The sequence below is a fragment of the Pseudorca crassidens genome, chromosome 3, assembly GCF_039906515.1.
Source record: "Pseudorca crassidens isolate mPseCra1 chromosome 3, mPseCra1.hap1, whole genome shotgun sequence".
NCBI lineage: Eukaryota > Metazoa > Chordata > Mammalia > Artiodactyla > Delphinidae > Pseudorca > Pseudorca crassidens.
The window spans coordinates 176241768-176313856 of NC_090298.1; positions in this window are offsets into that span (position 1 = coordinate 176241768).

Below are 72089 nucleotides of genomic sequence, written 5' to 3' on the forward strand. Positions count from 1 at the left end.
GATGTTTCAGGAAACACCATACACTTCTCCCGAGTGTCTGTTGGCAATTTACATCCCGCCCATCAGCATAACAAGGCTCCCAGTTCTCCATGGCCTGTCCTGCCTTTCTGGATTTTACACTTTTTTCAGATGGCCCTTTTGACCGGGGGGAAGTGAGACTTCATTGTAGTGCAGATTTCCTTTGCAAGCTTGCTTGGTTGGCCAAAAAGGGCGTATGCGTTTTTTCCTGAATATATTCAGGAAAAAACGCATACGCCCTTTTTGGCCAAGTGCATCATTGTGGATGTTCTGCCTCTTTTCCTATGCTTTCAATGCAATTCCAGTCTACCTCCTGAAATCGGTTTCCTGCAATTCTGCCCCGCTTTCAAGTCCTCTTGGCAGCCTTACTTCAGTATATTTTTGGACGATAGCTGTCATTTATAACTCTGCAGGTTTGTGAATTACAGTGCCCCTGAGCTCCTTTCTTCAACTCGCTTTCTTTTGAGCTGGCCGCAACACCGCAGGATGGCTTCAGGCCCTAATCTGGTTCCGGCACGGCACGCTGAGCCTTTGGTTAATTCCTCTTCCTGGTGGGAAATGAGAGTTAAATTTGCCCGTCCAGACACCTCCAGCTAGTCTCTCATTGGTTCTCGCTATTCCTGTTCATCTTCCGCAGAAATTGCAAACTGGGCCAAACAGGAGGTTAAAGGGACTGACTCTCCAAGTCGGGAGGGTGTTAGTAAAGCGTCTGGAATGTTGCACCCGAGTACCAGGGTACAAAAACTGAGACATATTTGAACACGTCTCCCGATCACATGGTTGATCATACTCTAGGTTCCACATGCATGTTTTAGCTGAAGGAAGAATACCTTAAACCTGGGTAGTTGAAACCCGTGGAATGGGTACCATGCAATATGACTTCAAAGGGTCTTCATTTGCTCACCGAACCTCTCCAATCCTATCACTGCTGCGTTTATGCCCCTGTACACATGCTTGATTCTCTTTCGGAGACATAGCAATCCATAGGTTTTAAGATACTTACTAGTCAGGTACATTCTTAGGCATTTAATATGCGGTGTTGAGTCCATTTCGTTGAGCAAGGAGTAGCTCTTGTCTATTCCATATTTGGCTTAAGGAACTTTATCTGTGCTCATTTCAATCTCTGGTTTTATGCAGCACCCCAACTCACCTTTCCCCTTAAGCAAGCATAAGTTGGTTTTCTAAATTTGAGACCCTGTTCTGTTCTGTAATTCAGTTCCTGTGTAGCCAAGTTTACATTCCGTGTATTACTGATATCTTATGATGTTTCTTTTTCTGTGTGACTTATTTCAGTTAGAATCATCATACCTGAATCCACTCATTGTGCTGCTAAGGGCCTGATGACATAGATTTCATTGCTGAGTGATATTGCTTTGTAAGTAAATACCACAACTTCTTTATCCATTTTTCACTTTCTGCGATGTTGAACTTGTACTGTAAACGAGGTTCTTGTAAACAGAGGCGTCCCAAACTTTGGGGTGGCTGTGTCTTTTTGATTTTAATTTCCCTAAGCTATAGGACCATAAGTGGAAGTGCCCTAGGCTCTGTTGCTTTGTTTTTTAGATGTTTCAGGAAACACCATACACTTCTCCCGAGTGTCTGTTGGCAATTTACATCCCGCCCATCAGCATAACAAGGCTCCCAGTTCTCCATGGCCTGTCCTGCCTTTCTGGATTTTACACTTTTTTCAGATGGCCCTTTTGACCGGGGGGAAGTGAGACTTCATTGTAGTGCAGATTTCCTTTGCAAGCTTGCTTGGTTGGCCAAAAAGGGCGTATGCGTTTTTTCCTGAATATATTCAGGAAAAAACGCATACGCCCTTTTTGGCCAAGTGCATCATTGTGGACGTTCTGCCTCTTTTCCTATGCTTTCAATGCAATTCCAGTCTACCTCCTGAAATCGGTTTCCTGCAATTCTGCCCCGCTTTCAAGTCCTCTTGGCAGCCTTACTTCAGTATATTTTTGGACGATAGCTGTCATTTATAACTCTGCAGGTTTGTGAATTACAGTGCCCCTGAGCTCCTTTCTTCAACTCGCTTTCTTTTGAGCTGGCCGCAACACCGCAGGATGGCTTCAGGCCCTAATCTGGTTCCGGCACGGCACGCTGAGCCTTTGGTTAATTCCTCTTCCTGGTGGGAAATGAGAGTTAAATTTGCCCGTCCAGACACCTCCAGCTAGTCTCTCATTGGTTCTCGCTATTCCTGTTCATCTTCCGCAGAAATTGCAAACTGGGCCAAACAGGAGGTTAAAGGGACTGACTCTCCAAGTCGGGAGGGTGTTAGTAAAGCGTCTGGAATGTTGCACCCGAGTACCAGGGTACGAAAACTGAGACATATTTGAACACGTCTCCCGATCACATGGTTGATCATACTCTAGGTTCCACATGCATGTTTTAGCTGAAGGAAGAATACCTTAAACCTGGGTAGTTGAAACCCGTGGAATGGGTACCATGCAATATGACTTCAAAGGGTCTTCATTTGCTCACCGAACCTCTCCAATCCTATCACTGCTGCGTTTATGCCCCTGTACACATGCTTGATTCTCTTTCGGAGACATAGCAATCCATAGGTTTTAAGATACTTACTAGTCAGGTACATTCTTAGGCATTTAATATGCGGTGTTGAGTCCATTTCGTTGAGCAAGGAGTAGCTCTTGTCTATTCCGTATTTGGCTTAAGGAACTTTATCTGTGCTCATTTCAATCTCTGGTTTTATGCAGCACCCCAACTCACCTTTCCCCTTAAGCAAGCATAAGTTGGTTTTCTAAATTTGAGACCCTGTTCTGTTCTGTAATTCAGTTCCTGTGTAGCCAAGTTTACATTCCGTGTATTACTGATATCTTATGATGTTTCTTTTTCTGTGTGACTTATTTCAGTTAGAATCATCATACCTGAATCCACTCATTGTGCTGCTAAGGGCCTGATGACATAGATTTCATTGCTGAGTGATATTGCTTTGTAAGTAAATACCACAACTTCTTTATCCATTTTTCACTTTCTGCGATGTTGAACTTGTACTGTAAACGAGGTTCTTGTAAACAGAGGCGTCCCAAACTTTGGGGTGGCTGTGTCTTTTTGATTTTAATTTCCCTAAGCTATAGGACCATAAGTGGAAGTGCCCTAGGCTCTGTTGCTTTGTTTTTTAGATGTTTCAGGAAACACCATACACTTCTCCCGAGTGTCTGTTGGCAATTTACATCCCGCCCATCAGCATAACAAGGCTCCCAGTTCTCCATGGCCTGTCCTGCCTTTCTGGATTTTACACTTTTTTCAGATGGCCCTTTTGACCGGGGGGAAGTGAGACTTCATTGTAGTGCAGATTTCCTTTGCAAGCTTGCTTGGTTGGCCAAAAAGGGCGTATGCGTTTTTTCCTGAATATATTCAGGAAAAAACGCATACGCCCTTTTTGGCCAAGTGCATCATTGTGGACGTTCTGCCTCTTTTCCTATGCTTTCAATGCAATTCCAGTCTACCTCCTGAAATCGGTTTCCTGCAATTCTGCCCCGCTTTCAAGTCCTCTTGGCAGCCTTACTTCAGTATATTTTTGGACGATAGCTGTCATTTATAACTCTGCAGGTTTGTGAATTACAGTGCCCCTGAGCTCCTTTCTTCAACTCGCTTTCTTTTGAGCTGGCCGCAACACCGCAGGATGGCTTCAGGCCCTAATCTGGTTCCGGCACGGCACGCTGAGCCTTTGGTTAATTCCTCTTCCTGGTGGGAAATGAGAGTTAAATTTGCCCGTCCAGACACCTCCAGCTAGTCTCTCATTGGTTCTCGCTATTCCTGTTCATCTTCCGCAGAAATTGCAAACTGGGCCAAACAGGAGGTTAAAGGGACTGACTCTCCAAGTCGGGAGGGTGTTAGTAAAGCGTCTGGAATGTTGCACCCGAGTACCAGGGTACGAAAACTGAGACATATTTGAACACGTCTCCCGATCACATGGTTGATCATACTCTAGGTTCCACATGCATGTTTTAGCTGAAGGAAGAATACCTTAAACCTGGGTAGTTGAAACCCGTGGAATGGGTACCATGCAATATGACTTCAAAGGGTCTTCATTTGCTCACCGAACCTCTCCAATCCTATCACTGCTGCGTTTATGCCCCTGTACACATGCTTGATTCTCTTTCGGAGACATAGCAATCCATAGGTTTTAAGATACTTACTAGTCAGGTACATTCTTAGGCATTTAATATGCGGTGTTGAGTCCATTTCGTTGAGCAAGGAGTAGCTCTTGTCTATTCCGTATTTGGCTTAAGGAACTTTATCTGTGCTCATTTCAATCTCTGGTTTTATGCAGCACCCCAACTCACCTTTCCCCTTAAGCAAGCATAAGTTGGTTTTCTAAATTTGAGACCCTGTTCTGTTCTGTAATTCAGTTCCTGTGTAGCCAAGTTTACATTCCGTGTATTACTGATATCTTATGATGTTTCTTTTTCTGTGTGACTTATTTCAGTTAGAATCATCATACCTGAATCCACTCATTGTGCTGCTAAGGGCCTGATGACATAGATTTCATTGCTGAGTGATATTGCTTTGTAAGTAAATACCACAACTTCTTTATCCATTTTTCACTTTCTGCGATGTTGAACTTGTACTGTAAACGAGGTTCTTGTAAACAGAGGCGTCCCAAACTTTGGGGTGGCTGTGTCTTTTTGATTTTAATTTCCCTAAGCTATAGGACCATAAGTGGAAGTGCCCTAGGCTCTGTTGCTTTGTTTTTTAGATGTTTCAGGAAACACCATACACTTCTCCCGAGTGTCTGTTGGCAATTTACATCCCGCCCATCAGCATAACAAGGCTCCCAGTTCTCCATGGCCTGTCCTGCCTTTCTGGATTTTACACTTTTTTCAGATGGCCCTTTTGACCGGGGGGAAGTGAGACTTCATTGTAGTGCAGATTTCCTTTGCAAGCTTGCTTGGTTGGCCAAAAAGGGCGTATGCGTTTTTTCCTGAATATATTCAGGAAAAAACGCATACGCCCTTTTTGGCCAAGTGCATCATTGTGGACGTTCTGCCTCTTTTCCTATGCTTTCAATGCAATTCCAGTCTACCTCCTGAAATCGGTTTCCTGCAATTCTGCCCCGCTTTCAAGTCCTCTTGGCAGCCTTACTTCAGTATATTTTTGGACGATAGCTGTCATTTATAACTCTGCAGGTTTGTGAATTACAGTGCCCCTGAGCTCCTTTCTTCAACTCGCTTTCTTTTGAGCTGGCCGCAACACCGCAGGATGGCTTCAGGCCCTAATCTGGTTCCGGCACGGCACGCTGAGCCTTTGGTTAATTCCTCTTCCTGGTGGGAAATGAGAGTTAAATTTGCCCGTCCAGACACCTCCAGCTAGTCTCTCATTGGTTCTCGCTATTCCTGTTCATCTTCCGCAGAAATTGCAAACTGGGCCAAACAGGAGGTTAAAGGGACTGACTCTCCAAGTCGGGAGGGTGTTAGTAAAGCGTCTGGAATGTTGCACCCGAGTACCAGGGTACGAAAACTGAGACATATTTGAACACGTCTCCCGATCACATGGTTGATCATACTCTAGGTTCCACATGCATGTTTTAGCTGAAGGAAGAATACCTTAAACCTGGGTAGTTGAAACCCGTGGAATGGGTACCATGCAATATGACTTCAAAGGGTCTTCATTTGCTCACCGAACCTCTCCAATCCTATCACTGCTGCGTTTATGCCCCTGTACACATGCTTGATTCTCTTTCGGAGACATAGCAATCCATAGGTTTTAAGATACTTACTAGTCAGGTACATTCTTAGGCATTTAATATGCGGTGTTGAGTCCATTTCGTTGAGCAAGGAGTAGCTCTTGTCTATTCCGTATTTGGCTTAAGGAACTTTATCTGTGCTCATTTCAATCTCTGGTTTTATGCAGCACCCCAACTCACCTTTCCCCTTAAGCAAGCATAAGTTGGTTTTCTAAATTTGAGACCCTGTTCTGTTCTGTAATTCAGTTCCTGTGTAGCCAAGTTTACATTCCGTGTATTACTGATATCTTATGATGTTTCTTTTTCTGTGTGACTTATTTCAGTTAGAATCATCATACCTGAATCCACTCATTGTGCTGCTAAGGGCCTGATGACATAGATTTCATTGCTGAGTGATATTGCTTTGTAAGTAAATACCACAACTTCTTTATCCATTTTTCACTTTCTGCGATGTTGAACTTGTACTGTAAACGAGGTTCTTGTAAACAGAGGCGTCCCAAACTTTGGGGTGGCTGTGTCTTTTTGATTTTAATTTCCCTAAGCTATAGGACCATAAGTGGAAGTGCCCTAGGCTCTGTTGCTTTGTTTTTTAGATGTTTCAGGAAACACCATACACTTCTCCCGAGTGTCTGTTGGCAATTTACATCCCGCCCATCAGCATAACAAGGCTCCCAGTTCTCCATGGCCTGTCCTGCCTTTCTGGATTTTACACTTTTTTCAGATGGCCCTTTTGACCGGGGGGAAGTGAGACTTCATTGTAGTGCAGATTTCCTTTGCAAGCTTGCTTGGTTGGCCAAAAAGGGCGTATGCGTTTTTTCCTGAATATATTCAGGAAAAAACGCATACGCCCTTTTTGGCCAAGTGCATCATTGTGGACGTTCTGCCTCTTTTCCTATGCTTTCAATGCAATTCCAGTCTACCTCCTGAAATCGGTTTCCTGCAATTCTGCCCCGCTTTCAAGTCCTCTTGGCAGCCTTACTTCAGTATATTTTTGGACGATAGCTGTCATTTATAACTCTGCAGGTTTGTGAATTACAGTGCCCCTGAGCTCCTTTCTTCAACTCGCTTTCTTTTGAGCTGGCCGCAACACCGCAGGATGGCTTCAGGCCCTAATCTGGTTCCGGCACGGCACGCTGAGCCTTTGGTTAATTCCTCTTCCTGGTGGGAAATGAGAGTTAAATTTGCCCGTCCAGACACCTCCAGCTAGTCTCTCATTGGTTCTCGCTATTCCTGTTCATCTTCCGCAGAAATTGCAAACTGGGCCAAACAGGAGGTTAAAGGGACTGACTCTCCAAGTCGGGAGGGTGTTAGTAAAGCGTCTGGAATGTTGCACCCGAGTACCAGGGTACGAAAACTGAGACATATTTGAACACGTCTCCCGATCACATGGTTGATCATACTCTAGGTTCCACATGCATGTTTTAGCTGAAGGAAGAATACCTTAAACCTGGGTAGTTGAAACCCGTGGAATGGGTACCATGCAATATGACTTCAAAGGGTCTTCATTTGCTCACCGAACCTCTCCAATCCTATCACTGCTGCGTTTATGCCCCTGTACACATGCTTGATTCTCTTTCGGAGACATAGCAATCCATAGGTTTTAAGATACTTACTAGTCAGGTACATTCTTAGGCATTTAATATGCGGTGTTGAGTCCATTTCGTTGAGCAAGGAGTAGCTCTTGTCTATTCCATATTTGGCTTAAGGAACTTTATCTGTGCTCATTTCAATCTCTGGTTTTATGCAGCACCCCAACTCACCTTTCCCCTTAAGCAAGCATAAGTTGGTTTTCTAAATTTGAGACCCTGTTCTGTTCTGTAATTCAGTTCCTGTGTAGCCAAGTTTACATTCCGTGTATTACTGATATCTTATGATGTTTCTTTTTCTGTGTGACTTATTTCAGTTAGAATCATCATACCTGAATCCACTCATTGTGCTGCTAAGGGCCTGATGACATAGATTTCATTGCTGAGTGATATTGCTTTGTAAGTAAATACCACAACTTCTTTATCCATTTTTCACTTTCTGCGATGTTGAACTTGTACTGTAAACGAGGTTCTTGTAAACAGAGGCGTCCCAAACTTTGGGGTGGCTGTGTCTTTTTGATTTTAATTTCCCTAAGCTATAGGACCATAAGTGGAAGTGCCCTAGGCTCTGTTGCTTTGTTTTTTAGATGTTTCAGGAAACACCATACACTTCTCCCGAGTGTCTGTTGGCAATTTACATCCCGCCCATCAGCATAACAAGGCTCCCAGTTCTCCATGGCCTGTCCTGCCTTTCTGGATTTTACACTTTTTTCAGATGGCCCTTTTGACCGGGGGGAAGTGAGACTTCATTGTAGTGCAGATTTCCTTTGCAAGCTTGCTTGGTTGGCCAAAAAGGGCGTATGCGTTTTTTCCTGAATATATTCAGGAAAAAACGCATACGCCCTTTTTGGCCAAGTGCATCATTGTGGACGTTCTGCCTCTTTTCCTATGCTTTCAATGCAATTCCAGTCTACCTCCTGAAATCGGTTTCCTGCAATTCTGCCCCGCTTTCAAGTCCTCTTGGCAGCCTTACTTCAGTATATTTTTGGACGATAGCTGTCATTTATAACTCTGCAGGTTTGTGAATTACAGTGCCCCTGAGCTCCTTTCTTCAACTCGCTTTCTTTTGAGCTGGCCGCAACACCGCAGGATGGCTTCAGGCCCTAATCTGGTTCCGGCACGGCACGCTGAGCCTTTGGTTAATTCCTCTTCCTGGTGGGAAATGAGAGTTAAATTTGCCCGTCCAGACACCTCCAGCTAGTCTCTCATTGGTTCTCGCTATTCCTGTTCATCTTCCGCAGAAATTGCAAACTGGGCCAAACAGGAGGTTAAAGGGACTGACTCTCCAAGTCGGGAGGGTGTTAGTAAAGCGTCTGGAATGTTGCACCCGAGTACCAGGGTACGAAAACTGAGACATATTTGAACACGTCTCCCGATCACATGGTTGATCATACTCTAGGTTCCACATGCATGTTTTAGCTGAAGGAAGAATACCTTAAACCTGGGTAGTTGAAACCCGTGGAATGGGTACCATGCAATATGACTTCAAAGGGTCTTCATTTGCTCACCGAACCTCTCCAATCCTATCACTGCTGCGTTTATGCCCCTGTACACATGCTTGATTCTCTTTCGGAGACATAGCAATCCATAGGTTTTAAGATACTTACTAGTCAGGTACATTCTTAGGCATTTAATATGCGGTGTTGAGTCCATTTCGTTGAGCAAGGAGTAGCTCTTGTCTATTCCATATTTGGCTTAAGGAACTTTATCTGTGTTCATTTCAATCTCTGGTTTTATGCAGCACCCCAACTCACCTTTCCCCTTAAGCAAGCATAAGTTGGTTTTCTAAATTTGAGACCCTGTTCTGTTCTGTAATTCAGTTCCTGTGTAGCCAAGTTTACATTCCGTGTATTACTGATATCTTATGATGTTTCTTTTTCTGTGTGACTTATTTCAGTTAGAATCATCATACCTGAATCCACTCATTGTGCTGCTAAGGGCCTGATGACATAGATTTCATTGCTGAGTGATATTGCTTTGTAAGTAAATACCACAACTTCTTTATCCATTTTTCACTTTCTGCGATGTTGAACTTGTACTGTAAACGAGGTTCTTGTAAACAGAGGCGTCCCAAACTTTGGGGTGGCTGTGTCTTTTTGATTTTAATTTCCCTAAGCTATAGGACCATAAGTGGAAGTGCCCTAGGCTCTGTTGCTTTGTTTTTTAGATGTTTCAGGAAACACCATACACTTCTCCCGAGTGTCTGTTGGCAATTTACATCCCGCCCATCAGCATAACAAGGCTCCCAGTTCTCCATGGCCTGTCCTGCCTTTCTGGATTTTACACTTTTTTCAGATGGCCCTTTTGACCGGGGGGAAGTGAGACTTCATTGTAGTGCAGATTTCCTTTGCAAGCTTGCTTGGTTGGCCAAAAAGGGCGTATGCGTTTTTTCCTGAATATATTCAGGAAAAAACGCATACGCCCTTTTTGGCCAAGTGCATCATTGTGGACGTTCTGCCTCTTTTCCTATGCTTTCAATGCAATTCCAGTCTACCTCCTGAAATCGGTTTCCTGCAATTCTGCCCCGCTTTCAAGTCCTCTTGGCAGCCTTACTTCAGTATATTTTTGGACGATAGCTGTCATTTATAACTCTGCAGGTTTGTGAATTACAGTGCCCCTGAGCTCCTTTCTTCAACTCGCTTTCTTTTGAGCTGGCCGCAACACCGCAGGATGGCTTCAGGCCCTAATCTGGTTCCGGCACGGCACGCTGAGCCTTTGGTTAATTCCTCTTCCTGGTGGGAAATGAGAGTTAAATTTGCCCGTCCAGACACCTCCAGCTAGTCTCTCATTGGTTCTCGCTATTCCTGTTCATCTTCCGCAGAAATTGCAAACTGGGCCAAACAGGAGGTTAAAGGGACTGACTCTCCAAGTCGGGAGGGTGTTAGTAAAGCGTCTGGAATGTTGCACCCGAGTACCAGGGTACGAAAACTGAGACATATTTGAACACGTCTCCCGATCACATGGTTGATCATACTCTAGGTTCCACATGCATGTTTTAGCTGAAGGAAGAATACCTTAAACCTGGGTAGTTGAAACCCGTGGAATGGGTACCATGCAATATGACTTCAAAGGGTCTTCATTTGCTCACAGAACCTCTCCAATCCTATCACTGCTGCGTTTATGCCCCTGTACACATGCTTGATTCTCTTTCGGAGACATAGCAATCCATAGGTTTTAAGATACTTACTAGTCAGGTACATTCTTAGGCATTTAATATGCGGTGTTGAGTCCATTTCGTTGAGCAAGGAGTAGCTCTTGTCTATTCCATATTTGGCTTAAGGAACTTTATCTGTGCTCATTTCAATCTCTGGTTTTATGCAGCACCCCAACTCACCTTTCCCCTTAAGCAAGCATAAGTTGGTTTTCTAAATTTGAGACCCTGTTCTGTTCTGTAATTCAGTTCCTGTGTAGCCAAGTTTACATTCCGTGTATTACTGATATCTTATGATGTTTCTTTTTCTGTGTGACTTATTTCAGTTAGAATCATCATACCTGAATCCACTCATTGTGCTGCTAAGGGCCTGATGACATAGATTTCATTGCTGAGTGATATTGCTTTGTAAGTAAATACCACAACTTCTTTATCCATTTTTCACTTTCTGCGATGTTGAACTTGTACTGTAAACGAGGTTCTTGTAAACAGAGGCGTCCCAAACTTTGGGGTGGCTGTGTCTTTTTGATTTTAATTTCCCTAAGCTATAGGACCATAAGTGGAAGTGCCCTAGGCTCTGTTGCTTTGTTTTTTAGATGTTTCAGGAAACACCATACACTTCTCCCGAGTGTCTGTTGGCAATTTACATCCCGCCCATCAGCATAACAAGGCTCCCAGTTCTCCATGGCCTGTCCTGCCTTTCTGGATTTTACACTTTTTTCAGATGGCCCTTTTGACCGGGGGGAAGTGAGACTTCATTGTAGTGCAGATTTCCTTTGCAAGCTTGCTTGGTTGGCCAAAAAGGGCGTATGCGTTTTTTCCTGAATATATTCAGGAAAAAACGCATACGCCCTTTTTGGCCAAGTGCATCATTGTGGACGTTCTGCCTCTTTTCCTATGCTTTCAATGCAATTCCAGTCTACCTCCTGAAATCGGTTTCCTGCAATTCTGCCCCGCTTTCAAGTCCTCTTGGCAGCCTTACTTCAGTATATTTTTGGACGATAGCTGTCATTTATAACTCTGCAGGTTTGTGAATTACAGTGCCCCTGAGCTCCTTTCTTCAACTCGCTTTCTTTTGAGCTGGCCGCAACACCGCAGGATGGCTTCAGGCCCTAATCTGGTTCCGGCACGGCACGCTGAGCCTTTGGTTAATTCCTCTTCCTGGTGGGAAATGAGAGTTAAATTTGCCCGTCCAGACACCTCCAGCTAGTCTCTCATTGGTTCTCGCTATTCCTGTTCATCTTCCGCAGAAATTGCAAACTGGGCCAAACAGGAGGTTAAAGGGACTGACTCTCCAAGTCGGGAGGGTGTTAGTAAAGCGTCTGGAATGTTGCACCCGAGTACCAGGGTACGAAAACTGAGACATATTTGAACATGTCTCCCGATCACATGGTTGATCATACTCTAGGTTCCACATGCATGTTTTAGCTGAAGGAAGAATACCTTAAACCTGGGTAGTTGAAACCCGTGGAATGGGTACCATGCAATATGACTTCAAAGGGTCTTCATTTGCTCACAGAACCTCTCCAATCCTATCACTGCTGCGTTTATGCCCCTGTACACATGCTTGATTCTCTTTCAGAGACATAGCAATCCATAGGTTTTAAGATACTTACTAGTCAGGTACATTCTTAGGCATTTAATATGCGGTGTTGAGTCCATTTCGTTGAGCAAGGAGTAGCTCTTGTCTATTCCATATTTGGCTTAAGGAACTTTATCTGTGTTCATTTCAATCTCTGGTTTTATGCAGCACCCCAACTCACCTTTCCCCTTAAGCAAGCATAAGTTGGTTTTCTAAATTTGAGACCCTGTTCTGTTCTGTAATTCAGTTCCTGTGTAGCCAAGTTTACATTCCGTGTATTACTGATATCTTATGATGTTTCTTTTTCTGTGTGACTTATTTCAGTTAGAATCATCATACCTGAATCCACTCATTGTGCTGCTAAGGGCCTGATGACATAGATTTCATTGCTGAGTGATATTGCTTTGTAAGTAAATACCACAACTTCTTTATCCATTTTTCACTTTCTGCGATGTTGAACTTGTACTGTAAACGAGGTTCTTGTAAACAGAGGCGTCCCAAACTTTGGGGTGGCTGTGTCTTTTTGATTTTAATTTCCCTAAGCTATAGGACCATAAGTGGAAGTGCCCTAGGCTCTGTTGCTTTGTTTTTTAGATGTTTCAGGAAACACCATACACTTCTCCCGAGTGTCTGTTGGCAATTTACATCCCGCCCATCAGCATAACAAGGCTCCCAGTTCTCCATGGCCTGTCCTGCCTTTCTGGATTTTACACTTTTTTCAGATGGCCCTTTTGACCGGGGGGAAGTGAGACTTCATTGTAGTGCAGATTTCCTTTGCAAGCTTGCTTGGTTGGCCAAAAAGGGCGTATGCGTTTTTTCCTGAATATATTCAGGAAAAAACGCATACGCCCTTTTTGGCCAAGTGCATCATTGTGGACGTTCTGCCTCTTTTCCTATGCTTTCAATGCAATTCCAGTCTACCTCCTGAAATCGGTTTCCTGCAATTCTGCCCCGCTTTCAAGTCCTCTTGGCAGCCTTACTTCAGTATATTTTTGGACGATAGCTGTCATTTATAACTCTGCAGGTTTGTGAATTACAGTGCCCCTGAGCTCCTTTCTTCAACTCGCTTTCTTTTGAGCTGGCCGCAACACCGCAGGATGGCTTCAGGCCCTAATCTGGTTCTGGCACGGCACGCTGAGCCTTTGGTTAATTCCTCTTCCTGGTGGGAAATGAGAGTTAAATTTGCCCGTCCAGACACCTCCAGCTAGTCTCTCATTGGTTCTCGCTATTCCTGTTCATCTTCCGCAGAAATTGCAAACTGGGCCAAACAGGAGGTTAAAGGGACTGACTCTCCAAGTCGGGAGGGTGTTAGTAAAGCGTCTGGAATGTTGCACCCGAGTACCAGGGTACGAAAACTGAGACATATTTGAACACGTCTCCCGATCACATGGTTGATCATACTCTAGGTTCCACATGCATGTTTTAGCTGAAGGAAGAATACCTTAAACCTGGGTAGTTGAAACCCGTGGAATGGGTACCATGCAATATGACTTCAAAGGGTCTTCATTTGCTCACCGAACCTCTCCAATCCTATCACTGCTGCGTTTATGCCCCTGTACACATGCTTGATTCTCTTTCGGAGACATAGCAATCCATAGGTTTTAAGATACTTACTAGTCAGGTACATTCTTAGGCATTTAATATGCGGTGTTGAGTCCATTTCGTTGAGCAAGGAGTAGCTCTTGTCTATTCCATATTTGGCTTAAGGAACTTTATCTGTGTTCATTTCAATCTCTGGTTTTATGCAGCACCCCAACTCACCTTTCCCCTTAAGCAAGCATAAGTTGGTTTTCTAAATTTGAGACCCTGTTCTGTTCTGTAATTCAGTTCCTGTGTAGCCAAGTTTACATTCCGTGTATTACTGATATCTTATGATGTTTCTTTTTCTGTGTGACTTATTTCAGTTAGAATCATCATACCTGAATCCACTCATTGTGCTGCTAAGGGCCTGATGACATAGATTTCATTGCTGAGTGATATTGCTTTGTAAGTAAATACCACAACTTCTTTATCCATTTTTCACTTTCTGCGATGTTGAACTTGTACTGTAAACGAGGTTCTTGTAAACAGAGGCGTCCCAAACTTTGGGGTGGCTGTGTCTTTTTGATTTTAATTTCCCTAAGCTATAGGACCATAAGTGGAAGTGCCCTAGGCTCTGTTGCTTTGTTTTTTAGATGTTTCAGGAAACACCATACACTTCTCCCGAGTGTCTGTTGGCAATTTACATCCCGCCCATCAGCATAACAAGGCTCCCAGTTCTCCATGGCCTGTCCTGCCTTTCTGGATTTTACACTTTTTTCAGATGGCCCTTTTGACCGGGGGGAAGTGAGACTTCATTGTAGTGCAGATTTCCTTTGCAAGCTTGCTTGGTTGGCCAAAAAGGGCGTATGCGTTTTTTCCTGAATATATTCAGGAAAAAACGCATACGCCCTTTTTGGCCAAGTGCATCATTGTGGACGTTCTGCCTCTTTTCCTATGCTTTCAATGCAATTCCAGTCTACCTCCTGAAATCGGTTTCCTGCAATTCTGCCCCGCTTTCAAGTCCTCTTGGCAGCCTTACTTCAGTATATTTTTGGACGATAGCTGTCATTTATAACTCTGCAGGTTTGTGAATTACAGTGCCCCTGAGCTCCTTTCTTCAACTCGCTTTCTTTTGAGCTGGCCGCAACACCGCAGGATGGCTTCAGGCCCTAATCTGGTTCCGGCACGGCACGCTGAGCCTTTGGTTAATTCCTCTTCCTGGTGGGAAATGAGAGTTAAATTTGCCCGTCCAGACACCTCCAGCTAGTCTCTCATTGGTTCTCGCTATTCCTGTTCATCTTCCGCAGAAATTGCAAACTGGGCCAAACAGGAGGTTAAAGGGACTGACTCTCCAAGTCGGGAGGGTGTTAGTAAAGCGTCTGGAATGTTGCACCCGAGTACCAGGGTACGAAAACTGAGACATATTTGAACACGTCTCCCGATCACATGGTTGATCATACTCTAGGTTCCACATGCATGTTTTAGCTGAAGGAAGAATACCTTAAACCTGGGTAGTTGAAACCCGTGGAATGGGTACCATGCAATATGACTTCAAAGGGTCTTCATTTGCTCACCGAACCTCTCCAATCCTATCACTGCTGCGTTTATGCCCCTGTACACATGCTTGATTCTCTTTCGGAGACATAGCAATCCATAGGTTTTAAGATACTTACTAGTCAGGTACATTCTTAGGCATTTAATATGCGGTGTTGAGTCCATTTCGTTGAGCAAGGAGTAGCTCTTGTCTATTCCGTATTTGGCTTAAGGAACTTTATCTGTGCTCATTTCAATCTCTGGTTTTATGCAGCACCCCAACTCACCTTTCCCCTTAAGCAAGCATAAGTTGGTTTTCTAAATTTGAGACCCTGTTCTGTTCTGTAATTCAGTTCCTGTGTAGCCAAGTTTACATTCCGTGTATTACTGATATCTTATGATGTTTCTTTTTCTGTGTGACTTATTTCAGTTAGAATCATCATACCTGAATCCACTCATTGTGCTGCTAAGGGCCTGATGACATAGATTTCATTGCTGAGTGATATTGCTTTGTAAGTAAATACCACAACTTCTTTATCCATTTTTCACTTTCTGCGATGTTGAACTTGTACTGTAAACGAGGTTCTTGTAAACAGAGGCGTCCCAAACTTTGGGGTGGCTGTGTCTTTTTGATTTTAATTTCCCTAAGCTATAGGACCATAAGTGGAAGTGCCCTAGGCTCTGTTGCTTTGTTTTTTAGATGTTTCAGGAAACACCATACACTTCTCCCGAGTGTCTGTTGGCAATTTACATCCCGCCCATCAGCATAACAAGGCTCCCAGTTCTCCATGGCCTGTCCTGCCTTTCTGGATTTTACACTTTTTTCAGATGGCCCTTTTGACCGGGGGGAAGTGAGACTTCATTGTAGTGCAGATTTCCTTTGCAAGCTTGCTTGGTTGGCCAAAAAGGGCGTATGCGTTTTTTCCTGAATATATTCAGGAAAAAACGCATACGCCCTTTTTGGCCAAGTGCATCATTGTGGACGTTCTGCCTCTTTTCCTATGCTTTCAATGCAATTCCAGTCTACCTCCTGAAATCGGTTTCCTGCAATTCTGCCCCGCTTTCAAGTCCTCTTGGCAGCCTTACTTCAGTATATTTTTGGACGATAGCTGTCATTTATAACTCTGCAGGTTTGTGAATTACAGTGCCCCTGAGCTCCTTTCTTCAACTCGCTTTCTTTTGAGCTGGCCGCAACACCGCAGGATGGCTTCAGGCCCTAATCTGGTTCCGGCACGGCACGCTGAGCCTTTGGTTAATTCCTCTTCCTGGTGGGAAATGAGAGTTAAATTTGCCCGTCCAGACACCTCCAGCTAGTCTCTCATTGGTTCTCGCTATTCCTGTTCATCTTCCGCAGAAATTGCAAACTGGGCCAAACAGGAGGTTAAAGGGACTGACTCTCCAAGTCGGGAGGGTGTTAGTAAAGCGTCTGGAATGTTGCACCCGAGTACCAGGGTACGAAAACTGAGACATATTTGAACACGTCTCCCGATCACATGGTTGATCATACTCTAGGTTCCACATGCATGTTTTAGCTGAAGGAAGAATACCTTAAACCTGGGTAGTTGAAACCCGTGGAATGGGTACCATGCAATATGACTTCAAAGGGTCTTCATTTGCTCACCGAACCTCTCCAATCCTATCACTGCTGCGTTTATGCCCCTGTACACATGCTTGATTCTCTTTCGGAGACATAGCAATCCATAGGTTTTAAGATACTTACTAGTCAGGTACATTCTTAGGCATTTAATATGCGGTGTTGAGTCCATTTCGTTGAGCAAGGAGTAGCTCTTGTCTATTCCATATTTGGCTTAAGGAACTTTATCTGTGTTCATTTCAATCTCTGGTTTTATGCAGCACCCCAACTCACCTTTCCCCTTAAGCAAGCATAAGTTGGTTTTCTAAATTTGAGACCCTGTTCTGTTCTGTAATTCAGTTCCTGTGTAGCCAAGTTTACATTCCGTGTATTACTGATATCTTATGATGTTTCTTTTTCTGTGTGACTTATTTCAGTTAGAATCATCATACCTGAATCCACTCATTGTGCTGCTAAGGGCCTGATGACATAGATTTCATTGCTGAGTGATATTGCTTTGTAAGTAAATACCACAACTTCTTTATCCATTTTTCACTTTCTGCGATGTTGAACTTGTACTGTAAACGAGGTTCTTGTAAACAGAGGCGTCCCAAACTTTGGGGTGGCTGTGTCTTTTTGATTTTAATTTCCCTAAGCTATAGGACCATAAGTGGAAGTGCCCTAGGCTCTGTTGCTTTGTTTTTTAGATGTTTCAGGAAACACCATACACTTCTCCCGAGTGTCTGTTGGCAATTTACATCCCGCCCATCAGCATAACAAGGCTCCCAGTTCTCCATGGCCTGTCCTGCCTTTCTGGATTTTACACTTTTTTCAGATGGCCCTTTTGACCGGGGGGAAGTGAGACTTCATTGTAGTGCAGATTTCCTTTGCAAGCTTGCTTGGTTGGCCAAAAAGGGCGTATGCGTTTTTTCCTGAATATATTCAGGAAAAAACGCATACGCCCTTTTTGGCCAAGTGCATCATTGTGGACGTTCTGCCTCTTTTCCTATGCTTTCAATGCAATTCCAGTCTACCTCCTGAAATCGGTTTCCTGCAATTCTGCCCCGCTTTCAAGTCCTCTTGGCAGCCTTACTTCAGTATATTTTTGGACGATAGCTGTCATTTATAACTCTGCAGGTTTGTGAATTACAGTGCCCCTGAGCTCCTTTCTTCAACTCGCTTTCTTTTGAGCTGGCCGCAACACCGCAGGATGGCTTCAGGCCCTAATCTGGTTCCGGCACGGCACGCTGAGCCTTTGGTTAATTCCTCTTCCTGGTGGGAAATGAGAGTTAAATTTGCCCGTCCAGACACCTCCAGCTAGTCTCTCATTGGTTCTCGCTATTCCTGTTCATCTTCCGCAGAAATTGCAAACTGGGCCAAACAGGAGGTTAAAGGGACTGACTCTCCAAGTCGGGAGGGTGTTAGTAAAGCGTCTGGAATGTTGCACCCGAGTACCAGGGTACGAAAACTGAGACATATTTGAACACGTCTCCCGATCACATGGTTGATCATACTCTAGGTTCCACATGCATGTTTTAGCTGAAGGAAGAATACCTTAAACCTGGGTAGTTGAAACCCGTGGAATGGGTACCATGCAATATGACTTCAAAGGGTCTTCATTTGCTCACCGAACCTCTCCAATCCTATCACTGCTGCGTTTATGCCCCTGTACACATGCTTGATTCTCTTTCGGAGACATAGCAATCCATAGGTTTTAAGATACTTACTAGTCAGGTACATTCTTAGGCATTTAATATGCGGTGTTGAGTCCATTTCGTTGAGCAAGGAGTAGCTCTTGTCTATTCCGTATTTGGCTTAAGGAACTTTATCTGTGCTCATTTCAATCTCTGGTTTTATGCAGCACCCCAACTCACCTTTCCCCTTAAGCAAGCATAAGTTGGTTTTCTAAATTTGAGACCCTGTTCTGTTCTGTAATTCAGTTCCTGTGTAGCCAAGTTTACATTCCGTGTATTACTGATATCTTATGATGTTTCTTTTTCTGTGTGACTTATTTCAGTTAGAATCATCATACCTGAATCCACTCATTGTGCTGCTAAGGGCCTGATGACATAGATTTCATTGCTGAGTGATATTGCTTTGTAAGTAAATACCACAACTTCTTTATCCATTTTTCACTTTCTGCGATGTTGAACTTGTACTGTAAACGAGGTTCTTGTAAACAGAGGCGTCCCAAACTTTGGGGTGGCTGTGTCTTTTTGATTTTAATTTCCCTAAGCTATAGGACCATAAGTGGAAGTGCCCTAGGCTCTGTTGCTTTGTTTTTTAGATGTTTCAGGAAACACCATACACTTCTCCCGAGTGTCTGTTGGCAATTTACATCCCGCCCATCAGCATAACAAGGCTCCCAGTTCTCCATGGCCTGTCCTGCCTTTCTGGATTTTACACTTTTTTCAGATGGCCCTTTTGACCGGGGGGAAGTGAGACTTCATTGTAGTGCAGATTTCCTTTGCAAGCTTGCTTGGTTGGCCAAAAAGGGCGTATGCGTTTTTTCCTGAATATATTCAGGAAAAAACGCATACGCCCTTTTTGGCCAAGTGCATCATTGTGGACGTTCTGCCTCTTTTCCTATGCTTTCAATGCAATTCCAGTCTACCTCCTGAAATCGGTTTCCTGCAATTCTGCCCCGCTTTCAAGTCCTCTTGGCAGCCTTACTTCAGTATATTTTTGGACGATAGCTGTCATTTATAACTCTGCAGGTTTGTGAATTACAGTGCCCCTGAGCTCCTTTCTTCAACTCGCTTTCTTTTGAGCTGGCCGCAACACCGCAGGATGGCTTCAGGCCCTAATCTGGTTCCGGCACGGCACGCTGAGCCTTTGGTTAATTCCTCTTCCTGGTGGGAAATGAGAGTTAAATTTGCCCGTCCAGACACCTCCAGCTAGTCTCTCATTGGTTCTCGCTATTCCTGTTCATCTTCCGCAGAAATTGCAAACTGGGCCAAACAGGAGGTTAAAGGGACTGACTCTCCAAGTCGGGAGGGTGTTAGTAAAGCGTCTGGAATGTTGCACCCGAGTACCAGGGTACGAAAACTGAGACATATTTGAACACGTCTCCCGATCACATGGTTGATCATACTCTAGGTTCCACATGCATGTTTTAGCTGAAGGAAGAATACCTTAAACCTGGGTAGTTGAAACCCGTGGAATGGGTACCATGCAATATGACTTCAAAGGGTCTTCATTTGCTCACCGAACCTCTCCAATCCTATCACTGCTGCGTTTATGCCCCTGTACACATGCTTGATTCTCTTTCGGAGACATAGCAATCCATAAGTTTTAAGATACTTACTAGTCAGGTACATTCTTAGGCATTTAATATGCGGTGTTGAGTCCATTTCGTTGAGCAAGGAGTAGCTCTTGTCTATTCCATATTTGGCTTAAGGAACTTTATCTGTGCTCATTTCAATCTCTGGTTTTATGCAGCACCCCAACTCACCTTTCCCCTTAAGCAAGCATAAGTTGGTTTTCTAAATTTGAGACCCTGTTCTGTTCTGTAATTCAGTTCCTGTGTAGCCAAGTTTACATTCCGTGTATTACTGATATCTTATGATGTTTCTTTTTCTGTGTGACTTATTTCAGTTAGAATCATCATACCTGAATCCACTCATTGTGCTGCTAAGGGCCTGATGACATAGATTTCATTGCTGAGTGATATTGCTTTGTAAGTAAATACCACAACTTCTTTATCCATTTTTCACTTTCTGCGATGTTGAACTTGTACTGTAAACGAGGTTCTTGTAAACAGAGGTGTCCCAAACTTTGGGGTGGCTGTGTCTTTTTGATTTTAATTTCCCTAAGCTATAGGACCATAAGTGGAAGTGCCCTAGGCTCTGTTGCTTTGTTTTTTAGATGTTTCAGGAAACACCATACACTTCTCCCGAGTGTCTGTTGGCAATTTACATCCCGCCCATCAGCATAACAAGGCTCCCAGTTCTCCATGGCCTGTCCTGCCTTTCTGGATTTTACACTTTTTTCAGATGGCCCTTTTGACCGGGGGGAAGTGAGACTTCATTGTAGTGCAGATTTCCTTTGCAAGCTTGCTTGGTTGGCCAAAAAGGGCGTATGCGTTTTTTCCTGAATATATTCAGGAAAAAACGCATACGCCCTTTTTGGCCAAGTGCATCATTGTGGACGTTCTGCCTCTTTTCCTATGCTTTCAATGCAATTCCAGTCTACCTCCTGAAATCGGTTTCCTGCAATTCTGCCCCGCTTTCAAGTCCTCTTGGCAGCCTTACTTCAGTATATTTTTGGACGATAGCTGTCATTTATAACTCTGCAGGTTTGTGAATTACAGTGCCCCTGAGCTCCTTTCTTCAACTCGCTTTCTTTTGAGCTGGCCGCAACACCGCAGGATGGCTTCAGGCCCTAATCTGGTTCCGGCACGGCACGCTGAGCCTTTGGTTAATTCCTCTTCCTGGTGGGAAATGAGAGTTAAATTTGCCCGTCCAGACACCTCCAGCTAGTCTCTCATTGGTTCTCGCTATTCCTGTTCATCTTCCGCAGAAATTGCAAACTGGGCCAAACAGGAGGTTAAAGGGACTGACTCTCCAAGTCGGGAGGGTGTTAGTAAAGCGTCTGGAATGTTGCACCCGAGTACCAGGGTACGAAAACTGAGACATATTTGAACACGTCTCCCGATCACATGGTTGATCATACTCTAGGTTCCACATGCATGTTTTAGCTGAAGGAAGAATACCTTAAACCTGGGTAGTTGAAACCCGTGGAATGGGTACCATGCAATATGACTTCAAAGGGTCTTCATTTGCTCACCGAACCTCTCCAATCCTATCACTGCTGCGTTTATGCCCCTGTACACATGCTTGATTCTCTTTCGGAGACATAGCAATCCATAGGTTTTAAGATACTTACTAGTCAGGTACATTCTTAGGCATTTAATATGCGGTGTTGAGTCCATTTCGTTGAGCAAGGAGTAGCTCTTGTCTATTCCGTATTTGGCTTAAGGAACTTTATCTGTGCTCATTTCAATCTCTGGTTTTATGCAGCACCCCAACTCACCTTTCCCCTTAAGCAAGCATAAGTTGGTTTTCTAAATTTGAGACCCTGTTCTGTTCTGTAATTCAGTTCCTGTGTAGCCAAGTTTACATTCCGTGTATTACTGATATCTTATGATGTTTCTTTTTCTGTGTGACTTATTTCAGTTAGAATCATCATACCTGAATCCACTCATTGTGCTGCTAAGGGCCTGATGACATAGATTTCATTGCTGAGTGATATTGCTTTGTAAGTAAATACCACAACTTCTTTATCCATTTTTCACTTTCTGCGATGTTGAACTTGTACTGTAAACGAGGTTCTTGTAAACAGAGGCGTCCCAAACTTTGGGGTGGCTGTGTCTTTTTGATTTTAATTTCCCTAAGCTATAGGACCATAAGTGGAAGTGCCCTAGGCTCTGTTGCTTTGTTTTTTAGATGTTTCAGGAAACACCATACACTTCTCCCGAGTGTCTGTTGGCAATTTACATCCCGCCCATCAGCATAACAAGGCTCCCAGTTCTCCATGGCCTGTCCTGCCTTTCTGGATTTTACACTTTTTTCAGATGGCCCTTTTGACCGGGGGGAAGTGAGACTTCATTGTAGTGCAGATTTCCTTTGCAAGCTTGCTTGGTTGGCCAAAAAGGGCGTATGCGTTTTTTCCTGAATATATTCAGGAAAAAACGCATACGCCCTTTTTGGCCAAGTGCATCATTGTGGACGTTCTGCCTCTTTTCCTATGCTTTCAATGCAATTCCAGTCTACCTCCTGAAATCGGTTTCCTGCAATTCTGCCCCGCTTTCAAGTCCTCTTGGCAGCCTTACTTCAGTATATTTTTGGACGATAGCTGTCATTTATAACTCTGCAGGTTTGTGAATTACAGTGCCCCTGAGCTCCTTTCTTCAACTCGCTTTCTTTTGAGCTGGCCGCAACACCGCAGGATGGCTTCAGGCCCTAATCTGGTTCCGGCACGGCACGCTGAGCCTTTGGTTAATTCCTCTTCCTGGTGGGAAATGAGAGTTAAATTTGCCCGTCCAGACACCTCCAGCTAGTCTCTCATTGGTTCTCGCTATTCCTGTTCATCTTCCGCAGAAATTGCAAACTGGGCCAAACAGGAGGTTAAAGGGACTGACTCTCCAAGTCGGGAGGGTGTTAGTAAAGCGTCTGGAATGTTGCACCCGAGTACCAGGGTACGAAAACTGAGACATATTTGAACACGTCTCCCGATCACATGGTTGATCATACTCTAGGTTCCACATGCATGTTTTAGCTGAAGGAAGAATACCTTAAACCTGGGTAGTTGAAACCCGTGGAATGGGTACCATGCAATATGACTTCAAAGGGTCTTCATTTGCTCACCGAACCTCTCCAATCCTATCACTGCTGCGTTTATGCCCCTGTACACATGCTTGATTCTCTTTCGGAGACATAGCAATCCATAGGTTTTAAGATACTTACTAGTCAGGTACATTCTTAGGCATTTAATATGCGGTGTTGAGTCCATTTCGTTGAGCAAGGAGTAGCTCTTGTCTATTCCATATTTGGCTTAAGGAACTTTATCTGTGTTCATTTCAATCTCTGGTTTTATGCAGCACCCCAACTCACCTTTCCCCTTAAGCAAGCATAAGTTGGTTTTCTAAATTTGAGACCCTGTTCTGTTCTGTAATTCAGTTCCTGTGTAGCCAAGTTTACATTCCGTGTATTACTGATATCTTATGATGTTTCTTTTTCTGTGTGACTTATTTCAGTTAGAATCATCATACCTGAATCCACTCATTGTGCTGCTAAGGGCCTGATGACATAGATTTCATTGCTGAGTGATATTGCTTTGTAAGTAAATACCACAACTTCTTTATCCATTTTTCACTTTCTGCGATGTTGAACTTGTACTGTAAACGAGGTTCTTGTAAACAGAGGCGTCCCAAACTTTGGGGTGGCTGTGTCTTTTTGATTTTAATTTCCCTAAGCTATAGGACCATAAGTGGAAGTGCCCTAGGCTCTGTTGCTTTGTTTTTTAGATGTTTCAGGAAACACCATACACTTCTCCCGAGTGTCTGTTGGCAATTTACATCCCGCCCATCAGCATAACAAGGCTCCCAGTTCTCCATGGCCTGTCCTGCCTTTCTGGATTTTACACTTTTTTCAGATGGCCCTTTTGACCGGGGGGAAGTGAGACTTCATTGTAGTGCAGATTTCCTTTGCAAGCTTGCTTGGTTGGCCAAAAAGGGCGTATGCGTTTTTTCCTGAATATATTCAGGAAAAAACGCATACGCCCTTTTTGGCCAAGTGCATCATTGTGGACGTTCTGCCTCTTTTCCTATGCTTTCAATGCAATTCCAGTCTACCTCCTGAAATCGGTTTCCTGCAATTCTGCCCCGCTTTCAAGTCCTCTTGGCAGCCTTACTTCAGTATATTTTTGGACGATAGCTGTCATTTATAACTCTGCAGGTTTGTGAATTACAGTGCCCCTGAGCTCCTTTCTTCAACTCGCTTTCTTTTGAGCTGGCCGCAACACCGCAGGATGGCTTCAGGCCCTAATCTGGTTCCGGCACGGCACGCTGAGCCTTTGGTTAATTCCTCTTCCTGGTGGGAAATGAGAGTTAAATTTGCCCGTCCAGACACCTCCAGCTAGTCTCTCATTGGTTCTCGCTATTCCTGTTCATCTTCCGCAGAAATTGCAAACTGGGCCAAACAGGAGGTTAAAGGGACTGACTCTCCAAGTCGGGAGGGTGTTAGTAAAGCGTCTGGAATGTTGCACCCGAGTACCAGGGTACGAAAACTGAGACATATTTGAACACGTCTCCCGATCACATGGTTGATCATACTCTAGGTTCCACATGCATGTTTTAGCTGAAGGAAGAATACCTTAAACCTGGGTAGTTGAAACCCGTGGAATGGGTACCATGCAATATGACTTCAAAGGGTCTTCATTTGCTCACCGAACCTCTCCAATCCTATCACTGCTGCGTTTATGCCCCTGTACACATGCTTGATTCTCTTTCGGAGACATAGCAATCCATAGGTTTTAAGATACTTACTAGTCAGGTACATTCTTAGGCATTTAATATGCGGTGTTGAGTCCATTTCGTTGAGCAAGGAGTAGCTCTTGTCTATTCCATATTTGGCTTAAGGAACTTTATCTGTGCTCATTTCAATCTCTGGTTTTATGCAGCACCCCAACTCACCTTTCCCCTTAAGCAAGCATAAGTTGGTTTTCTAAATTTGAGACCCTGTTCTGTTCTGTAATTCAGTTCCTGTGTAGCCAAGTTTACATTCCGTGTATTACTGATATCTTATGATGTTTCTTTTTCTGTGTGACTTATTTCAGTTAGAATCATCATACCTGAATCCACTCATTGTGCTGCTAAGGGCCTGATGACATAGATTTCATTGCTGAGTGATATTGCTTTGTAAGTAAATACCACAACTTCTTTATCCATTTTTCACTTTCTGCGATGTTGAACTTGTACTGTAAACGAGGTTCTTGTAAACAGAGGCGTCCCAAACTTTGGGGTGGCTGTGTCTTTTTGATTTTAATTTCCCTAAGCTATAGGACCATAAGTGGAAGTGCCCTAGGCTCTGTTGCTTTGTTTTTTAGATGTTTCAGGAAACACCATACACTTCTCCCGAGTGTCTGTTGGCAATTTACATCCCGCCCATCAGCATAACAAGGCTCCCAGTTCTCCATGGCCTGTCCTGCCTTTCTGGATTTTACACTTTTTTCAGATGGCCCTTTTGACCGGGGGGAAGTGAGACTTCATTGTAGTGCAGATTTCCTTTGCAAGCTTGCTTGGTTGGCCAAAAAGGGCGTATGCGTTTTTTCCTGAATATATTCAGGAAAAAACGCATACGCCCTTTTTGGCCAAGTGCATCATTGTGGACGTTCTGCCTCTTTTCCTATGCTTTCAATGCAATTCCAGTCTACCTCCTGAAATCGGTTTCCTGCAATTCTGCCCCGCTTTCAAGTCCTCTTGGCAGCCTTACTTCAGTATATTTTTGGACGATAGCTGTCATTTATAACTCTGCAGGTTTGTGAATTACAGTGCCCCTGAGCTCCTTTCTTCAACTCGCTTTCTTTTGAGCTGGCCGCAACACCGCAGGATGGCTTCAGGCCCTAATCTGGTTCCGGCACGGCACGCTGAGCCTTTGGTTAATTCCTCTTCCTGGTGGGAAATGAGAGTTAAATTTGCCCGTCCAGACACCTCCAGCTAGTCTCTCATTGGTTCTCGCTATTCCTGTTCATCTTCCGCAGAAATTGCAAACTGGGCCAAACAGGAGGTTAAAGGGACTGACTCTCCAAGTCGGGAGGGTGTTAGTAAAGCGTCTGGAATGTTGCACCCGAGTACCAGGGTACGAAAACTGAGACATATTTGAACACGTCTCCCGATCACATGGTTGATCATACTCTAGGTTCCACATGCATGTTTTAGCTGAAGGAAGAATACCTTAAACCTGGGTAGTTGAAACCCGTGGAATGGGTACCATGCAATATGACTTCAAAGGGTCTTCATTTGCTCACCGAACCTCTCCAATCCTATCACTGCTGCGTTTATGCCCCTGTACACATGCTTGATTCTCTTTCGGAGACATAGCAATCCATAGGTTTTAAGATACTTACTAGTCAGGTACATTCTTAGGCATTTAATATGCGGTGTTGAGTCCATTTCGTTGAGCAAGGAGTAGCTCTTGTCTATTCCATATTTGGCTTAAGGAACTTTATCTGTGTTCATTTCAATCTCTGGTTTTATGCAGCACCCCAACTCACCTTTCCCCTTAAGCAAGCATAAGTTGGTTTTCTAAATTTGAGACCCTGTTCTGTTCTGTAATTCAGTTCCTGTGTAGCCAAGTTTACATTCCGTGTATTACTGATATCTTATGATGTTTCTTTTTCTGTGTGACTTATTTCAGTTAGAATCATCATACCTGAATCCACTCATTGTGCTGCTAAGGGCCTGATGACATAGATTTCATTGCTGAGTGATATTGCTTTGTAAGTAAATACCACAACTTCTTTATCCATTTTTCACTTTCTGCGATGTTGAACTTGTACTGTAAACGAGGTTCTTGTAAACAGAGGCGTCCCAAACTTTGGGGTGGCTGTGTCTTTTTGATTTTAATTTCCCTAAGCTATAGGACCATAAGTGGAAGTGCCCTAGGCTCTGTTGCTTTGTTTTTTAGATGTTTCAGGAAACACCATACACTTCTCCCGAGTGTCTGTTGGCAATTTACATCCCGCCCATCAGCATAACAAGGCTCCCAGTTCTCCATGGCCTGTCCTGCCTTTCTGGATTTTACACTTTTTTCAGATGGCCCTTTTGACCGGGGGGAAGTGAGACTTCATTGTAGTGCAGATTTCCTTTGCAAGCTTGCTTGGTTGGCCAAAAAGGGCGTATGCGTTTTTTCCTGAATATATTCAGGAAAAAACGCATACGCCCTTTTTGGCCAAGTGCATCATTGTGGACGTTCTGCCTCTTTTCCTATGCTTTCAATGCAATTCCAGTCTACCTCCTGAAATCGGTTTCCTGCAATTCTGCCCCGCTTTCAAGTCCTCTTGGCAGCCTTACTTCAGTATATTTTTGGACGATAGCTGTCATTTATAACTCTGCAGGTTTGTGAATTACAGTGCCCCTGAGCTCCTTTCTTCAACTCGCTTTCTTTTGAGCTGGCCGCAACACCGCAGGATGGCTTCAGGCCCTAATCTGGTTCCGGCACGGCACGCTGAGCCTTTGGTTAATTCCTCTTCCTGGTGGGAAATGAGAGTTAAATTTGCCCGTCCAGACACCTCCAGCTAGTCTCTCATTGGTTCTCGCTATTCCTGTTCATCTTCCGCAGAAATTGCAAACTGGGCCAAACAGGAGGTTAAAGGGACTGACTCTCCAAGTCGGGAGGGTGTTAGTAAAGCGTCTGGAATGTTGCACCCGAGTACCAGGGTACGAAAACTGAGACATATTTGAACACGTCTCCCGATCACATGGTTGATCATACTCTAGGTTCCACATGCATGTTTTAGCTGAAGGAAGAATACCTTAAACCTGGGTAGTTGAAACCCGTGGAATGGGTACCATGCAATATGACTTCAAAGGGTCTTCATTTGCTCACCGAACCTCTCCAATCCTATCACTGCTGCGTTTATGCCCCTGTACACATGCTTGATTCTCTTTCGGAGACATAGCAATCCATAGGTTTTAAGATACTTACTAGTCAGGTACATTCTTAGGCATTTAATATGCGGTGTTGAGTCCATTTCGTTGAGCAAGGAGTAGCTCTTGTCTATTCCATATTTGGCTTAAGGAACTTTATCTGTGCTCATTTCAATCTCTGGTTTTATGCAGCACCCCAACTCACCTTTCCCCTTAAGCAAGCATAAGTTGGTTTTCTAAATTTGAGACCCTGTTCTGTTCTGTAATTCAGTTCCTGTGTAGCCAAGTTTACATTCCGTGTATTACTGATATCTTATGATGTTTCTTTTTCTGTGTGACTTATTTCAGTTAGAATCATCATACCTGAATCCACTCATTGTGCTGCTAAGGGCCTGATGACATAGATTTCATTGCTGAGTGATATTGCTTTGTAAGTAAATACCACAACTTCTTTATCCATTTTTCACTTTCTGCGATGTTGAACTTGTACTGTAAACGAGGTTCTTGTAAACAGAGGCGTCCCAAACTTTGGGGTGGCTGTGTCTTTTTGATTTTAATTTCCCTAAGCTATAGGACCATAAGTGGAAGTGCCCTAGGCTCTGTTGCTTTGTTTTTTAGATGTTTCAGGAAACACCATACACTTCTCCCGAGTGTCTGTTGGCAATTTACATCCCGCCCATCAGCATAACAAGGCTCCCAGTTCTCCATGGCCTGTCCTGCCTTTCTGGATTTTACACTTTTTTCAGATGGCCCTTTTGACCGGGGGGAAGTGAGACTTCATTGTAGTGCAGATTTCCTTTGCAAGCTTGCTTGGTTGGCCAAAAAGGGCGTATGCGTTTTTTCCTGAATATATTCAGGAAAAAACGCATACGCCCTTTTTGGCCAAGTGCATCATTGTGGACGTTCTGCCTCTTTTCCTATGCTTTCAATGCAATTCCAGTCTACCTCCTGAAATCGGTTTCCTGCAATTCTGCCCCGCTTTCAAGTCCTCTTGGCAGCCTTACTTCAGTATATTTTTGGACGATAGCTGTCATTTATAACTCTGCAGGTTTGTGAATTACAGTGCCCCTGAGCTCCTTTCTTCAACTCGCTTTCTTTTGAGCTGGCCGCAACACCGCAGGATGGCTTCAGGCCCTAATCTGGTTCCGGCACGGCACGCTGAGCCTTTGGTTAATTCCTCTTCCTGGTGGGAAATGAGAGTTAAATTTGCCCGTCCAGACACCTCCAGCTAGTCTCTCATTGGTTCTCGCTATTCCTGTTCATCTTCCGCAGAAATTGCAAACTGGGCCAAACAGGAGGTTAAAGGGACTGACTCTCCAAGTCGGGAGGGTGTTAGTAAAGCGTCTGGAATGTTGCACCCGAGTACCAGGGTACGAAAACTGAGACATATTTGAACACGTCTCCCGATCACATGGTTGATCATACTCTAGGTTCCACATGCATGTTTTAGCTGAAGGAAGAATACCTTAAACCTGGGTAGTTGAAACCCGTGGAATGGGTACCATGCAATATGACTTCAAAGGGTCTTCATTTGCTCACCGAACCTCTCCAATCCTATCACTGCTGCGTTTATGCCCCTGTACACATGCTTGATTCTCTTTCGGAGACATAGCAATCCATAGGTTTTAAGATACTTACTAGTCAGGTACATTCTTAGGCATTTAATATGCGGTGTTGAGTCCATTTCGTTGAGCAAGGAGTAGCTCTTGTCTATTCCATATTTGGCTTAAGGAACTTTATCTGTGTTCATTTCAATCTCTGGTTTTATGCAGCACCCCAACTCACCTTTCCCCTTAAGCAAGCATAAGTTGGTTTTCTAAATTTGAGACCCTGTTCTGTTCTGTAATTCAGTTCCTGTGTAGCCAAGTTTACATTCCGTGTATTACTGATATCTTATGATGTTTCTTTTTCTGTGTGACTTATTTCAGTTAGAATCATCATACCTGAATCCACTCATTGTGCTGCTAAGGGCCTGATGACATAGATTTCATTGCTGAGTGATATTGCTTTGTAAGTAAATACCACAACTTCTTTATCCATTTTTCACTTTCTGCGATGTTGAACTTGTACTGTAAACGAGGTTCTTGTAAACAGAGGCGTCCCAAACTTTGGGGTGGCTGTGTCTTTTTGATTTTAATTTCCCTAAGCTATAGGACCATAAGTGGAAGTGCCCTAGGCTCTGTTGCTTTGTTTTTTAGATGTTTCAGGAAACACCATACACTTCTCCCGAGTGTCTGTTGGCAATTTACATCCCGCCCATCAGCATAACAAGGCTCCCAGTTCTCCATGGCCTGTCCTGCCTTTCTGGATTTTACACTTTTTTCAGATGGCCCTTTTGACCGGGGGGAAGTGAGACTTCATTGTAGTGCAGATTTCCTTTGCAAGCTTGCTTGGTTGGCCAAAAAGGGCGTATGCGTTTTTTCCTGAATATATTCAGGAAAAAACGCATACGCCCTTTTTGGCCAAGTGCATCATTGTGGACGTTCTGCCTCTTTTCCTATGCTTTCAATGCAATTCCAGTCTACCTCCTGAAATCGGTTTCCTGCAATTCTGCCCCGCTTTCAAGTCCTCTTGGCAGCCTTACTTCAGTATATTTTTGGACGATAGCTGTCATTTATAACTCTGCAGGTTTGTGAATTACAGTGCCCCTGAGCTCCTTTCTTCAACTCGCTTTCTTTTGAGCTGGCCGCAACACCGCAGGATGGCTTCAGGCCCTAATCTGGTTCCGGCACGGCACGCTGAGCCTTTGGTTAATTCCTCTTCCTGGTGGGAAATGAGAGTTAAATTTGCCCGTCCAGACACCTCCAGCTAGTCTCTCATTGGTTCTCGCTATTCCTGTTCATCTTCCGCAGAAATTGCAAACTGGGCCAAACAGGAGGTTAAAGGGACTGACTCTCCAAGTCGGGAGGGTGTTAGTAAAGCGTCTGGAATGTTGCACCCGAGTACCAGGGTACGAAAACTGAGACATATTTGAACACGTCTCCCGATCACATGGTTGATCATACTCTAGGTTCCACATGCATGTTTTAGCTGAAGGAAGAATACCTTAAACCTGGGTAGTTGAAACCCGTGGAATGGGTACCATGCAATATGACTTCAAAGGGTCTTCATTTGCTCACAGAACCTCTCCAATCCTATCACTGCTGCGTTTATGCCCCTGTACACATGCTTGATTCTCTTTCGGAGACATAGCAATCCATAGGTTTTAAGATACTTACTAGTCAGGTACATTCTTAGGCATTTAATATGCGGTGTTGAGTCCATTTCGTTGAGCAAGGAGTAGCTCTTGTCTATTCCATATTTGGCTTAAGGAACTTTATCTGTGTTCATTTCAATCTCTGGTTTTATGCAGCACCCCAACTCACCTTTCCCCTTAAGCAAGCATAAGTTGGTTTTCTAAATTTGAGACCCTGTTCTGTTCTGTAATTCAGTTCCTGTGTAGCCAAGTTTACATTCCGTGTATTACTGATATCTTATGATGTTTCTTTTTCTGTGTGACTTATTTCAGTTAGAATCATCATACCTGAATCCACTCATTGTGCTGCTAAGGGCCTGATGACATAGATTTCATTGCTGAGTGATATTGCTTTGTAAGTAAATACCACAACTTCTTTATCCATTTTTCACTTTCTGCGATGTTGAACTTGTACTGTAAACGAGGTTCTTGTAAACAGAGGCGTCCCAAACTTTGGGGTGGCTGTGTCTTTTTGATTTTAATTTCCCTAAGCTATAGGACCATAAGTGGAAGTGCCCTAGGCTCTGTTGCTTTGTTTTTTAGATGTTTCAGGAAACACCATACACTTCTCCCGAGTGTCTGTTGGCAATTTACATCCCGCCCATCAGCATAACAAGGCTCCCAGTTCTCCATGGCCTGTCCTGCCTTTCTGGATTTTACACTTTTTTCAGATGGCCCTTTTGACCGGGGGGAAGTGAGACTTCATTGTAGTGCAGATTTCCTTTGCAAGCTTGCTTGGTTGGCCAAAAAGGGCGTATGCGTTTTTTCCTGAATATATTCAGGAAAAAACGCATACGCCCTTTTTGGCCAAGTGCATCATTGTGGACGTTCTGCCTCTTTTCCTATGCTTTCAATGCAATTCCAGTCTACCTCCTGAAATCGGTTTCCTGCAATTCTGCCCCGCTTTCAAGTCCTCTTGGCAGCCTTACTTCAGTATATTTTTGGACGATAGCTGTCATTTATAACTCTGCAGGTTTGTGAATTACAGTGCCCCTGAGCTCCTTTCTTCAACTCGCTTTCTTTTGAGCTGGCCGCAACACCGCAGGATGGCTTCAGGCCCTAATCTGGTTCCGGCACGGCACGCTGAGCCTTTGGTTAATTCCTCTTCCTGGTGGGAAATGAGAGTTAAATTTGCCCGTCCAGACACCTCCAGCTAGTCTCTGATTGGTTCTCGCTATTCCTGTTCATCTTCCGCAGAAATTGCAAACTGGGCCAAACAGGAGGTTAAAGGGACTGACTCTCCAAGTCGGGAGGGTGTTAGTAAAGCGTCTGGAATGTTGCACCCGAGTACCAGGGTACGAAAACTGAGACATATTTGAACACGTCTCCCGATCACATGGTTGATCATACTCTAGGTTCCACATGCATGTTTTAGCTGAAGGAAGAATACCTTAAACCTGGGTAGTTGAAACCCGTGGAATGGGTACCATGCAATATGACTTCAAAGGGTCTTCATTTGCTCACCGAACCTCTCCAATCCTATCACTGCTGCGTTTATGCCCCTGTACACATGCTTGATTCTCTTTCGGAGACATAGCAATCCATAGGTTTTAAGATACTTACTAGTCAGGTACATTCTTAGGCATTTAATATGCGGTGTTGAGTCCATTTCGTTGAGCAAGGAGTAGCTCTTGTCTATTCCATATTTGGCTTAAGGAACTTTATCTGTGCTCATTTCAATCTCTGGTTTTATGCAGCACCCCAACTCACCTTTCCCCTTAAGCAAGCATAAGTTGGTTTTCTAAATTTGAGACCCTGTTCTGTTCTGTAATTCAGTTCCTGTGTAGCCAAGTTTACATTCCGTGTATTACTGATATCTTATGATGTTTCTTTTTCTGTGTGACTTATTTCAGTTAGAATCATCATACCTGAATCCACTCATTGTGCTGCTAAGGGCCTGATGACATAGATTTCATTGCTGAGTGATATTGCTTTGTAAGTAAATACCACAACTTCTTTATCCATTTTTCACTTTCTGCGATGTTGAACTTGTACTGTAAACGAGGTTCTTGTAAACAGAGGCGTCCCAAACTTTGGGGTGGCTGTGTCTTTTTGATTTTAATTTCCCTAAGCTATAGGACCATAAGTGGAAGTGCCCTAGGCTCTGTTGCTTTGTTTTTTAGATGTTTCAGGAAACACCATACACTTCTCCCGAGTGTCTGTTGGCAATTTACATCCCGCCCATCAGCATAACAAGGCTCCCAGTTCTCCATGGCCTGTCCTGCCTTTCTGGATTTTACACTTTTTTCAGATGGCCCTTTTGACCGTGGGGAAGTGAGACTTCATTGTAGTGCAGATTTCCTTTGCAAGCTTGCTTGGTTGGCCAAAAAGGGCGTATGCGTTTTTTCCTGAATATATTCAGGAAAAAACGCATACGCCCTTTTTGGCCAAGTGCATCATTGTGGACGTTCTGCCTCTTTTCCTATGCTTTCAATGCAATTCCAGTCTACCTCCTGAAATCGGTTTCCTGCAATTCTGCCCCGCTTTCAAGTCCTCTTGGCAGCCTTACTTCAGTATATTTTTGGACGATAGCTGTCATTTATAACTCTGCAGGTTTGTGAATTACAGTGCCCCTGAGCTCCTTTCTTCAACTCGCTTTCTTTTGAGCTGGCCGCAACACCGCAGGATGGCTTCAGGCCCTAATCTGGTTCCGGCACGGCACGCTGAGCCTTTGGTTAATTCCTCTTCCTGGTGGGAAATGAGAGTTAAATTTGCCCGTCCAGACACCTCCAGCTAGTCTCTCATTGGTTCTCGCTATTCCTGTTCATCTTCCGCAGAAATTGCAAACTGGGCCAAACAGGAGGTTAAAGGGACTGACTCTCCAAGTCGGGAGGGTGTTAGTAAAGCGTCTGGAATGTTGCACCCGAGTACCAGGGTACGAAAACTGAGACATATTTGAACACGTCTCCCGATCACATGGTTGATCATACTCTAGGTTCCACATGCATGTTTTAGCTGAAGGAAGAATACCTTAAACCTGGGTAGTTGAAACCCGTGGAATGGGTACCATGCAATATGACTTCAAAGGGTCTTCATTTGCTCACCGAACCTCTCCAATCCTATCACTGCTGCGTTTATGCCCCTGTACACATGCTTGATTCTCTTTCGGAGACATAGCAATCCATAGGTTTTAAGATACTTACTAGTCAGGTACATTCTTAGGCATTTAATATGCGGTGTTGAGTCCATTTCGTTGAGCAAGGAGTAGCTCTTGTCTATTCCATATTTGGCTTAAGGAACTTTATCTGTGTTCATTTCAATCTCTGGTTTTATGCAGCACCCCAACTCACCTTTCCCCTTAAGCAAGCATAAGTTGGTTTTCTAAATTTGAGACCCTGTTCTGTTCTGTAATTCAGTTCCTGTGTAGCCAAGTTTACATTCCGTGTATTACTGATATCTTATGATGTTTCTTTTTCTGTGTGACTTATTTCAGTTAGAATCATCATACCTGAATCCACTCATTGTGCTGCTAAGGGCCTGATGACATAGATTTCATTGCTGAGTGATATTGCTTTGTAAGTAAATACCACAACTTCTTTATCCATTTTTCACTTTCTGCGATGTTGAACTTGTACTGTAAACGAGGTTCTTGTAAACAGAGGCGTCCCAAACTTTGGGGTGGCTGTGTCTTTTTGATTTTAATTTCCCTAAGCTATAGGACCATAAGTGGAAGTGCCCTAGGCTCTGTTGCTTTGTTTTTTAGATGTTTCAGGAAACACCATACACTTCTCCCGAGTGTCTGTTGGCAATTTACATCCCGCCCATCAGCATAACAAGGCTCCCAGTTCTCCATGGCCTGTCCTGCCTTTCTGGATTTTACACTTTTTTCAGATGGCCCTTTTGACCGGGGGGAAGTGAGACTTCATTGTAGTGCAGATTTCCTTTGCAAGCTTGCTTGGTTGGCCAAAAAGGGCGTATGCGTTTTTTCCTGAATATATTCAGGAAAAAACGCATACGCCCTTTTTGGCCAAGTGCATCATTGTGGACGTTCTGCCTCTTTTCCTATGCTTTCAATGCAATTCCAGTCTACCTCCTGAAATCGGTTTCCTGCAATTCTGCCCCGCTTTCAAGTCCTCTTGGCAGCCTTACTTCAGTATATTTTTGGACGATAGCTGTCATTTATAACTCTGCAGGTTTGTGAATTACAGTGCCCCTGAGCTCCTTTCTTCAACTCGCTTTCTTTTGAGCTGGCCGCAACACCGCAGGATGGCTTCAGGCCCTAATCTGGTTCCGGCACGGCACGCTGAGCCTTTGGTTAATTCCTCTTCCTGGTGGGAAATGAGAGTTAAATTTGCCCGTCCAGACACCTCCAGCTAGTCTCTCATTGGTTCTCGCTATTCCTGTTCATCTTCCGCAGAAATTGCAAACTGGGCCAAACAGGAGGTTAAAGGGACTGACTCTCCAAGTCGGGAGGGTGTTAGTAAAGCGTCTGGAATGTTGCACCCGAGTACCAGGGTACGAAAACTGAGACATATTTGAACACGTCTCCCGATCACATGGTTGATCATACTCTAGGTTCCACATGCATGTTTTAGCTGAAGGAAGAATACCTTAAACCTGGGTAGTTGAAACCCGTGGAATGGGTACCATGCAATATGACTTCAAAGGGTCTTCATTTGCTCACCGAACCTCTCCAATCCTATCACTGCTGCGTTTATGCCCCTGTACACATGCTTGATTCTCTTTCGGAGACATAGCAATCCATAGGTTTTAAGATACTTACTAGTCAGGTACATTCTTAGGCATTTAATATGCGGTGTTGAGTCCATTTCGTTGAGCAAGGAGTAGCTCTTGTCTATTCCATATTTGGCTTAAGGAACTTTATCTGTGTTCATTTCAATCTCTGGTTTTATGCAGCACCCCAACTCACCTTTCCCCTTAAGCAAGCATAAGTTGGTTTTCTAAATTTGAGACCCTGTTCTGTTCTGTAATTCAGTTCCTGTGTAGCCAAGTTTACATTCCGTGTATTACTGATATCTTATGATGTTTCTTTTTCTGTGTGACTTATTTCAGTTAGAATCATCATACCTGAATCCACTCATTGTGCTGCTAAGGGCCTGATGACATAGATTTCATTGCTGAGTGATATTGCTTTGTAAGTAAATACCACAACTTCTTTATCCATTTTTCACTTTCTGCGATGTTGAACTTGTACTGTAAACGAGGTTCTTGTAAACAGAGGCGTCCCAAACTTTGGGGTGGCTGTGTCTTTTTGATTTTAATTTCCCTAAGCTATAGGACCATAAGTGGAAGTGCCCTAGGCTCTGTTGCTTTGTTTTTTAGATGTTTCAGGAAACACCATACACTTCTCCCGAGTGTCTGTTGGCAATTTACATCCCGCCCATCAGCATAACAAGGCTCCCAGTTCTCCATGGCCTGTCCTGCCTTTCTGGATTTTACACTTTTTTCAGATGGCCCTTTTGACCGGGGGGAAGTGAGACTTCATTGTAGTGCAGATTTCCTTTGCAAGCTTGCTTGGTTGGCCAAAAAGGGCGTATGCGTTTTTTCCTGAATATATTCAGGAAAAAACGCATACGCCCTTTTTGGCCAAGTGCATCATTGTGGACGTTCTGCCTCTTTTCCTATGCTTTCAATGCAATTCCAGTCTACCTCCTGAAATCGGTTTCCTGCAATTCTGCCCCGCTTTCAAGTCCTCTTGGCAGCCTTACTTCAGTATATTTTTGGACGATAGCTGTCATTTATAACTCTGCAGGTTTGTGAATTACAGTGCCCCTGAGCTCCTTTCTTCAACTCGCTTTCTTTTGAGCTGGCCGCAACACCGCAGGATGGCTTCAGGCCCTAATCTGGTTCCGGCACGGCATGCTGAGCCTTTGGTTAATTCCTCTTCCTGGTGGGAAATGAGAGTTAAATTTGCCCGTCCAGACACCTCCAGCTAGTCTCTCATTGGTTCTCGCTATTCCTGTTCATCTTCCGCAGAAATTGCAAACTGGGCCAAACAGGAGGTTAAAGGGACTGACTCTCCAAGTCGGGAGGGTGTTAGTAAAGCGTCTGGAATGTTGCACCCGAGTACCAGGGTACGAAAACTGAGACATATTTGAACACGTCTCCCGATCACATGGTTGATCATACTCTAGGTTCCACATGCATGTTTTAGCTGAAGGAAGAATACCTTAAACCTGGGTAGTTGAAACCCGTGGAATGGGTACCATGCAATATGACTTCAAAGGGTCTTCATTTGCTCACAGAACCTCTCCAATCCTATCACTGCTGCGTTTATGCCCCTGTACACATGCTTGATTCTCTTTCGGAGACATAGCAATCCATAGGTTTTAAGATACTTACTAGTCAGGTACATTCTTAGGCATTTAATATGCGGTGTTGAGTCCATTTCGTTGAGCAAGGAGTAGCTCTTGTCTATTCCATATTTGGCTTAAGGAACTTTATCTGTGTTCATTTCAATCTCTGGTTTTATGCAGCACCCCAACTCACCTTTCCCCTTAAGCAAGCATAAGTTGGTTTTCTAAATTTGAGACCCTGTTCTGTTCTGTAATTCAGTTCCTGTGTAGCCAAGTTTACATTCCGTGTATTACTGATATCTTATGATGTTTCTTTTTCTGTGTGACTTATTTCAGTTAGAATCATCATACCTGAATCCACTCATTGTGCTGCTAAGGGCCTGATGACATAGATTTCATTGCTGAGTGATATTGCTTTGTAAGTAAATACCACAACTTCTTTATCCATTTTTCACTTTCTGCGATGTTGAACTTGTACTGTAAACGAGGTTCTTGTAAACAGAGGCGTCCCAAACTTTGGGGTGGCTGTGTCTTTTTGATTTTAATTTCCCTAAGCTATAGGACCATAAGTGGAAGTGCCCTAGGCTCTGTTGCTTTGTTTTTTAGATGTTTCAGGAAACACCATACACTTCTCCCGAGTGTCTGTTGGCAATTTACATCCCGCCCATCAGCATAACAAGGCTCCCAGTTCTCCATGGCCTGTCCTGCCTTTCTGGATTTTACACTTTTTTCAGATGGCCCTTTTGACCGGGGGGAAGTGAGACTTCATTGTAGTGCAGATTTCCTTTGCAAGCTTGCTTGGTTGGCCAAAAAGGGCGTATGCGTTTTTTCCTGAATATATTCAGGAAAAAACGCATACGCCCTTTTTGGCCAAGTGCATCATTGTGGACGTTCTGCCTCTTTTCCTATGCTTTCAATGCAATTCCAGTCTACCTCCTGAAATCGGTTTCCTGCAATTCTGCCCCGCTTTCAAGTCCTCTTGGCAGCCTTACTTCAGTATATTTTTGGACGATAGCTGTCATTTATAACTCTGCAGGTTTGTGAATTACAGTGCCCCTGAGCTCCTTTCTTCAACTCGCTTTCTTTTGAGCTGGCCGCAACACCGCAGGATGGCTTCAGGCCCTAATCTGGTTCCGGCACGGCACGCTGAGCCTTTGGTTAATTCCTCTTCCTGGTGGGAAATGAGAGTTAAATTTGCCCGTCCAGACACCTCCAGCTAGTCTCTGATTGGTTCTCGCTATTCCTGTTCATCTTCCGCAGAAATTGCAAACTGGGCCAAACAGGAGGTTAAAGGGACTGACTCTCCAAGTCGGGAGGGTGTTAGTAAAGCGTCTGGAATGTTGCACCCGAGTACCAGGGTACGAAAACTGAGACATATTTGAACACGTCTCCCGATCACATGGTTGATCATACTCTAGGTTCCACATGCATGTTTTAGCTGAAGGAAGAATACCTTAAACCTGGGTAGTTGAAACCCGTGGAATGGGTACCATGCAATATGACTTCAAAGGGTCTTCATTTGCTCACCGAACCTCTCCAATCCTATCACTGCTGCGTTTATGCCCCTGTACACATGCTTGATTCTCTTTCGGAGACATAGCAATCCATAGGTTTTAAGATACTTACTAGTCAGGTACATTCTTAGGCATTTAATATGCGGTGTTGAGTCCATTTCGTTGAGCAAGGAGTAGCTCTTGTCTATTCCATATTTGGCTTAAGGAACTTTATCTGTGCTCATTTCAATCTCTGGTTTTATGCAGCACCCCAACTCACCTTTCCCCTTAAGCAAGCATAAGTTGGTTTTCTAAATTTGAGACCCTGTTCTGTTCTGTAATTCAGTTCCTGTGTAGCCAAGTTTACATTCCGTGTATTACTGATATCTTATGATGTTTCTTTTTCTGTGTGACTTATTTCAGTTAGAATCATCATACCTGAATCCACTCATTGTGCTGCTAAGGGCCTGATGACATAGATTTCATTGCTGAGTGATATTGCTTTGTAAGTAAATACCACAACTTCTTTATCCATTTTTCACTTTCTGCGATGTTGAACTTGTACTGTAAACGAGGTTCTTGTAAACAGAGGCGTCCCAAACTTTGGGGTGGCTGTGTCTTTTTGATTTTAATTTCCCTAAGCTATAGGACCATAAGTGGAAGTGCCCTAGGCTCTGTTGCTTTGTTTTTTAGATGTTTCAGGAAACACCATACACTTCTCCCGAGTGTCTGTTGGCAATTTACATCCCGCCCATCAGCATAACAAGGCTCCCAGTTCTCCATGGCCTGTCCTGCCTTTCTGGATTTTACACTTTTTTCAGATGGCCCTTTTGACCGGGGGGAAGTGAGACTTCATTGTAGTGCAGATTTCCTTTGCAAGCTTGCTTGGTTGGCCAAAAAGGGCGTATGCGTTTTTTCCTGAATATATTCAGGAAAAAACGCATATGCCCTTTTTGGCCAAGTGCATCATTGTGGACGTTCTGCCTCTTTTCCTATGCTTTCAATGCAATTCCAGTCTACCTCCTGAAATCGGTTTCCTGCAATTCTGCCCCGCTTTCAAGTCCTCTTGGCAGCCTTACTTCAGTATATTTTTGGACGATAGCTGTCATTTATAACTCTGCAGGTTTGTGAATTACAGTGCCCCTGAGCTCCTTTCTTCAACTCGCTTTCTTTTGAGCTGGCCGCAACACCGCAGGATGGCTTCAGGCCCTAATCTGGTTCCGGCACGGCACGCTGAGCCTTTGGTTAATTCCTCTTCCTGGTGGGAAATGAGAGTTAAATTTGCCCGTCCAGACACCTCCAGCTAGTCTCTCATTGGTTCTCGCTATTCCTGTTCATCTTCCGCAGAAATTGCAAACTGGGCCAAACAGGAGGTTAAAGGGACTGACTCTCCAAGTTGGGAGGGTGTTAGTAAAGCGTCTGGAATGTTGCACCCGAGTACCAGGGTACGAAAACTGAGACATATTTGAACACGTCTCCCGATCACATGGTTGATCATACTCTAGGTTCCACATGCATGTTTTAGCTGAAGGAAGAATACCTTAAACCTGGGTAGTTGAAACCCGTGGAATGGGTACCATGCAATATGACTTCAAAGGGTCTTCATTTGCTCACCGAACCTCTCCAATCCTATCACTGCTGCGTTTATGCCCCTGTACACATGCTTGATTCTCTTTCGGAGACATAGCAATCCATAGGTTTTAAGATACTTACTAGTCAGGTACATTCTTAGGCATTTAATATGCGGTGTTGAGTCCATTTCGTTGAGCAAGGAGTAGCTCTTGTCTATTCCATATTTGGCTTAAGGAACTTTATCTGTGTTCATTTCAATCTCTGGTTTTATGCAGCACCCCAACTCACCTTTCCCCTTAAGCAAGCATAAGTTGGTTTTCTAAATTTGAGACCCTGTTCTGTTCTGTAATTCAGTTCCTGTGTAGCCAAGTTTACATTCCGTGTATTACTGATATCTTATGATGTTTCTTTTTCTGTGTGACTTATTTCAGTTAGAATCATCATACCTGAATCCACTCATTGTGCTGCTAAGGGCCTGATGACATAGATTTCATTGCTGAGTGATATTGCTTTGTAAGTAAATACCACAACTTCTTTATCCATTTTTCACTTTCTGCGATGTTGAACTTGTACTGTAAACGAGGTTCTTGTAAACAGAGGCGTCCCAAACTTTGGGGTGGCTGTGTCTTTTTGATTTTAATTTCCCTAAGCTATAGGACCATAAGTGGAAGTGCCCTAGGCTCTGTTGCTTTGTTTTTTAGATGTTTCAGGAAACACCATACACTTCTCCCGAGTGTCTGTTGGCAATTTACATCCCGCCCATCAGCATAACAAGGCTCCCAGTTCTCCATGGCCTGTCCTGCCTTTCTGGATTTTACACTTTTTTCAGATGGCCCTTTTGACCGGGGGGAAGTGAGACTTCATTGTAGTGCAGATTTCCTTTGCAAGCTTGCTTGGTTGGCCAAAAAGGGCGTATGCGTTTTTTCCTGAATATATTCAGGAAAAAACGCATACGCCCTTTTTGGCCAAGTGCATCATTGTGGACGTTCTGCCTCTTTTCCTATGCTTTCAATGCAATTCCAGTCTACCTCCTGAAATCGGTTTCCTGCAATTCTGCCCCGCTTTCAAGTCCTCTTGGCAGCCTTACTTCAGTATATTTTTGGACGATAGCTGTCATTTATAACTCTGCAGGTTTGTGAATTACAGTGCCCCTGAGCTCCTTTCTTCAACTCGCTTTCTTTTGAGCTGGCCGCAACACCGCAGGATGGCTTCAGGCCCTAATCTGGTTCCGGCACGGCACGCTGAGCCTTTGGTTAATTCCTCTTCCTGGTGGGAAATGAGAGTTAAATTTGCCCGTCCAGACACCTCCAGCTAGTCTCTCATTGGTTCTCGCTATTCCTGTTCATCTTCCGCAGAAATTGCAAACTGGGCCAAACAGGAGGTTAAAGGGACTGACTCTCCAAGTCGGGAGGGTGTTAGTAAAGCGTCTGGAATGTTGCACCCGAGTACCAGGGTACGAAAACTGAGACATATTTGAACACGTCTCCCGATCACATGGTTGATCATACTCTAGGTTCCACATGCATGTTTTAGCTGAAGGAAGAATACCTTAAACCTGGGTAGTTGAAACCCGTGGAATGGGTACCATGCAATATGACTTCAAAGGGTCTTCATTTGCTCACCGAACCTCTCCAATCCTATCACTGCTGCGTTTATGCCCCTGTACACATGCTTGATTCTCTTTCGGAGACATAGCAATCCATAGGTTTTAAGATACTTACTAGTCAGGTACATTCTTAGGCATTTAATATGCGGTGTTGAGTCCATTTCGTTGAGCAAGGAGTAGCTCTTGTCTATTCCATATTTGGCTTAAGGAACTTTATCTGTGCTCATTTCAATCTCTGGTTTTATGCAGCACCCCAACTCACCTTTCCCCTTAAGCAAGCATAAGTTGGTTTTCTAAATTTGAGACCCTGTTCTGTTCTGTAATTCAGTTCCTGTGTAGCCAAGTTTACATTCCGTGTATTACTGATATCTTATGATGTTTCTTTTTCTGTGTGACTTATTTCAGTTAGAATCATCATACCTGAATCCACTCATTGTGCTGCTAAGGGCCTGATGACATAGATTTCATTGCTGAGTGATATTGCTTTGTAAGTAAATACCACAACTTCTTTATCCATTTTTCACTTTCTGCGATGTTGAACTTGTACTGTAAACGAGGTTCTTGTAAACAGAGGCGTCCCAAACTTTGGGGTGGCTGTGTCTTTTTGATTTTAATTTCCCTAAGCTATAGGACCATAAGTGGAAGTGCCCTAGGCTCTGTTGCTTTGTTTTTTAGATGTTTCAGGAAACACCATACACTTCTCCCGAGTGTCTGTTGGCAATTTACATCCCGCCCATCAGCATAACAAGGCTCCCAGTTCTCCATGGCCTGTCCTGCCTTTCTGGATTTTACACTTTTTTCAGATGGCCCTTTTGACCGGGGGGAAGTGAGACTTCATTGTAGTGCAGATTTCCTTTGCAAGCTTGCTTGGTTGGCAAAAAAGGGCGTATGCGTTTTTTCCTGAATATATTCAGGAAAAAACGCATACGCCCTTTTTGGCCAAGTGCATCATTGTGGACGTTCTGCCTCTTTTCCTATGCTTTCAATGCAATTCCAGTCTACCTCCTGAAATCGGTTTCCTGCAATTCTGCCCCGCTTTCAAGTCCTCTTGGCAGCCTTACTTCAGTATATTTTTGGACGATAGCTGTCATTTATAACTCTGCAGGTTTGTGAATTACAGTGCCCCTGAGCTCCTTTCTTCAACTCGCTTTCTTTTGAGCTGGCCGCAACACCGCAGGATGGCTTCAGGCCCTAATCTGGTTCCGGCACGGCACGCTGAGCCTTTGGTTAATTCCTCTTCCTGGTGGGAAATGAGAGTTAAATTTGCCCGTCCAGACACCTCCAGCTAGTCTCTCATTGGTTCTCGCTATTCCTGTTCATCTTCCGCAGAAATTGCAAACTGGGCCAAACAGGAGGTTAAAGGGACTGACTCTCCAAGTCGGGAGGGTGTTAGTAAAGCGTCTGGAATGTTGCACCCGAGTACCAGGGTACGAAAACTGAGACATATTTGAACACGTCTCCCGATCACATGGTTGATCATACTCTAGGTTCCACATGCATGTTTTAGCTGAAGGAAGAATACCTTAAACCTGGGTAGTTGAAACCCGTGGAATGGGTACCATGCAATATGACTTCAAAGGGTCTTCATTTGCTCACCGAACCTCTCCAATCCTATCACTGCTGCGTTTATGCCCCTGTACACATGCTTGATTCTCTTTCGGAGACATAGCAATCCATAGGTTTTAAGATACTTACTAGTCAGGTACATTCTTAGGCATTTAATATGCGGTGTTGAGTCCATTTCGTTGAGCAAGGAGTAGCTCTTGTCTATTCCATATTTGGCTTAAGGAACTTTATCTGTGCTCATTTCAATCTCTGGTTTTATGCAGCACCCCAACTCACCTTTCCCCTTAAGCAAGCATAAGTTGGTTTTCTAAATTTGAGACCCTGTTCTGTTCTGTAATTCAGTTCCTGTGTAGCCAAGTTTACATTCCGTGTATTACTGATATCTTATGATGTTTCTTTTTCTGTGTGACTTATTTCAGTTAGAATCATCATACCTGAATCCACTCATTGTGCTGCTAAGGGCCTGATGACATAGATTTCATTGCTGAGTGATATTGCTTTGTAAGTAAATACCACAACTTCTTTATCCATTTTTCACTTTCTGCGATGTTGAACTTGTACTGTAAACGAGGTTCTTGTAAACAGAGGCGTCCCAAACTTTGGGGTGGCTGTGTCTTTTTGATTTTAATTTCCCTAAGCTATAGGACCATAAGTGGAAGTGCCCTAGGCTCTGTTGCTTTGTTTTTTAGATGTTTCAGGAAACACCATACACTTCTCCCGAGTGTCTGTTGGCAATTTACATCCCGCCCATCAGCATAATAAGGCTCCCAGTTCTCCATGGCCTGTCCTGCCTTTCTGGATTTTACACTTTTTTCAGATGGCCCTTTTGACCGGGGGGAAGTGAGACTTCATTGTAGTGCAGATTTCCTTTGCAAGCTTGCTTGGTTGGCCAAAAAGGGCGTATGCGTTTTTTCCTGAATATATTCAGGAAAAAACGCATACGCCCTTTTTGGCCAAGTGCATCATTGTGGACGTTCTGCCTCTTTTCCTATGCTTTCAATGCAATTCCAGTCTACCTCCTGAAATCGGTTTCCTGCAATTCTGCCCCGCTTTCAAGTCCTCTTGGCAGCCTTACTTCAGTATATTTTTGGACGATAGCTGTCATTTATAACTCTGCAGGTTTGTGAATTACAGTGCCCCTGAGCTCCTTTCTTCAACTCGCTTTCTTTTGAGCTGGCCGCAACACCGCAGGATGGCTTCAGGCCCTAATCTGGTTCCGGCACGGCACGCTGAGCCTTTGGTTAATTCCTCTTCCTGGTGGGAAATGAGAGTTAAATTTGCCCGTCCAGACACCTCCAGCTAGTCTCTCATTGGTTCTCGCTATTCCTGTTCATCTTCCGCAGAAATTGCAAACTGGGCCAAACAGGAGGTTAAAGGGACTGACTCTCCAAGTCGGGAGGGTGTTAGTAAAGCGTCTGGAATGTTGCACCCGAGTACCAGGGTACGAAAACTGAGACATATTTGAACACGTCTCCCGATCACATGGTTGATCATACTCTAGGTTCCACATGCATGTTTTAGCTGAAGGAAGAATACCTTAAACCTGGGTAGTTGAAACCCGTGGAATGGGTACCATGCAATATGACTTCAAAGGGTCTTCATTTGCTCACCGAACCTCTCCAATCCTATCACTGCTGCGTTTATGCCCCTGTACACATGCTTGATTCTCTTTCGGAGACATAGCAATCCATAGGTTTTAAGATACTTACTAGTCAGGTACATTCTTAGGCATTTAATATGCGGTGTTGAGTCCATTTCGTTGAGCAAGGAGTAGCTCTTGTCTATTCCATATTTGGCTTAAGGAACTTTATCTGTGCTCATTTCAATCTCTGGTTTTATGCAGCACCCCAACTCACCTTTACCCTTAAGCAAGCATAAGTTGGTTTTCTAAATTTGAGACCCTGTTCTGTTCTGTAATTCAGTTCCTGTGTAGCCAAGTTTACATTCCGTGTATTACTGATATCTTATGATGTTTCTTTTTCTGTGTGACTTATTTCAGTTAGAATCATCATACCTGAATCCACTCATTGTGCTGCTAAGGGCCTGATGACATAGATTTCATTGCTGAGTGATATTGCTTTGTAAGTAAATACCACAACTTCTTTATCCATTTTTCACTTTCTGCGATGTTGAACTTGTACTGTAAACGAGGTTCTTGTAAACAGAGGCGTCCCAAACTTTGGGGTGGCTGTGTCTTTTTGATTTTAATTTCCCTAAGCTATAGGACCATAAGTGGAAGTGCCCTAGGCTCTGTTGCTTTGTTTTTTAGATGTTTCAGGAAACACCATACACTTCTCCCGAGTGTCTGTTGGCAATTTACATCCCGCCCATCAGCATAACAAGGCTCCCAGTTCTCCATGGCCTGTCCTGCCTTTCTGGATTTTACACTTTTTTCAGATGGCCCTTTTGACCGGGGGGAAGTGAGACTTCATTGTAGTGCAGATTTCCTTTGCAAGCTTGCTTGGTTGGCCAAAAAGGGCGTATGCGTTTTTTCCTGAATATATTCAGGAAAAAACGCATACGCCCTTTTTGGCCAAGTGCATCATTGTGGACGTTCTGCCTCTTTTCCTATGCTTTCAATGCAATTCCAGTCTACCTCCTGAAATCGGTTTCCTGCAATTCTGCCCCGCTTTCAAGTCCTCTTGGCAGCCTTACTTCAGTATATTTTTGGACGATAGCTGTCATTTATAACTCTGCAGGTTTGTGAATTACAGTGCCCCTGAGCTCCTTTCTTCAACTCGCTTTCTTTTGAGCTGGCCGCAACACCGCAGGATGGCTTCAGGCCCTAATCTGGTTCCGGCACGGCACGCTGAGCCTTTGGTTAATTCCTCTTCCTGGTGGGAAATGAGAGTTAAATTTGCCCGTCCAGACACCTCCAGCTAGTCTCTCATTGGTTCTCGCTATTCCTGTTCATCTTCCGCAGAAATTGCAAACTGGGCCAAACAGGAGGTTAAAGGGACTGACTCTCCAAGTCGGGAGGGTGTTAGTAAAGCGTCTGGAATGTTGCACCCGAGTACCAGGGTACGAAAACTGAGACATATTTGAACACGTCTCCCGATCACATGGTTGATCATACTCTAGGTTCCACATGCATGTTTTAGCTGAAGGAAGAATACCTTAAACCTGGGTAGTTGAAACCCGTGGAATGGGTACCATGCAATATGACTTCAAAGGGTCTTCATTTGCTCACCGAACCTCTCCAATCCTATCACTGCTGCGTTTATGCCCCTGTACACATGCTTGATTCTCTTTCGGAGACATAGCAATCCATAGGTTTTAAGATACTTACTAGTCAGGTACATTCTTAGGCATTTAATATGCGGTGTTGAGTCCATTTCGTTGAGCAAGGAGTAGCTCTTGTCTATTCCATATTTGGCTTAAGGAACTTTATCTGTGCTCATTTCAATCTCTGGTTTTATGCAGCACCCCAACTCACCTTTCCCCTTAAGCAAGCATAAGTTGGTTTTCTAAATTTGAGACCCTGTTCTGTTCTGTAATTCAGTTCCTGTGTAGCCAAGTTTACATTCCGTGTATTACTGATATCTTATGATGTTTCTTTTTCTGTGTGACTTATTTCAGTTAGAATCATCATACCTGAATCCACTCATTGTGCTGCTAAGGGCCTGATGACATAGATTTCATTGCTGAGTGATATTGCTTTGTAAGTAAATACCACAACTTCTTTATCCATTTTTCACTTTCTGCGATGTTGAACTTGTACTGTAAACGAGGTTCTTGTAAACAGAGGCGTCCCAAACTTTGGGGTGGCTGTGTCTTTTTGATTTTAATTTCCCTAAGCTATAGGACCATAAGTGGAAGTGCCCTAGGCTCTGTTGCTTTGTTTTTTAGATGTTTCAGGAAACACCATACACTTCTCCCGAGTGTCTGTTGGCAATTTACATCCCGCCCATCAGCATAACAAGGCTCCCAGTTCTCCATGGCCTGTCCTGCCTTTCTGGATTTTACACTTTTTTCAGATGGCCCTTTTGACCGGGGGGAAGTGAGACTTCATTGTAGTGCAGATTTCCTTTGCAAGCTTGCTTGGTTGGCCAAAAAGGGCGTATGCGTTTTTTCCTGAATATATTCAGGAAAAAACGCATACGCCCTTTTTGGCCAAGTGCATCATTGTGGACGTTCTGCCTCTTTTCCTATGCTTTCAATGCAATTCCAGTCTACCTCCTGAAATCGGTTTCCTGCAATTCTGCCCCGCTTTCAAGTCCTCTTGGCAGCCCTACTTCAGTATATTTTTGGACGATAGCTGTCATTTATAACTCTGCAGGTTTGTGAATTACAGTGCCCCTGAGCTCCTTTCTTCAACTCGTTTTCTTTTGAGCTGGCCACAACACCGCAGGATGGCTTCAGGCCCTAATCTGGTTCCGGCACGGCACGCTGAGCCTTTGGTTAATTCCTCTTCCTGGTGGGAAATGAGAGTTAAATTTGCCCGTCCAGACACCTCCAGCTAGTCTCTCATTGGTTCTCGCTATTCCTGTTCATCTTCCGCAGAAATTGCAAACTGGGCCAAACAGGAGGTTAAAGGGACTGACTCTCCAAGTCGGGAGGGTGTTAGTAAAGCGTCTGGAATGTTGCACCCGAGTACCAGGGTACGAAAACTGAGACATATTTGAACACGTCTCCCGATCACATGGTTGATCATACTCTAGGTTCCACATGCATGTTTTAGCTGAAGGAAGAATACCTTAAACCTGGGTAGTTGAAACCCGTGGAATGGGTACCATGCAATATGACTTCAAAGGGTCTTCATTTGCTCACCGAACCTCTCCAATCCTATCACTGCTGCGTTTATGCCCCTGTACACATGCTTGATTCTCTTTCGGAGACATAGCAATCCATAGGTTTTAAGATACTTACTAGTCAGGTACATTCTTAGGCATTTAATATGCGGTGTTGAGTCCATTTCGTTGAGCAAGGAGTAGCTCTTGTCTATTCCATATTTGGCTTAAGGAACTTTATCTGTGCTCATTTCAATCTCTGGTTTTATGCAGCACCCCAACTCACCTTTCCCCTTAAGCAAGCATAAGTTGGTTTTCTAAATTTGAGACCCTGTTCTGTTCTGTAATTCAGTTCCTGTGTAGCCAAGTTTACATTCCGTGTATTACTGATATCTTATGATGTTTCTTTTTCTGTGTGACTTATTTCAGTTAGAATCATCATACCTGAATCCACTCATTGTGCTGCTAAGGGCCTGATGACATAGATTTCATTGCTGAGTGATATTGCTTTGTAAGTAAATACCACAACTTCTTTATCCATTTTTCACTTTCTGCGATGTTGAACTTGTACTGTAAACGAGGTTCTTGTAAACAGAGGCGTCCCAAACTTTGGGGTGGCTGTGTCTTTTTGATTTTAATTTCCCTAAGCTATAGGACCATAAGTGGAAGTGCCCTAGGCTCTGTTGCTTTGTTTTTTAGATGTTTCAGGAAACACCATACACTTCTCCCGAGTGTCTGTTGGCAATTTACATCCCGCCCATCAGCATAACAAGGCTCCCAGTTCTCCATGGCCTGTCCTGCCTTTCTGGATTTTACACTTTTTTCAGATGGCCCTTTTGACCGGGGGGAAGTGAGACTTCATTGTAGTGCAGATTTCCTTTGCAAGCTTGCTTGGTTGGCCAAAAAGGGCGTATGCGTTTTTTCCTGAATATATTCAGGAAAAAACGCATACGCCCTTTTTGGCCAAGTGCATCATTGTGGACGTTCTGCCTCTTTTCCTATGCTTTCAATGCAATTCCAGTCTACCTCCTGAAATCGGTTTCCTGCAATTCTGCCCCGCTTTCAAGTCCTCTTGGCAGCCTTACTTCAGTATATTTTTGGACGATAGCTGTCATTTATAACTCTGCAGGTTTGTGAATTACAGTGCCCCTGAGCTCCTTTCTTCAACTCGCTTTCTTTTGAGCTGGCCGCAACACCGCAGGATGGCTTCAGGCCCTAATCTGGTTCCGGCACGGCACGCTGAGCCTTTGGTTAATTCCTCTTCCTGGTGGGAAATGAGAGTTAAATTTGCCCGTCCAGACACCTCCAGCTAGTCTCTCATTGGTTCTCGCTATTCCTGTTCATCTTCCGCAGAAATTGCAAACTGGGCCAAACAGGAGGTTAAAGGGACTGACTCTCCAAGTCGGGAGGGTGTTAGTAAAGCGTCTGGAATGTTGCACCCGAGTACCAGGGTACGAAAACTGAGACATATTTGAACACGTCTCCCGATCACATGGTTGATCATACTCTAGGTTCCACATGCATGTTTTAGCTGAAGGAAGAATACCTTAAACCTGGGTAGTTGAAACCCGTGGAATGGGTACCATGCAATATGACTTCAAAGGGTCTTCATTTGCTCACCGAACCTCTCCAATCCTATCACTGCTGCGTTTATGCCCCTGTACACATGCTTGATTCTCTTTCGGAGACATAGCAATCCATAGGTTTTAAGATACTTACTAGTCAGGTACATTCTTAGGCATTTAATATGCGGTGTTGAGTCCATTTCGTTGAGCAAGGAGTAGCTCTTGTCTATTCCATATTTGGCTTAAGGAACTTTATCTGTGCTCATTTCAATCTCTGGTTTTATGCAGCACCCCAACTCACCTTTACCCTTAAGCAAGCATAAGTTGGTTTTCTAAATTTGAGACCCTGTTCTGTTCTGTAATTCAGTTCCTGTGTAGCCAAGTTTACATTCCGTGTATTACTGATATCTTATGATGTTTCTTTTTCTGTGTGACTTATTTCAGTTAGAATCATCATACCTGAATCCACTCATTGTGCTGCTAAGGGCCTGATGACATAGATTTCATTGCTGAGTGATATTGCTTTGTAAGTAAATACCACAACTTCTTTATCCATTTTTCACTTTCTGCGATGTTGAACTTGTACTGTAAACGAGGTTCTTGTAAACAGAGGCATCCCAAACTTTGGGGTGGCTGTGTCTTTTTGATTTTAATTTCCCTAAGCTATAGGACCATAAGTGGAAGTGCCCTAGGCTCTGTTGCTTTGTTTTTTAGATGTTTCAGGAAACACCATACACTTCTCCCGAGTGTCTGTTGGCAATTTACATCCCCCCCATCAGCATAACAAGGCTCCCAGTTCTCCATGGCCTGTCCTGCCTTTCTGGATTTTACACTTTTTTCAGATGGCCCTTTTGACCGGGGGGAAGTGAGACTTCATTGTAGTGCAGATTTCCTTTGCAAGCTTGCTTGGTTGGCCAAAAAGGGCGTATGCGTTTTTTCCTGAATATATTCAGGAAAAAACGCATACGCCCTTTTTGGCCAAGTGCATCATTGTGGACGTTCTGCCTCTTTTCCTATGCTTTCAATGCAATTCCAGTCTACCTCCTGAAATCGGTTTCCTGCAATTCTGCCCCGCTTTCAAGTCCTCTTGGCAGCCTTACTTCAGTATATTTTTGGACGATAGCTGTCATTTATAACTCTGCAGGTTTGTGAATTACAGTGCCCCTGAGCTCCTTTCTTCAACTCGCTTTCTTTTGAGCTGGCCGCAACACCGCAGGATGGCTTCAGGCCCTAATCTGGTTCCGGCACGGCACGCTGAGCCTTTGGTTAATTCCTCTTCCTGGTGGGAAATGAGAGTTAAATTTGCCCGTCCAGACACCTCCAGCTAGTCTCTCATTGGTTCTCGCTATTCCTGTTCATCTTCCGCAGAAATTGCAAACTGGGCCAAACAGGAGGTTAAAGGGACTGACTCTCCAAGTCGGGAGGGTGTTAGTAAAGCGTCTGGAATGTTGCACCCGAGTACCAGGGTACGAAAACTGAGACATATTTGAACACGTCTCCCGATCACATGGTTGATCATACTCTAGGTTCCACATGCATGTTTTAGCTGAAGGAAGAATACCTTAAACCTGGGTAGTTGAAACCCGTGGAATGGGTACCATGCAATATGACTTCAAAGGGTCTTCATTTGCTCACCGAACCTCTCCAATCCTATCACTGCTGCGTTTATGCCCCTGTACACATGCTTGATTCTCTTTCGGAGACATAGCAATCCATAGGTTTTAAGATACTTACTAGTCAGGTACATTCTTAGGCATTTAATATGCGGTGTTGAGTCCATTTCGTTGAGCAAGGAGTAGCTCTTGTCTATTCCATATTTGGCTTAAGGAACTTTATCTGTGCTCATTTCAATCTCTGGTTTTATGCAGCACCCCAACTCACCTTTACCCTTAAGCAAGCATAAGTTAGTTTTCTAAATTTGAGACCCTGTTCTGTTCTGTAATTCAGTTCCTGTGTAGCCAAGTTTACATTCCGTGTATTACTGATATCTTATGATGTTTCTTTTTCTGTGTGACTTATTTCAGTTAGAATCATCATACCTGAATCCACTCATTGTGCTGCTAAGGGCCTGATGACATAGATTTCATTGCTGAGTGATATTGCTTTGTAAGTAAATACCACAACTTCTTTATCCATTTTTCACTTTCTGCGATGTTGAACTTGTACTGTAAACGAGGTTCTTGTAAACAGAGGCGTCCCAAACTTTGGGGTGGCTGTGTCTTTTTGATTTTAATTTCCCTAAGCTATAGGACCATAAGTGGAAGTGCCCTAGGCTCTGTTGCTTTGTTTTTTAGATGTTTCAGGAAACACCATACACTTCTCCCGAGTGTCTGTTGGCAATTTACATCCCCCCCATCAGCATAACAAGGCTCCCAGTTCTCCATGGCCTGTCCTGCCTTTCTGGATTTTACACTTTTTTCAGATGGCCCTTTTGACCGGGGGGAAGTGAGACTTCATTGTAGTGCAGATTTCCTTTGCAAGCTTGCTTGGTTGGCCAAAAAGGGCGTATGCGTTTTTTCCTGAATATATTCAGGAAAAAACGCATACGCCCTTTTTGGCCAAGTGCATCATTGTGGACGTTCTGCCTCTTTTCCTATGCTTTCAATGCAATTCCAGTCTACCTCCTGAAATCGGTTTCCTGCAATTCTGCCCCGCTTTCAAGTCCTCTTGGCAGCCTTACTTCAGTATATTTTTGGACGATAGCTGTCATTTATAACTCTGCAGGTTTGTGAATTACAGTGCCCCTGAGCTCCTTTCTTCAACTCGCTTTCTTTTGAGCTGGCCGCAACACCGCAGGATGGCTTCAGGCCCTAATCTGGTTCCGGCACGGCACGCTGAGCCTTTGGTTAATTCCTCTTCCTCGTGGGAAATGAGAGTTAAATTTGCCCGTCCAGACACCTCCAGCTAGTCTCTGATTGGTTCTCGCTATTCCTGTTCATCTTCCGCAGAAATTGCAAACTGGGCCAAACAGGAGGTTAAAGGGACTGACTCTCCAAGTCGGGAGGGTGTTAGTAAAGCGTCTGGAATGTTGCACCCGAGTACCAGGGTACGAAAACTGAGACATATTTGAACACGTCTCCCGATCACATGGTTGATCATACTCTAGGTTCCACATGCATGTTTTAGCTGAAGGAAGAATACCTTAAACCTGGGTAGTTGAAACCCGTGGAATGGGTACCATGCAATATGACTTCAAAGGGTCTTCATTTGCTCACAGAACCTCTCCAATCCTATCACTGCTGCGTTTATGCCCCTGTACACATGCTTGATTCTCTTTCGGAGACATAGCAATCCATAGGTTTTAAGATACTTACTAGTCAGGTACATTCTTAGGCATTTAATATGCGGTGTTGAGTCCATTTCGTTGAGCAAGGAGTAGCTCTTGTCTATTCCATATTTGGCTTAAGGAACTTTATCTGTGCTCATTTCAATCTCTGGTTTTATGCAGCACCCCAACTCACCTTTCCCCTTAAGCAAGCATAAGTTGGTTTTCTAAATTTGAGACCCTGTTCTGTTCTGTAATTCAGTTCCTGTGTAGCCAAGTTTACATTCCGTGTATTACTGATATCTTATGATGTTTCTTTTTCTGTGTGACTTATTTCAGTTAGAATCATCATACCTGAATCCACTCATTGTGCTGCTAAGGGCCTGATGACATAGATTTCATTGCTGAGTGATATTGCTTTGTAAGTAAATACCACAACTTCTTTATCCATTTTTCACTTTCTGCGATGTTGAACTTGTACTGTAAACGAGGTTCTTGTAAACAGAGGCGTCCCAAACTTTGGGGTGGCTGTGTCTTTTTGATTTTAATTTCCCTAAGCTATAGGACCATAAGTGGAAGTGCCCTAGGCTCTGTTGCTTTGTTTTTTAGATGTTTCAGGAAACACCATACACTTCTCCCGAGTGTCTGTTGGCAATTTACATCCCGCCCATCAGCATAACAAGGCTCCCAGTTCTCCATGGCCTGTCCTGCCTTTCTGGATTTTACACTTTTTTCAGATGGCCCTTTTGACCGGGGGGAAGTGAGACTTCATTGTAGTGCAGATTTCCTTTGCAAGCTTGCTTGGTTGGCCAAAAAGGGCGTATGCGTTTTTTCCTGAATATATTCAGGAAAAAACGCATACGCCCTTTTTGGCCAAGTGCATCATTGTGGACGTTCTGCCTCTTTTCCTATGCTTTCAATGCAATTCCAGTCTACCTCCTGAAATCGGTTTCCTGCAATTCTGCCCCGCTTTCAAGTCCTCTTGGCAGCCTTACTTCAGTATATTTTTGGACGATAGCTGTCATTTATAACTCTGCAGGTTTGTGAATTACAGTGCCCCTGAGCTCCTTTCTTCAACTCGCTTTCTTTTGAGCTGGCCGCAACACCGCAGGATGGCTTCAGGCCCTAATCTGGTTCCGGCACGGCACGCTGAGCCTTTGGTTAATTCCTCTTCCTGGTGGGAAATGAGAGTTAAATTTGCCCGTCCAGACACCTCCAGCTAGTCTCTGATTGGTTCTCGCTATTCCTGTTCATCTTCCGCAGAAATTGCAAACTGGGCCAAACAGGAGGTTAAAGGGACTGACTCTCCAAGTCGGGAGGGTGTTAGTAAAGCGTCTGGAATGTTGCACCCGAGTACCAGGGTACGAAAACTGAGACATATTTGAACACGTCTCCCGATCACATGGTTGATCATACTCTAGGTTCCACATGCATGTTTTAGCTGAAGGAAGAATACCTTAAACCTGGGTAGTTGAAACCCGTGGAATGGGTACCATGCAATATGACTTCAAAGGGTCTTCATTTGCTCACAGAACCTCTCCAATCCTATCACTGCTGCGTTTATGCCCCTGTACACATGCTTGATTCTCTTTCGGAGACATAGCAATCCATAGGTTTTAAGATACTTACTAGTCAGGTACATTCTTAGGCATTTAATATGCGGTGTTGAGTCCATTTCGTTGAGCAAGGAGTAGCTCTTGTCTATTCCATATTTGGCTTAAGGAACTTTATCTGTGCTCATTTCAATCTCTGGTTTTATGCAGCACCCCAACTCACCTTTCCCCTTAAGCAAGCATAAGTTGGTTTTCTAAATTTGAGACCCTGTTCTGTTCTGTAATTCAGTTCCTGTGTAGCCAAGTTTACATTCCGTGTATTACTGATATCTTATGATGTTTCTTTTTCTGTGTGACTTATTTCAGTTAGAATCATCATACCTGAATCCACTCATTGTGCTGCTAAGGGCCTGATGACATAGATTTCATTGCTGAGTGATATTGCTTTGTAAGTAAATACCACAACTTCTTTATCCATTTTTCACTTTCTGCGATGTTGAACTTGTACTGTAAACGAGGTTCTTGTAAACAGAGGCGTCCCAAACTTTGGGGTGGCTGTGTCTTTTTGATTTTAATTTCCCTAAGCTATAGGACCATAAGTGGAAGTGCCCTAGGCTCTGTTGCTTTGTTTTTTAGATGTTTCAGGAAACACCATACACTTCTCCCGAGTGTCTGTTGGCAATTTACATCCCGCCCATCAGCATAACAAGGCTCCCAGTTCTCCATGGCCTGTCCTGCCTTTCTGGATTTTACACTTTTTTCAGATGGCCCTTTTGACCGGGGGGAAGTGAGACTTCATTGTAGTGCAGATTTCCTTTGCAAGCTTGCTTGGTTGGCCAAAAAGGGCGTATGCGTTTTTTCCTGAATATATTCAGGAAAAAACGCATACGCCCTTTTTGGCCAAGTGCATCATTGTGGACGTTCTGCCTCTTTTCCTATGCTTTCAATGCAATTCCAGTCTACCTCCTGAAATCGGTTTCCTGCAATTCTGCCCCGCTTTCAAGTCCTCTTGGCAGCCTTACTTCAGTATATTTTTGGACGATAGCTGTCATTTATAACTCTGCAGGTTTGTGAATTACAGTGCCCCTGAGCTCCTTTCTTCAACTCGCTTTCTTTTGAGCTGGCCGCAACACCGCAGGATGGCTTCAGGCCCTAATCTGGTTCCGGCACGGCACGCTGAGCCTTTGGTTAATTCCTCTTCCTGGTTGGAAATGAGAGTTAAATTTGCCCGTCCAGACACCTCCAGCTAGTCTCTCATTGGTTCTCGCTATTCCTGTTCATCTTCCGCAGAAATTGCAAACTGGGCCAAACAGGAGGTTAAAGGGACTGACTCTCCAAGTCGGGAGGGTGTTAGTAAAGCGTCTGGAATGTTGCACCCGAGTACCAGGGTACGAAAACTGAGACATATTTGAACACGTCTCCCGATCACATGGTTGATCATACTCTAGGTTCCACATGCATGTTTTAGCTGAAGGAAGAATACCTTAAACCTGGGTAGTTGAAACCCGTGGAATGGGTACCATGCAATATGACTTCAAAGGGTCTTCATTTGCTCACCGAACCTCTCCAATCCTATCACTGCTGCGTTTATGCCCCTGTACACATGCTTGATTCTCTTTCGGAGACATAGCAATCCATAGGTTTTAAGATACTTACTAGTCAGGTACATTCTTAGGCATTTAATATGCGGTGTTGAGTCCATTTCGTTGAGCAAGGAGTAGCTCTTGTCTATTCCATATTTGGCTTAAGGAACTTTATCTGTGCTCATTTCAATCTCTGGTTTTATGCAGCACCCCAACTCACCTTTCCCCTTAAGCAAGCATAAGTTGGTTTTCTAAATTTGAGACCCTGTTCTGTTCTGTAATTCAGTTCCTGTGTAGCCAAGTTTACATTCCGTGTATTACTGATATCTTATGATGTTTCTTTTTCTGTGTGACTTATTTCAGTTAGAATCATCATACCTGAATCCACTCATTGTGCTGCTAAGGGCCTGATGACATAGATTTCATTGCTGAGTGATATTGCTTTGTAAGTAAATACCACAACTTCTTTATCCATTTTTCACTTTCTGCGATGTTGAACTTGTACTGTAAACGAGGTTCTTGTAAACAGAGGCGTCCCAAACTTTGGGGTGGCTGTGTCTTTTTGATTTTAATTTCCCTAAGCTATAGGACCATAAGTGGAAGTGCCCTAGGCTCTGTTGCTTTGTTTTTTAGATGTTTCAGGAAACACCATACACTTCTCCCGAGTGTCTGTTGGCAATTTACATCCCGCCCATCAGCATAACAAGGCTCCCAGTTCTCCATGGCCTGTCCTGCCTTTCTGGATTTTACACTTTTTTCAGATGGCCCTTTTGACCGGGGGGAAGTGAGACTTCATTGTAGTGCAGATTTCCTTTGCAAGCTTGCTTGGTTGGCCAAAAAGGGCGTATGCGTTTTTTCCTGAATATATTCAGGAAAAAACGCATACGCCCTTTTTGGCCAAGTGCATCATTGTGGACGTTCTGCCTCTTTTCCTATGCTTTCAATGCAATTCCAGTCTACCTCCTGAAATCGGTTTCCTGCAATTCTGCCCCGCTTTCAAGTCCTCTTGGCAGCCTTACTTCAGTATATTTTTGGACGATAGCTGTCATTTATAACTCTGCAGGTTTGTGAATTACAGTGCCCCTGAGCTCCTTTCTTCAACTCGCTTTCTTTTGAGCTGGCCGCAACACCGCAGGATGGCTTCAGGCCCTAATCTGGTTCCGGCACGGCACGCTGAGCCTTTGGTTAATTCCTCTTCCTGGTGGGAAATGAGAGTTAAATTTGCCCGTCCAGACACCTCCAGCTAGTCTCTCATTGGTTCTCGCTATTCCTGTTCATCTTCCGCAGAAATTGCAAACTGGGCCAAACAGGAGGTTAAAGGGACTGACTCTCCAAGTCGGGAGGGTGTTAGTAAAGCGTCTGGAATGTTGCACCCGAGTACCAGGGTACGAAAACTGAGACATATTTGAACACGTCTCCCGATCACATGGTTGATCATACTCTAGGTTCCACATGCATGTTTTAGCTGAAGGAAGAATACCTTAAACCTGGGTAGTTGAAACCCGTGGAATGGGTACCATGCAATATGACTTCAAAGGGTCTTCATTTGCTCACCGAACCTCTCCAATCCTATCACTGCTGCGTTTATGCCCCTGTACACATGCTTGATTCTCTTTCGGAGACATAGCAATCCATAGGTTTTAAGATACTTACTAGTCAGGTACATTCTTAGGCATTTAATATGCGGTGTTGAGTCCATTTCGTTGAGCAAGGAGTAGCTCTTGTCTATTCCATATTTGGCTTAAGGAACTTTATCTGTGCTCATTTCAATCTCTGGTTTTATGCAGCACCCCAACTCACCTTTACCCTTAAGCAAGCATAAGTTGGTTTTCTAAATTTGAGACCCTGTTCTGTTCTGTAATTCAGTTCCTGTGTAGCCAAGTTTACATTCCGTGTATTACTGATATCTTATGATGTTTCTTTTTCTGTGTGACTTATTTCAGTTAGAATCATCATACCTGAATCCACTCATTGTGCTGCTAAGGGCCTGATGACATAGATTTCATTGCTGAGTGATATTGCTTTGTAAGTAAATACCACAACTTCTTTATCCATTTTTCACTTTCTGAGATGTTGAACTTGTACGGTAAACGAGGTTCTTGTAAACAGAGGCGTCCCAAACTTTGGGGTGGCTGTGTCTTTTTGATTTTAATTTCCCTAAGCTATAGGACCATAAGTGGAAGTGCCCTAGGCTCTGTTGCTTTGTTTTTTAGATGTTTCAGGAAACACCATACACTTCTCCCGAGTGTCTGTTGGCAATTTACATCCCGCCCATCAGCATAACAAGGCTCCCAGTTCTCCATGGCCTGTCCTGCCTTTCTGGATTTTACACTTTTTTCAGATGGCCCTTTTGACCGGGGGGAAGTGAGACTTCATTGTAGTGCAGATTTCCTTTGCAAGCTTGCTTGGTTGGCCAAAAAGGGCGTATGCGTTTTTTCCTGAATATATTCAGGAAAAAACGCATACGCCCTTTTTGGCCAAGTGCATCATTGTGGACGTTCTGCCTCTTTTCCTATGCTTTCAATGCAATTCCAGTCTACCTCCTGAAATCGGTTTCCTGCAATTCTGCCCCGCTTTCAAGTCCTCTTGGCAGCCTTACTTCAGTATATTTTTGGACGATAGCTGTCATTTATAACTCTGCAGGTTTGTGAATTACAGTGCCCCTGAGCTCCTTTCTTCAACTCGCTTTCTTTTGAGCTGGCCGCAACACCGCAGGATGGCTTCAGGCCCTAATCTGGTTCCGGCACGGCACGCTGAGCCTTTGGTTAATTCATCTTCCTGGTGGGAAATGAGAGTTAAATTTGCCCGTCCAGACACCTCCAGCTAGTCTCTCATTGGTTCTCGCTATTCCTGTTCATCTTCCGCAGAAATTGCAAACTGGGCCAAACAGGAGGTTAAAGGGACTGACTCTCCAAGTCGGGAGGGTGTTAGTAAAGCGTCTGGAATGTTGCACCCGAGTACCAGGGTACGAAAACTGAGACATATTTGAACACGTCTCCCGATCACATGGTTGATCATACTCTAGGTTCCACATGCATGTTTTAGCTGAAGGAAGAATACCTTAAACCTGGGTAGTTGAAACCCGTGGAATGGGTACCATGCAATATGACTTCAAAGGGTCTTCATTTGCTCACAGAACCTCTCCAATCCTATCACTGCTGCGTTTATGCCCCTGTACACATGCTTGATTCTCTTTCGGAGACATAGCAATCCATAGGTTTTAAGATACTTACTAGTCAGGTACATTCTTAGGCATTTAATATGCGGTGTTGAGTCCATTTCGTTGAGCAAGGAGTAGCTCTTGTCTATTCCATATTTGGCTTAAGGAACTTTATCTGTGTTCATTTCAATCTCTGGTTTTATGCAGCACCCCAACTCACCTTTCCCCTTAAGCAAGCATAAGTTGGTTTTCTAAATTTGAGACCCTGTTCTGTTCTGTAATTCAGTTCCTGTGTAGCCAAGTTTACATTCCGTGTATTACTGATATCTTATGATGTTTCTTTTTCTGTGTGACTTATTTCAGTTAGAATCATCATACCTGAATCCACTCATTGTGCTGCTAAGGGCCTGATGACATAGATTTCATTGCTGAGTGATATTGCTTTGTAAGTAAATACCACAACTTCTTTATCCATTTTTCACTTTCTGCGATGTTGAACTTGTACTGTAAACGAGGTTCTTGTAAACAGAGGCGTCCCAAACTTTGGGGTGGCTGTGTCTTTTTGATTTTAATTTCCCTAAGCTATAGGACCATAAGTGGAAGTGCCCTAGGCTCTGTTGCTTTGTTTTTTAGATGTTTCAGGAAACACCATACACTTCTCCCGAGTGTCTGTTGGCAATTTACATCCCGCCCATCAGCATAACAAGGCTCCCAGTTCTCCATGGCCTGTCCTGCCTTTCTGGATTTTACACTTTTTTCAGATGGCCCTTTTGACCGGGGGGAAGTGAGACTTCATTGTAGTGCAGATTTCCTTTGCAAGCTTGCTTGGTTGGCCAAAAAGGGCGTATGCGTTTTTTCCTGAATATATTCAGGAAAAAACGCATACGCCCTTTTTGGCCAAGTGCATCATTGTGGACGTTCTGCCTCTTTTCCTATGCTTTCAATGCAATTCCAGTCTACCTCCTGAAATCGGTTTCCTGCAATTCTGCCCCGCTTTCAAGTCCTCTTGGCAGCCTTACTTCAGTATATTTTTGGACGATAGCTGTCATTTATAACTCTGCAGGTTTGTGAATTACAGTGCCCCTGAGCTCCTTTCTTCAACTCGCTTTCTTTTGAGCTGGCCGCAACACCGCAGGATGGCTTCAGGCCCTAATCTGGTTCCGGCACGGCACGCTGAGCCTTTGGTTAATTCCTCTTCCTGGTGGGAAATGAGAGTTAAATTTGCCCGTCCAGACACCTCCAGCTAGTCTCTGATTGGTTCTCGCTATTCCTGTTCATCTTCCGCAGAAATTGCAAACTGGGCCAAACAGGAGGTTAAAGGGACTGACTCTCCAAGTCGGGAGGGTGTTAGTAAAGCGTCTGGAATGTTGCACCCGAGTACCAGGGTACGAAAACTGAGACATATTTGAACACGTCTCCCGATCACATGGTTGATCATACTCTAGGTTCCACATGCATGTTTTAGCTGAAGGAAGAATACCTTAAACCTGGGTAGTTGAAACCCGTGGAATGGGTACCATGCAATATGACTTCAAAGGGTCTTCATTTGCTCACCGAACCTCTCCAATCCTATCACTGCTGCGTTTATGCCCCTGTACACATGCTTGATTCTCTTTCGGAGACATAGCAATCCATAGGTTTTAAGATACTTACTAGTCAGGTACATTCTTAGGCATTTAATATGCGGTGTTGAGTCCATTTCGTTGAGCAAGGAGTAGCTCTTGTCTATTCCATATTTGGCTTAAGGAACTTTATCTGTGCTCATTTCAATCTCTGGTTTTATGCAGCACCCCAACTCACCTTTCCCCTTAAGCAAGCATAAGTTGGTTTTCTAAATTTGAGACCCTGTTCTGTTCTGTAATTCAGTTCCTGTGTAGCCAAGTTTACATTCCGTGTATTACTGATATCTTATGATGTTTCTTTTTCTGTGTGACTTATTTCAGTTAGAATCATCATACCTGAATCCACTCATTGTGCTGCTAAGGGCCTGATGACATAGATTTCATTGCTGAGTGATATTGCTTTGTAAGTAAATACCACAACTTCTTTATCCATTTTTCACTTTCTGCGATGTTGAACTTGTACTGTAAACGAGGTTCTTGTAAACAGAGGCGTCCCAAACTTTGGGGTGGCTGTGTCTTTTTGATTTTAATTTCCCTAAGCTATAGGACCATAAGTGGAAGTGCCCTAGGCTCTGTTGCTTTGTTTTTTAGATGTTTCAGGAAACACCATACACTTCTCCCGAGTGTCTGTTGGCAATTTACATCCCGCCCATCAGCATAACAAGGCTCCCAGTTCTCCATGGCCTGTCCTGCCTTTCTGGATTTTACACTTTTTTCAGATGGCCCTTTTGACCGGGGGGAAGTGAGACTTCATTGTAGTGCAGATTTCCTTTGCAAGCTTGCTTGGTTGGCCAAAAAGGGCGTATGCGTTTTTTCCTGAATATATTCAGGAAAAAACGCATATGCCCTTTTTGGCCAAGTGCATCATTGTGGACGTTCTGCCTCTTTTCCTATGCTTTCAATGCAATTCCAGTCTACCTCCTGAAATCGGTTTCCTGCAATTCTGCCCCGCTTTCAAGTCCTCTTGGCAGCCTTACTTCAGTATATTTTTGGACGATAGCTGTCATTTATAACTCTGCAGGTTTGTGAATTACAGTGCCCCTGAGCTCCTTTCTTCAACTCGCTTTCTTTTGAGCTGGCCGCAACACCGCAGGATGGCTTCAGGCCCTAATCTGGTTCCGGCACGGCACGCTGAGCCTTTGGTTAATTCCTCTTCCTGGTGGGAAATGAGAGTTAAATTTGCCCGTCCAGACACCTCCAGCTAGTCTCTCATTGGTTCTCGCTATTCCTGTTCATCTTCCGCAGAAATTGCAAACTGGGCCAAACAGGAGGTTAAAGGGACTGACTCTCCAAGTCGGGAGGGTGTTAGTAAAGCGTCTGGAATGTTGCACCCGAGTACCAGGGTACGAAAACTGAGACATATTTGAACACGTCTCCCGATCACATGGTTGATCATACTCTAGGTTCCACATGCATGTTTTAGCTGAAGGAAGAATACCTTAAACCTGGGTAGTTGAAACCCGTGGAATGGGTACCATGCAATATGACTTCAAAGGGTCTTCATTTGCTCACCGAACCTCTCCAATCCTATCACTGCTGCGTTTATGCCCCTGTACACATGCTTGATTCTCTTTCGGAGACATAGCAATCCATAGGTTTTAAGATACTTACTAGTCAGGTACATTCTTAGGCATTTAATATGCGGTGTTGAGTCCATTTCGTTGAGCAAGGAGTAGCTCTTGTCTATTCCATATTTGGCTTAAGGAACTTTATCTGTGCTCATTTCAATCTCTGGTTTTATGCAGCACCCCAACTCACCTTTCCCCTTAAGCAAGCATAAGTTGGTTTTCTAAATTTGAGACCCTGTTCTGTTCTGTAATTCAGTTCCTGTGTAGCCAAGTTTACATTCCGTGTATTACTGATATCTTATGATGTTTCTTTTTCTGTGTGACTTATTTCAGTTAGAATCATCATACCTGAATCCACTCATTGTGCTGCTAAGGGCCTGATGACATAGATTTCATTGCTGAGTGATATTGCTTTGTAAGTAAATACCACAACTTCTTTATCCATTTTTCACTTTCTGCGATGTTGAACTTGTACTGTAAACGAGGTTCTTGTAAACAGAGGCGTCCCAAACTTTGGGGTGGCTGTGTCTTTTTGATTTTAATTTCCCTAAGCTATAGGACCATAAGTGGAAGTGCCCTAGGCTCTGTTGCTTTGTTTTTTAGATGTTTCAGGAAACACCATACACTTCTCCCGAGTGTCTGTTGGCAATTTACATCCCGCCCATCAGCATAACAAGGCTCCCAGTTCTCCATGGCCTGTCCTGCCTTTCTGGATTTTACACTTTTTTCAGATGGCCCTTTTGACCGGGGGGAAGTGAGACTTCATTGTAGTGCAGATTTCCTTTGCAAGCTTGCTTGGTTGGCCAAAAAGGGCGTATGCGTTTTTTCCTGAATATATTCAGGAAAAAACGCATACGCCCTTTTTGGCCAAGTGCATCATTGTGGACGTTCTGCCTCTTTTCCTATGCTTTCAATGCAATTCCAGTCTACCTCCTGAAATCGGTTTCCTGCAATTCTGCCCCGCTTTCAAGTCCTCTTGGCAGCCTTACTTCAGTATATTTTTGGACGATAGCTGTCATTTATAACTCTGCAGGTTTGTGAATTACAGTGCCCCTGAGCTCCTTTCTTCAACTCGCTTTCTTTTGAGCTGGCCGCAACACCGCAGGATGGCTTCAGGCCCTAATCTGGTTCCGGCACGGCACGCTGAGCCTTTGGTTAATTCCTCTTCCTGGTGGGAAATGAGAGTTAAATTTGCCCGTCCAGACACCTCCAGCTAGTCTCTCATTGGTTCTCGCTATTCCTGTTCATCTTCCGCAGAAATTGCAAACTGGGCCAAACAGGAGGTTAAAGGGACTGACTCTCCAAGTCGGGAGGGTGTTAGTAAAGCGTCTGGAATGTTGCACCCGAGTACCAGGGTACGAAAACTGAGACATATTTGAACACGTCTCCCGATCACATGGTTGATCATACTCTAGGTTCCACATGCATGTTTTAGCTGAAGGAAGAATACCTTAAACCTGGGTAGTTGAAACCCGTGGAATGGGTACCATGCAATATGACTTCAAAGGGTCTTCATTTGCTCACCGAACCTCTCCAATCCTATCACTGCTGCGTTTATGCCCCTGTACACATGCTTGATTCTCTTTCGGAGACATAGCAATCCATAGGTTTTAAGATACTTACTAGTCAGGTACATTCTTAGGCATTTAATATGCGGTGTTGAGTCCATTTCGTTGAGCAAGGAGTAGCTCTTGTCTATTCCATATTTGGCTTAAGGAACTTTATCTGTGCTCATTTCAATCTCTGGTTTTATGCAGCACCCCAACTCACCTTTCCCCTTAAGCAAGCATAAGTTGGTTTTCTAAATTTGAGACCCTGTTCTGTTCTGTAATTCAGTTCCTGTGTAGCCAAGTTTACATTCCGTGTATTACTGATATCTTATGATGTTTCTTTTTCTGTGTGACTTATTTCAGTTAGAATCATCATACCTGAATCCACTCATTGTGCTGCTAAGGGCCTGATGACATAGATTTCATTGCTGAGTGATATTGCTTTGTAAGTAAATACCACAACTTCTTTATCCATTTTTCACTTTCTGCGATGTTGAACTTGTACTGTAAACGAGGTTCTTGTAAACAGAGGCGTCCCAAACTTTGGGGTGGCTGTGTCTTTTTGATTTTAATTTCCCTAAGCTATAGGACCATAAGTGGAAGTGCCCTAGGCTCTGTTGCTTTGTTTTTTAGATGTTTCAGGAAACACCATACACTTCTCCCGAGTGTCTGTTGGCAATTTACATCCCGCCCATCAGCATAACAAGGCTCCCAGTTCTCCATGGCCTGTCCTGCCTTTCTGGATTTTACACTTTTTTCAGATGGCCCTTTTGACCGGGGGGAAGTGAGACTTCATTGTAGTGCAGATTTCCTTTGCAAGCTTGCTTGGTTGGCAAAAAAGGGCGTATGCGTTTTTTCCTGAATATATTCAGGAAAAAACGCATACGCCCTTTTTGGCCAAGTGCATCATTGTGGACGTTCTGCCTCTTTTCCTATGCTTTCAATGCAATTCCAGTCTACCTCCTGAAATCGGTTTCCTGCAATTCTGCCCCGCTTTCAAGTCCTCTTGGCAGCCTTACTTCAGTATATTTTTGGACGATAGCTGTCATTTATAACTCTGCAGGTTTGTGAATTACAGTGCCCCTGAGCTCCTTTCTTCAACTCGCTTTCTTTTGAGCTGGCCGCAACACCGCAGGATGGCTTCAGGCCCTAATCTGGTTCCGGCACGGCACGCTGAGCCTTTGGTTAATTCCTCTTCCTGGTGGGAAATGAGAGTTAAATTTGCCCGTCCAGACACCTCCAGCTAGTCTCTCATTGGTTCTCGCTATTCCTGTTCATCTTCCGCAGAAATTGCAAACTGGGCCAAACAGGAGGTTAAAGGGACTGACTCTCCAAGTCGGGAGGGTGTTAGTAAAGCGTCTGGAATGTTGCACCCGAGTACCAGGGTACGAAAACTGAGACATATTTGAACACGTCTCCCGATCACATGGTTGATCATACTCTAGGTTCCACATGCATGTTTTAGCTGAAGGAAGAATACCTTAAACCTGGGTAGTTGAAACCCGTGGAATGGGTACCATGCAATATGACTTCAAAGGGTCTTCATTTGCTCACCGAACCTCTCCAATCCTATCACTGCTGCGTTTATGCCCCTGTACACATGCTTGATTCTCTTTCGGAGACATAGCAATCCATAGGTTTTAAGATACTTACTAGTCAGGTACATTCTTAGGCATTTAATATGCGGTGTTGAGTCCATTTCGTTGAGCAAGGAGTAGCTCTTGTCTATTCCATATTTGGCTTAAGGAACTTTATCTGTGCTCATTTCAATCTCTGGTTTTATGCAGCACCCCAACTCACCTTTCCCCTTAAGCAAGCATAAGTTGGTTTTCTAAATTTGAGACCCTGTTCTGTTCTGTAATTCAGTTCCTGTGTAGCCAAGTTTACATTCCGTGTATTACTGATATCTTATGATGTTTCTTTTTCTGTGTGACTTATTTCAGTTAGAATCATCATACCTGAATCCACTCATTGTGCTGCTAAGGGCCTGATGACATAGATTTCATTGCTGAGTGATATTGCTTTGTAAGTAAATACCACAACTTCTTTATCCATTTTTCACTTTCTGCGATGTTGAACTTGTACTGTAAACGAGGTTCTTGTAAACAGAGGCGTCCCAAACTTTGGGGTGGCTGTGTCTTTTTGATTTTAATTTCCCTAAGCTATAGGACCATAAGTGGAAGTGCCCTAGGCTCTGTTGCTTTGTTTTTTAGATGTTTCAGGAAACACCATACACTTCTCCCGAGTGTCTGTTGGCAATTTACATCCCGCCCATCAGCATAATAAGGCTCCCAGTTCTCCATGGCCTGTCCTGCCTTTCTGGATTTTACACTTTTTTCAGATGGCCCTTTTGACCGGGGGGAAGTGAGACTTCATTGTAGTGCAGATTTCCTTTGCAAGCTTGCTTGGTTGGCCAAAAAGGGCGTATGCGTTTTTTCCTGAATATATTCAGGAAAAAACGCATACGCCCTTTTTGGCCAAGTGCATCATTGTGGACGTTCTGCCTCTTTTCCTATGCTTTCAATGCAATTCCAGTCTACCTCCTGAAATCGGTTTCCTGCAATTCTGCCCCGCTTTCAAGTCCTCTTGGCAGCCTTACTTCAGTATATTTTTGGACGATAGCTGTCATTTATAACTCTGCAGGTTTGTGAATTACAGTGCCCCTGAGCTCCTTTCTTCAACTCGCTTTCTTTTGAGCTGGCCGCAACACCGCAGGATGGCTTCAGGCCCTAATCTGGTTCCGGCACGGCACGCTGAGCCTTTGGTTAATTCCTCTTCCTGGTGGGAAATGAGAGTTAAATTTGCCCGTCCAGACACCTCCAGCTAGTCTCTCATTGGTTCTCGCTATTCCTGTTCATCTTCCGCAGAAATTGCAAACTGGGCCAAACAGGAGGTTAAAGGGACTGACTCTCCAAGTCGGGAGGGTGTTAGTAAAGCGTCTGGAATGTTGCACCCGAGTACCAGGGTACGAAAACTGAGACATATTTGAACACGTCTCCCGATCACATGGTTGATCATACTCTAGGTTCCACATGCATGTTTTAGCTGAAGGAAGAATACCTTAAACCTGGGTAGTTGAAACCCGTGGAATGGGTACCATGCAATATGACTTCAAAGGGTCTTCATTTGCTCACCGAACCTCTCCAATCCTATCACTGCTGCGTTTATGCCCCTGTACACATGCTTGATTCTCTTTCGGAGACATAGCAATCCATAGGTTTTAAGATACTTACTAGTCAGGTACATTCTTAGGCATTTAATATGCGGTGTTGAGTCCATTTCGTTGAGCAAGGAGTAGCTCTTGTCTATTCCATATTTGGCTTAAGGAACTTTATCTGTGCTCATTTCAATCTCTGGTTTTATGCAGCACCCCAACTCACCTTTACCCTTAAGCAAGCATAAGTTGGTTTTCTAAATTTGAGACCCTGTTCTGTTCTGTAATTCAGTTCCTGTGTAGCCAAGTTTACATTCCGTGTATTACTGATATCTTATGATGTTTCTTTTTCTGTGTGACTTATTTCAGTTAGAATCATCATACCTGAATCCACTCATTGTGCTGCTAAGGGCCTGATGACATAGATTTCATTGCTGAGTGATATTGCTTTGTAAGTAAATACCACAACTTCTTTATCCATTTTTCACTTTCTGCGATGTTGAACTTGTACTGTAAACGAGGTTCTTGTAAACAGAGGCGTCCCAAACTTTGGGGTGGCTGTGTCTTTTTGATTTTAATTTCCCTAAGCTATAGGACCATAAGTGGAAGTGCCCTAGGCTCTGTTGCTTTGTTTTTTAGATGTTTCAGGAAACACCATACACTTCTCCCGAGTGTCTGTTGGCAATTTACATCCCGCCCATCAGCATAACAAGGCTCCCAGTTCTCCATGGCCTGTCCTGCCTTTCTGGATTTTACACTTTTTTCAGATGGCCCTTTTGACCGGGGGGAAGTGAGACTTCATTGTAGTGCAGATTTCCTTTGCAAGCTTGCTTGGTTGGCCAAAAAGGGCGTATGCGTTTTTTCCTGAATATATTCAGGAAAAAACGCATACGCCCTTTTTGGCCAAGTGCATCATTGTGGACGTTCTGCCTCTTTTCCTATGCTTTCAATGCAATTCCAGTCTACCTCCTGAAATCGGTTTCCTGCAATTCTGCCCCGCTTTCAAGTCCTCTTGGCAGCCCTACTTCAGTATATTTTTGGACGATAGCTGTCATTTATAACTCTGCAGGTTTGTGAATTACAGTGCCCCTGAGCTCCTTTCTTCAACTCGTTTTCTTTTGAGCTGGCCACAACACCGCAGGATGGCTTCAGGCCCTAATCTGGTTCCGGCACGGCACGCTGAGCCTTTGGTTAATTCCTCTTCCTGGTGGGAAATGAGAGTTAAATTTGCCCGTCCAGACACCTCCAGCTAGTCTCTCATTGGTTCTCGCTATTCCTGTTCATCTTCCGCAGAAATTGCAAACTGGGCCAAACAGGAGGTTAAAGGGACTGACTCTCCAAGTCGGGAGGGTGTTAGTAAAGCGTCTGGAATGTTGCACCCGAGTACCAGGGTACGAAAACTGAGACATATTTGAACACGTCTCCCGATCACATGGTTGATCATACTCTAGGTTCCACATGCATGTTTTAGCTGAAGGAAGAATACCTTAAACCTGGGTAGTTGAAACCCGTGGAATGGGTACCATGCAATATGACTTCAAAGGGTCTTCATTTGCTCACCGAACCTCTCCAATCCTATCACTGCTGCGTTTATGCCCCTGTACACATGCTTGATTCTCTTTCGGAGACATAGCAATCCATAGGTTTTAAGATACTTACTAGTCAGGTACATTCTTAGGCATTTAATATGCGGTGTTGAGTCCATTTCGTTGAGCAAGGAGTAGCTCTTGTCTATTCCATATTTGGCTTAAGGAACTTTATCTGTGCTCATTTCAATCTCTGGTTTTATGCAGCACCCCAACTCACCTTTCCCCTTAAGCAAGCATAAGTTGGTTTTCTAAATTTGAGACCCTGTTCTGTTCTGTAATTCAGTTCCTGTGTAGCCAAGTTTACATTCCGTGTATTACTGATATCTTATGATGTTTCTTTTTCTGTGTGACTTATTTCAGTTAGAATCATCATACCTGAATCCACTCATTGTGCTGCTAAGGGCCTGATGACATAGATTTCATTGCTGAGTGATATTGCTTTGTAAGTAAATACCACAACTTCTTTATCCATTTTTCACTTTCTGCGATGTTGAACTTGTACTGTAAACGAGGTTCTTGTAAACAGAGGCGTCCCAAACTTTGGGGTGGCTGTGTCTTTTTGATTTTAATTTCCCTAAGCTATAGGACCATAAGTGGAAGTGCCCTAGGCTCTGTTGCTTTGTTTTTTAGATGTTTCAGGAAACACCATACACTTCTCCCGAGTGTCTGTTGGCAATTTACATCCCGCCCATCAGCATAACAAGGCTCCCAGTTCTCCATGGCCTGTCCTGCCTTTCTGGATTTTACACTTTTTTCAGATGGCCCTTTTGACCGGGGGGAAGTGAGACTTCATTGTAGTGCAGATTTCCTTTGCAAGCTTGCTTGGTTGGCCAAAAAGGGCGTATGCGTTTTTTCCTGAATATATTCAGGAAAAAACGCATACGCCCTTTTTGGCCAAGTGCATCATTGTGGACGTTCTGCCTCTTTTCCTATGCTTTCAATGCAATTCCAGTCTACCTCCTGAAATCGGTTTCCTGCAATTCTGCCCCGCTTTCAAGTCCTCTTGGCAGCCCTACTTCAGTATATTTTTGGACGATAGCTGTCATTTATAACTCTGCAGGTTTGTGAATTACAGTGCCCCTGAGCTCCTTTCTTCAACTCGTTTTCTTTTGAGCTGGCCACAACACCGCAGGATGGCTTCAGGCCCTAATCTGGTTCCGGCACGGCACGCTGAGCCTTTGGTTAATTCCTCTTCCTGGTGGGAAATGAGAGTTAAATTTGCCCGTCCAGACACCTCCAGCTAGTCTCTCATTGGTTCTCGCTATTCCTGTTCATCTTCCGCAGAAATTGCAAACTGGGCCAAACAGGAGGTTAAAGGGACTGACTCTCCAAGTCGGGAGGGTGTTAGTAAAGCGTCTGGAATGTTGCACCCGAGTACCAGGGTACGAAAACTGAGACATATTTGAACACGTCTCCCGATCACATGGTTGATCATACTCTAGGTTCCACATGCATGTTTTAGCTGAAGGAAGAATACCTTAAACCTGGGTAGTTGAAACCCGTGGAATGGGTACCATGCAATATGACTTCAAAGGGTCTTCATTTGCTCACCGAACCTCTCCAATCCTATCACTGCTGCGTTTATGCCCCTGTACACATGCTTGATTCTCTTTCGGAGACATAGCAATCCATAGGTTTTAAGATACTTACTAGTCAGGTACATTCTTAGGCATTTAATATGCGGTGTTGAGTCCATTTCGTTGAGCAAGGAGTAGCTCTTGTCTATTCCATATTTGGCTTAAGGAACTTTATCTGTGCTCATTTCAATCTCTGGTTTTATGCAGCACCCCAACTCACCTTTCCCCTTAAGCAAGCATAAGTTGGTTTTCTAAATTTGAGACCCTGTTCTGTTCTGTAATTCAGTTCCTGTGTAGCCAAGTTTACATTCCGTGTATTACTGATATCTTATGATGTTTCTTTTTCTGTGTGACTTATTTCAGTTAGAATCATCATACCTGAATCCACTCATTGTGCTGCTAAGGGCCTGATGACATAGATTTCATTGCTGAGTGATATTGCTTTGTAAGTAAATACCACAACTTCTTTATCCATTTTTCACTTTCTGCGATGTTGAACTTGTACTGTAAACGAGGTTCTTGTAAACAGAGGCGTCCCAAACTTTGGGGTGGCTGTGTCTTTTTGATTTTAATTTCCCTAAGCTATAGGACCATAAGTGGAAGTGCCCTAGGCTCTGTTGCTTTGTTTTTTAGATGTTTCAGGAAACACCATACACTTCTCCCGAGTGTCTGTTGGCAATTTACATCCCGCCCATCAGCATAACAAGGCTCCCAGTTCTCCATGGCCTGTCCTGCCTTTCTGGATTTTACACTTTTTTCAGATGGCCCTTTTGACCGGGGGGAAGTGAGACTTCATTGTAGTGCAGATTTCCTTTGCAAGCTTGCTTGGTTGGCCAAAAAGGGCGTATGCGTTTTTTCCTGAATATATTCAGGAAAAAACGCATACGCCCTTTTTGGCCAAGTGCATCATTGTGGACGTTCTGCCTCTTTTCCTATGCTTTCAATGCAATTCCAGTCTACCTCCTGAAATCGGTTTCCTGCAATTCTGCCCCGCTTTCAAGTCCTCTTGGCAGCCTTACTTCAGTATATTTTTGGACGATAGCTGTCATTTATAACTCTGCAGGTTTGTGAATTACAGTGCCCCTGAGCTCCTTTCTTCAACTCGCTTTCTTTTGAGCTGGCCGCAACACCGCAGGATGGCTTCAGGCCCTAATCTGGTTCCGGCACGGCACGCTGAGCCTTTGGTTAATTCCTCTTCCTGGTGGGAAATGAGAGTTAAATTTGCCCGTCCAGACACCTCCAGCTAGTCTCTCATTGGTTCTCGCTATTCCTGTTCATCTTCCGCAGAAATTGCAAACTGGGCCAAACAGGAGGTTAAAGGGACTGACTCTCCAAGTCGGGAGGGTGTTAGTAAAGCGTCTGGAATGTTGCACCCGAGTACCAGGGTACGAAAACTGAGACATATTTGAACACGTCTCCCGATCACATGGTTGATCATACTCTAGGTTCCACATGCATGTTTTAGCTGAAGGAAGAATACCTTAAACCTGGGTAGTTGAAACCCGTGGAATGGGTACCATGCAATATGACTTCAAAGGGTCTTCATTTGCTCACCGAACCTCTCCAATCCTATCACTGCTGCGTTTATGCCCCTGTACACATGCTTGATTCTCTTTCGGAG